This window comes from Rutidosis leptorrhynchoides, chromosome 11, assembly GCF_046630445.1.
Source record: "Rutidosis leptorrhynchoides isolate AG116_Rl617_1_P2 chromosome 11, CSIRO_AGI_Rlap_v1, whole genome shotgun sequence".
Classification (NCBI taxonomy): domain Eukaryota; kingdom Viridiplantae; phylum Streptophyta; class Magnoliopsida; order Asterales; family Asteraceae; genus Rutidosis; species Rutidosis leptorrhynchoides.
This window is the reverse complement of record NC_092343.1, coordinates 171,741,837-171,813,925: the sequence shown is the minus strand read 5'-3', so window position 1 is coordinate 171,813,925 and position 72,089 is coordinate 171,741,837. Positions and strand designations below refer to the sequence as shown.

Sequence of the window (72,089 nt, the reverse complement as noted above, 5' to 3'; positions counted from 1 at the left end):
CTGGCAATTTTTGAATAAACGAACGCAAATCAACACAACAAATTACAACCAAACCGTGATACACTCAAATCAAGCTCCCTGTCAACTTAACAGCTCCAACCCGACTTCAAAATCGTAACGAAGACACTACTACAAAACCACTACTCACACGACAAAATTAAAATTCGTTTTGTTAATGTATGTATAGTGACACTATTAATTTAACTAAAATTTTGATGAATTCATAACTTTTTTCACATAAAATTTGGAATTTGTATATATAAATTTAGACTTGTTAAATATATATAATCTTGTTTTATAAGAACACACTTAAGAAAAACCCAATGTAAATAATTTTGAGATATATCGTGGCATTTAAAATAATTATTTATGTGGAGCTATATGACATTTTTTAGATTTATTGATCGAACATGGCACATGGCCAACTAAAGTTGTGCATGAAAGCACATGTTGAATGTTCCCGTTCCTATGGATCAATACAAAGGTCAACTTGTCTTCACTTCCAACCAAAATCCCACACTTTACTACAATGTGCTTAAATTATTTGTGTTGTAGAGTTGAAGTTGCAACACAAAATTGTATGCTATCATATTTATTTCAGTTATTATATATATATATATATATATATATATATATATATATATATATATATATATATATATATATAGAATAAAATAATAGTAACATTGAATTGTAGTTTAACTGGTAGTGGCATGCTCTCTTAACGAGAGGTCAGGAGTTCAACTCTGCTGGGCTACTACATTGTACTTAATGTTATCCATGACCTAAAGTATCCACCCAGGCCGCCTTTCGCTTAGTGCGGAGACAACGGGGAGGGGGTTTTACCGGCCCTGCCCTTGGATTGGTTCGGGTTTCCTCCAGGACAGTAGTTGGGGGCGGGTTAGGCAACTACGGGAGATGAACGCGTAGGTAGTTTAGTCCCCCTGAGTGATCCCAAACTGATGTCTAAAAAAGAATAAAATAACTGTAAACGGAAATGATATATCCACGTTTAGTTTTGATAAATCCACTATAATTCTCCCTTTATCTAAAAGATAAAGGGTTATGAATAGTGAAACATTACAATTTTTAAAGTAGCTCTTACAATTCTATCCGTACGAAATTGATGAAACGTATCCATACGGTTACCAAATCTATCCGGGCGAGATTTGAATATGGTTACAGTTGAATACGGTTACAGGGTACGGTTGTAAATTGAATGTGTAACCAGGTTTTTGATGCGGTTGATTGACATGGATTTGTATCTGGGTTGATGATTATGATACGAATTTGTTAGTCCCTATAGATGCCTAGATCGATCGGTTTCTATGTGTTTGAGTTGGTTAGAGTATGAGTTATGCAAGAACACTTGAGAGAATAATAGAAGTGATAAAGTGTAACATATGATAACTAGTTTACAAAAGAGGTGGGGAGGTTGTTTATATATGACAACCTCTCATGTTACAACACTTACAATAGTTACCACGGTAATAAAAGGTAAATACTAAACATTACATCATTAAAACAGTACGCCACTAAACTATTACATAAACATATATCAACAATCTCCCCCTTGGCGTGCGGTTTTCAAAAAAATATCATCTTCCATTGATCAGCTTTGACTTGCACCCTCTGACGCCTTTTTCTTGGCTTCCTCTTCAACTTTCATTGCCTTGATCACATCACTTCCAGGAGTATAGTTTCTTTCATAGTGTTTAGGAATGATGAATGTTCTGAGACTGGTGACATTATATTCGAATCTTGGCACATATTGAGAACCTGTGAAGTAGTTCTTCATTCTGTATTCCAAGCGAGGTATCAAATTGCCTCATGTATAACCTGAACTCAAGGACCTCATTTATGCGGTTGGCCATCTCATTCGACATCAATTTTTGGTAGTTACCGATATTTTCTGTTCTTTTGCAGATGTCGAAGAACTTCAATGCACGTTTGAGAGTTCCATCAGAGTACTTATGTAATTCAGATTTGCGAATAAAGATAGGCCTTTTGATTTTGTTGCAAAAAATGAAGCCTTCTTCAAGATCGTCCAGACAGTAACAGATTTTAAAGGCAGAGAGATCCAATGTGTCAATGGTTTGATTTGGTGCAGCGAGCAGGATATCTTTTTCCGGATGGATTCGACACCTAGCTGAAGATCATGTTGTGATGCAAGGTTGATTCTTTCCTTCATAAACCTTCTCACCCTTTCAATTGCAGTTTCAATCACTCAAGTCTTTCTAATTTTGTTCCTTAACTAGTTGTAGATGAATAACACGTCTACTGGCTTGAGTTCGATCAGATCATACTCAGAGAATGTGTACTCCTGGTCATCTGAAAGTATGACTCTGAAAATGGGATGTAAACTTTCCTGGTTAAGGATCTGCAAAACACACTTTGAATGATTATGATTGGATATTCCTTCTGATCAGCCAGGTCAAACTCGTCTTTGATTTTATACACCCGCTTCTGATAACGATACGTCATCAATTTATCTTTATCCCCGAGAAAATCATAACACCCAATAGGATTAAACCTTTCAGGTATCGGCAAGTTTTTGAGTTTATCTTCACTAACGAAGATGTTGTACGCTTGTTCTTCCAACCAACAACCCTGTAGCACTTTTCTGTCTGAGGTTCACCTAGATTGATTGGAAGTTCTCTGTGCTTGTTGAACTCTCCATGTTATGGTTCAGATGATGTGGATTGTTCAGGAATTGGTTGAGCGGTGGGTTTAGGAAATCTAGGAGCGGGTTCACTGGTGTACTCTTGAGTGACAAAGTGATCAAATTCCTCCAGTTCTTCCTCATCAGGAGCTTCTAAGTTCACATAATTTTCTTTAGAGAATGCTCCTTCAATGACAACGGTTGATTTGGGTTAAGGTTTCAGGTTCCTTATGTACTCTTCTTCTTCTTCTTCTTCAGATTTTGGAATGGTAAGCTGAGGAGCAGATGTCGTGGTTGATTCAGTAGGAGGAGTGATTGTTTTAGATTCAGGTTCAGTATATACAACCATAGTAAGGGTGGATTCAGCAGTGGAAACCACTGTTTCAGTCATTTCGACTTCTTCTTCTTTGACATCAACGAACATAATTTCATCAAAGTCATCCTCGTCATCAGAATTTATTGTGATCACATCATGTCCTTCAGGGGCTACATCATCTTCTTCTACGGTGTGATCAGCCACTTCGATCATTCCTTCAGGCACGCCAAATTCATCGACAATTTCTTTTCCTTTTCTGGAGGAGCTAGGTTGACTTTGTGATTGGCTGAGACTTTGAATGACATGCACTTAGGATCTTCCTCCAATATTCTCCCCCTCATGTTGACTGCCGGCATCGGGGTTATCATGTCACCGGGAGGAAGACGGTTGATCAACACGACATGGAATCGGTTCAAGTACAGGAGGATAGTTTGGAATGAGTTGTAGGGTATTGAGGAGATCAAGAATGGCTTTTCTGATGTAGTCACCTTCTGAAAGATGGACTGAGAGAATATGAGCATGAAATTCATTCTCCCGTTGAAGATAAGTAACGTTCGGTTGATGGGTGACTGTCTGAGTGATTGGTGAAGATGTCATAATAGGTGGTGAGAGTTGTGATGGTGATATTGGTGGTGGTGAAACATTGAGATCAGGAGGAGTTAATGTGAAACGTGGTGGTGATGGTTATGTTGTGGTTATTGGTGACGAGATATTAGGGTCCTGCGTAGAAACGGTAGTGAAAACAGCCTGAGATTCTCGATGAAACTCAGTTGTCACCACTGTTGAGCTCGAAAGCTGAGCAGTGAGGCCTGTTGTCACAGGACTTCCAAGTGATCTTAGAGAAGCAATGTCCGGAGATTTGCATGTCTCTACGCTTGTTGTTGCAGTCTGAGCTATAGATACAGATTTTTCGATATAGGACTGCACCAAATTCCTACTAGCACAAGACAAATTTTCAAATTGTTTTTGGCAGATTTCTTCTAAAGTCACCGACCCTAACTCATATGAAACATATGTTTGAGCATCTGAGTGGCTTCCTAGTGTTTGTGGAGGGGTAACGTTTTATTTTTGCCCTATCTCACTCCCGATCCGCACAGCCTCTCTTGATTTTTCAACCACACCCTCATTACCATCCTTATCACTCCGATCAATATCATGTAGAACCTTCTGGAGTTGTTCAGAGGTTACTTTCTTTGGTTTAGTTTTCTTTTTTGGCCTATTTTCACCCTCAATTCTTTTCCCTTCAGACTTTCTTTTCACAGACCCTCGCTTGATAGACCCCTCACCTGGTGTCCTATCAGCTCCTTGGGCAGGTTCCCCGGGTGGTAGGGGATCCATAGGTGCTCCTATCTCTCTCATGTAACTTATTATTCGTGGATCGTCCCATGGTCGAAGATTTAGTAAGTGAGTGAAATGTCCCGTTCATATTGATTATAAACGTTCCATATTAATTGATTTCGTTGCGAGGTTTTGACCTCTATATGAGACATTTTTCAAAGACTGCATTCATTTTTAAAACAACCATAACCTTTACACACGACCATTACATAATGGTTTACAATAGATATATATTACATCGACATATGTTTCTTGAATGCAGTTTTTACACAATATCATACAAACATGGACTCCAAATCTTGTCCTTATTTTAGTATGCAACAGCGGAAGCTCTTAGTATTCACCTGAGAATAAACATGCTTTAAACGTCAACAAAAATGTTGGTGAGTTATAGGTTTAACCTATATATATCAAATCGTAACAATAGACCACAAGATTTCATATTTCAATACACATCCCATACATAGAGATAAAAATCATTCATATGGTGAACACCTGGTAACCGACATTAACAAGATGCATATATAAGAATATCCCCATCATTCCAGGACACCCTTCGGATATTATATAAATTTCGAAGTACTAAAGCATTCGGTACTTTGGATGGGGTTTGTTAGGCCCAATAGATCTATCTTTAGGATTCGCGTCAATTAGGGTGTCTGTTCCCTAATTCTTAGATTACCAGACTTAATAAAAAGGGCCATATTCGATTTCGATAATTCAACCATAGAATGTAGTTTCACGTACTTGTGTCTATTTTGTAAATCATTTATAAAACATGCATGTATTCTCATCTCAAAAATATTAGATTTTAAAAGTGGGACTATAACTCACTTTCACAGATATTTCCTTCCTCGGAAATAAGACTTGGCCACGGATCGATTCATGAACCTATACAAATATGTACATATATATCAAAGTATGATCAAAATATAATTACAACCATTTTTATTATGTTTTAAAGATTTGAGTGTATTAAGTCAGCTGTCCTCGTTAGTAACCTACAACTAGTTGTCCACAGTTAGATGTACAGAAATAAATTGATATATATATTATCTTGAATCAATCCATGACCCAGTGTATACATGTCTCAGGTTAGATCACAACTCAAAGTATATATATTTTTGGAATCCACCTCAACCCTGTATAGCTAACTCCAACATTACTGCATGTAGAGTGTCTATGGTTGTTCCAAATAATATATATACATGGGTCGATATGATATGTCAAAATATTTTCATACGTGTCTATGGTATCCCAAGATTACATAATATATTAGAATACATGTATAATACAATATAAGTTAGCTAGGATATGATTTGTATAGATTTGTTAAACATTTCCCGTAGCTAAAAAGATCAAAAATATCCAATCTTGTTTTACCCATAACTTCTTCATTTTAAATCCGTTTTGAGTGAATCAAATTGCTATGGTTTCAAATTGAACTCTAATTTAAGAATCGAAACAGATAAAGTGTAGGTTTATATTCGGAAATTTAAGTTACATGTCAATTACTAACGAGGTAGTCATTTCCGTCGAAAGAACGACATCTTGATGACCATTTTGAAAAACATACTTTCACTTTGAGTTTAACCAAGATTTTCGGATATAGTTTCATGTTCATATGAAAAATCATTTTCCCAGAAGAACAACTTTTAAATCAAAGTTTATCATAGTTTTTAATTATCCAAACCAAAACAGCCCCCGATTTCACTACGACGGCGTATATCCGATTTTATGGTGTTCATCGTGTTTTCAAGTTTTAAATCATTAAGTTAGCACATCATATAGATATAGAACATGTGTTTTGTTGATTTTAAAAGTCAAGTTAGAAGGATTAACTTTTGTTTGCGAACAAGTTTAGAATTAACTAAACTATGTTCTAGTGATTACAAGTTTAAACCTTCGAATAAGATAGCTTTATATGTATGAATCGAATGATGTTATGAACATCATTACTACCTCAAGTTTTCTGGATAAAACTACTGGAAATGTGAAAAATGGATCTAGCTTCAAAGGATCCTTGGATGGCTTGAAAGTTCTTGAAGCAGAATCATGACACGAAAACAGTTCAAGTAAGATTTTCACTCGAAATAAGATTATTATAGTTGTAGAAATTGAATCAAAGTTTGAATATGAATATTACCTTGAATTAGAAAGATAACCTACTGTAAATAACAAAGGTTCCTTGATCTTAGATGATTACTTGGAATGGATTAGAAAGCTTGGAAGTAGACTTGCAAATTTGGAAGTATTCTTGATTTTTATGAAACTATACTTATGGAATTTATGAAGAACACTTAGAACTTGAAGATGCAACTTGATAGAGATCAATTAGATGAAGAAAATTGAAGAATGAAAGTGTTTGTAGGTGTTTTTGGTCGTTGGTATATGGATTAGATATAAAGGATATGTAATTTTGTTTTCATGTAAATAAGTCATGAATGATTACTCATATTTTTGTAATTTTATGAGATATTTCATGCTAGTTGCCAAATGATGGTTCCCACATATGTTAGGTGACTCACATGGGCTGCTAAGAGCTGATAATTGGAGTGTATATACCAATAGTACATACATCTAAAAGCTATGTATTGTACGAATACGAATACGGGTGCATACGAGTAGAATTGTTGATGAAACTAAACGAGGATGTAATTGTAAACATTTTTGTTAAGTAGAAGTATTTTGATAAGTGTCTTGAAGTCTTTCAAAAGTGTATGAATACATATTAAAACACTACATGTATATACATTTTAACTGAGTCGTTAAGTCATCGTTAGTCGTTACATGTAAATGTTGTTTTGAAACCTTTAGGTTAACGATCTTGTTAAATGTTGTTAACCCATAGTTTATTATATCAAATGAGATGTTAAATTGTTACATTATCATGATATTATGATATATAATATATCTTAGTATGATATATATACAGTTAAATGTCGTTACAATGATAATCGTTACATATATGTCTCGTTTCGAAATCATTAAGTTAGTAGTCTTATTTTTACATATGTAGTTCATTGTTAATACACTTAATGATATATTTACTTATCATTTAACATAATTAACCAAGTGTATCAATATCTTAATATGATTCATATGTACCTAGTAAGACGTTGTTATAACGATAATCGTTATATATATCGTTTTCGAGTTTCTTAATTTAATAGTCTCATTTTTATGTATATAACTCATTGTTAAAATACCTAATAAGATACTTACTTATAATAAAATCATGTTAACTATATATGTAACCATATATATGTCATCGTATAGTTTTTTTACAAGTTTTAACGTTCGTGAATTACCGGTCAACTTGGGTGGTCAATTGTCTATATGAAACCTATTTCAATTAATCAAGTCTTAAAAAGTTTGATTGCTTAACACGTTGAAAACATTTAGTCATGTAAATATCAATCTCAATTAATATATATATGTAGCGACCCGACCAAATCGTCATTGACGGCGCCGACTACTTAGGTCCCGTTGCGTGGTCATAGTCCCTATATGAGACTCGTTTGACCAAAATTATGTCGCATTCATTTGAAACGTACAAGACTTACAAAGTTTAGTTTACAAAACAATTCGACAACAAGTCTAAGTTTACAAAAGTTGTAAAGTATAAATGAATTAACTTGCGACATAATTAGTTTAAAATCACGGTTGCTATAAATAGCGTAAGTATGTAGACAAAAGTTTGAATCCAAAGGTGCTATCACTAGCGTATGTATGTATGTATGCTTGACTCCAAGCAAGTATGAGTGTACGCGGAAGCATGTATCAAATAGCCAAGTATGAACCTGAGAAACATATAGAAAACTGTCAATGAAAAACGTTGGTGAAATCATAGGTGTTTGTAAACGTTGTTTTTGAACCACAAGATTTAATATAAGATGATTATCAAAATCATTTGCATTCCAAAGTTGTTGTTTGTATCACCAGCACCCAATTATCAAACTTAACTATTTTGCACCCTTTGCATAGTGTTAGAACATACACTAGACCCGAAAATATATTTCATCTGCTAACGGTAGCGAACCGTCCGAATGAGGCTCGTCAAGCCCATGTGATCACATAATATAAATTCACGTTTACACCCTGCAAGTGTAACTAATGATAATTGAATTGAGGCTTTTTGTTCAAACCCGTACGTGGAATGTTCGTTTCCGTACTTGTGTTCAAAGTGTAAAAGTATGTAGTATAAAATCGTATATATTTCTCATCCCATGATTCAAAAGTATAAAAGTTGTTGAAAGATGGGACTATGATCTCACCTCGATTGCACGAGTATAAAAGTACTTCACAAAGTAAACGTGTGCATGAAAGTTGCTTAGCCTTGACCTAAACAAGTAAGTTGTATCAATTAACCAGTTACGACACAAGGTCGGGTGAAATGTGTTCAATTAGTCCTATGGCTCGTTACGACTCGATTAAAATAGCATGTGAATCAATTTGTCAAGTTTCATGCAAGATACAAGTATAGAAACAAGCTAGGAAGGTTGCATAATCATTTGGTTAAGTTTGACAAAAAGTCAAACTTTGGTCGGTCAAAGTCAACGAAAAAGTCAACACGTTCGGGTCGGGTCCCGAACTATTTTTCTGAGGTTTTTATTCATATATAAGAATGTTAGAACAAGTCTCATGTGAATCGGAGGTCCATAGCGTGCCAAACATTTTTCTTATTTTGACCAAGGAGGTCAGAACCAAACCATGCCTATTGTCGCGCCGCGACAAAGGCTGGCCGCGCCGCGGCGAATAACGGGTGCTGGTACCTGGTCAGTCTCAATTGTTCAAGTCTTTTCCAAAACTCAATTTAGCACAAAATACAAACCGTAAACACTTAGAATGCGTATCTTATATCGTTGGAAAGCTCTTTTGACAAGGAACACAACTAAGTACATATTATCAATCAAAACATGCATTTAAAATAATCAAGTTCTCGTCAAATGTTCAATGAACGTTCATAATCAAAGTTTCAAGTTTGTAAAACGCATTTCATGATTCGGGCAACCAATTTACATGTATGATATGCCGTTTTGAAGGTAATGAAACATACAATACAATTAAATACTTACTAACAATATTAAAAAGCATTCAATGCATCAAAATCCTGTTTTAAAGTTCATCAAACCCTAACCAAAATCATGAATTCAACCATTTTGTAAATGAAGCTTTTCTAAATCAACTTACACATCAAAATGAAGCTAATGATGCTAGTAACACTTTTAATACATGAACTTTAACATTTAAACAACATTAACTCATCCAAAATCAAAGATTAAGTATACCCATTTCAAGTTCATGCTAGTTACTCCAAAAACAACAAATCGAGCAAACCAAACATATATTCATGTTAGACTTGAGCCATAGACACTAACTAACACCATTTCAAGTATATAAAACGAATTTAGAGAAATCTAGAGTTTTTAGAAACCTTACCCCAAGTAGTGAAATTGGTACCAAATCGAAGAGGATGAAGAGAGGATTCCAAATATGTAATTTGTTTTGATGTTTGCTTGCTAAATCCGATTTAGATGATGAATTAGTGAGTTGGTTGAAGTTGATGTTCTTGGTGACTAGAGAGAAAAAGGAAGTAGGAGATAGATGGAAATGAATGGTGGAAAGAGTGGGTTGACTAGTTGACCTAGTCAACTAGTTTGCCCACTTGGCAACTTCGGTCCCTCAATTTTGAAAGCGGGTGTGTGAATTAACTAAACGAATATTTAAAAAAATGCTCGAGTAACTGAGTGATGTTATAATTAAATAGCGGAAATATTATGAACGTTAGTCAACGGAAACTACGAATTTAAATAACGAAAGATATTATTTATAAAAAAAGACAGTGTTAAAAATAAATTTAACGGAAAAACGCGGGATGTTACATTACCTACACCTTAAAAGAAATTTCGTCCCGAAATTTAGTTGGAAGTAGTAGTTGTTGTTTCTCCCTCGAGATCTTGCGTTGCAAATTCTACGGATATGTGAAGGTACTTCCTTGGGCATTTCAACGAACTTTGACAATCGGGATTTTACGTTGGTTTAAAGTTTGGTTTCACGATTTATAGTTTCAACCAGTCCTCCTAGGGAGCGAAGTTTATCGTTGATAGTAAGTTCATTGAAGAGGATAACAAGTTCTTGTTTCGCAAGACACGCCTTTAAGTTTGATACACAGAATGTAGGATGAACGGAATTTGTTTGAGTCGGAAGTTCGAAACGGTAAGCAACGGGCACAACACGCCCCAAGATTTCAAAAGGATTAAAAATATCGTGGATTTAGCTTTCTATGTTTTCGAAATGGACTACACCTTTTCAAGGTGCGACTTTTAACGTTACGCGGTTTCCCACATGGAATTCGAAAGGTTTACGTCTAACATTGGCATAGCTCCTTTGGCGACTACGGGCCGTCTCGAGCCTTTCTCGGATTGGAACGATCTTAACGGTTACTTCATGAATGAGTTCGGGTCCGATGACTTGATTATCATTTACTTGGTTCTACAAAAGGAGAATGACATTTCCGGTCACATAAGTTTTCAAAAGGTGTGACGTTAAGACTTGAATGATAACCCTTGTCGTAAGAGAATTTAGTTAAAGGCAAAAACTTTTCTCAAGTAAATTTGAAGTTGATAACACAACTCGTATTATGGTTTCCAAGGTTTGAATCGTATGTTTGTTTGGTCCGTCGGTTTGTGATTGGTGTGTTGTACTCATGTCTAAACGTGGTCCCGAGGCTTTTTGTAAGGCACTCCGAAATTTAGAAGTGAAACGAGGATCTCGATCCGAAACGATGTACATTTCATTAAGGTATGTTTGAAAAAAGTTTGTTAGGACTTGAAAATGTTTGTTGGAACAAGTTTCTGTTTCTCAAGAATTTCGCGCCGCCGAAGATTTATCGATTTCCAAAAACGTTCGTTAGAGCATGTTTCTTATCGGGTTCTGAAAAACGTTCCTTAGGACTATTCACCCTCGTGACGAATACTGGTATAACGTGAAGAGTCTCTCTCTCCATTGAGAATTTAGAATAAAGATTTCCTTAAACGGGAGTACAAGTATAAGGCGAGAGAAGCTTCCGTCTCGATGTGAGCATAATAAGCATATTGTAGTTTGTCGATAAAACTGTGCGAAAACGAGATAGTATACGCGTGTAACATATGTTTGAAGTTGAAAGAATTTGTCATTCCTTCGGAATCATGGGTATGGTTCGACAATAATCGAAGATGTGTCCCTGGTATGGTTGTTATCAACATTCTCGGAGTTTTCGGATATTCAAACAAGAAAAATGAAGTCATGTACATGGCACATGGTGGTGATTAGGTTGATCGAGTCCAATCACCATCACAAGTCATTAGAACTTTGGTGTGAATTATCGTAATATAACCACATTGATCGAGTGTCGTTATATTACGCTAACTCATACCTCCATCCCTACATCACTCCATAGATTCAGGTTCGTGTAATCGTGAAGTTTTAAAATGAACAAAGCATAGCGACATCACCAACGTGACTCATATTTAATCGCAAGAATTAGTGCAACTCTAAAGAAGCGTTCCCCGAGGGAAGTGTATAAATGATTGTTCACGTCAATGCAGTTCAAGTCAAACAATAATGTCTTTAGGCGCGAAAAGAGTAACGAATCATGATAACGAGTAGTACGCAACCGTAGTGATAAGTAGTGACGACGATACTCACCTAGAGTAGTGATGGCAGTAACAAGAAGTGGTAGATAGTAAGGTACACCGGTGTGACACCGATAGTAAGTTGAAACGGTGGCGAATAACAATCTGGGAGACAGAGTTCCCGAACAAGTGTGACTAATGAAGTCGTCATCATCCTTACGTGTATGAATCCTGAATTTATGCTGGTTACCAGAAAGTTGCAGAATACGAGTTCGTATGATGAAAACGTGGTACCATTAAGAAGTTTGCCTAAGAATGATTCAAGTATAATGCACAAGTAGTCAAGTAAGTGCTATCTATAGAAAATGTATGTCAGAATGCAATGGCTAACTATCCGGTTGTAGTCTAGATTCACTAATGCGTCCTAACGACTTTGTCAGACACACTAATGCACATCCTAGATCCCTACAACCAACGCTCTGATACCATCTGTAGCGACCTGACCAAATCGTCATTCACGGTGCCGACTACTTAGGTCCCGTTGTTGCGTGGTCATAGTCCCTATATGAGACTCGTTTGACCAAAATTATGTCGCATTCATTTGAAACGTACAAGACATATATATATATATATATATATATATATATATATATATATATATATATATATATATATATATATATATATATATATATATATATATATATATATATAAACAATTCGACAACAAGTCTAAGTTTACAAAAGTTGTAAAGTATAAATGAATTAACTTGCGACATAATTAGTTTAAAATCACGGTTGCTATAAATAGCGTAAGTATGTAGACAAAAGTTTGAATCCAAAGGTGCTATCACTAGCGTATATATGTATGTATGCTTGACTCCAAGCAAGTATGAGTGTATGCGGAAGCATGTATCAAATAGCCAAGTATAAACCTGAGAAACATATAGAAAACTGTCAACGAAAAACGTTGGTGAAATCATAGGTGTTTGTAAACGTTGTTTTTGAACCACAAGATTTAATATAAGATGATTATCAAAATCATTTGCATTCTAAAGTTGTTGTTTGTATCACGGGCACCCAGTTATCAAACTTAACTATTTTGCACCCTTTGCGTAGTGTTAGAACATACACTAGACCCAAAAATATATTTCATCCACTAACGGTAGCGAACCGTCCAAATGAGGCTCGTCAAGCCCATGTGATCACATAATATAAATTCACGTTTAAACCCTGCAAGTGTAACTAATGATAATTGAATTGAGGCTTTTTGTTCAAACCCGTACGTGGAATGTTCGTTTTCGTACTTGTGTTCAAAGTGTAAAAGTATGTAGTATAAAACCGTATATGTTTCTCATCCCATGATTTAAAAGTATAAAAGTTGTTGAAAGATGGGACTATGATCTCACCTCGAGTGCACGAGTATAAAAGTACTTCACAAAGTAAACGTGTGCATGAAAGTTGCTTAGCCTTGACCTAAACAAGTAAGTTGTATCAATTAACCGGTTACGACACAAGGTCGGGTGAAATGTGTTCAATTAGTCCTATGGCTCGTTACGACTCGATTAAAATAGCATGTGAATCAATTTCTCAAGTTTCATGCAAGATACAAGTATAGAAACAAGCTAGGAAGGTTGCATAATTATTTGGTTAAGTTTGACAAAAAGTCAAACTTTGGTCGGTCAAAGTCAACGAAAAAGTCAACACGTTCGGGTCGGGTCCCGAACTATTTTTCTGAGGTTTTTATTCATATATAAGCATGTTAGAACAAGTCTCATGTGAATCGGAGGTCCATAGCGTGCCAAACATTTTTCTTATTTTGACCAAGGAGGTCAGAACCAAACCATGCCTATTGTCGCGCCGCAACAAAGGCTGGCCGCGCCGCGGCGAATAACGGGTGCTGGTACCTGGTCAGTCTCAATTGTTCAAGTCTTTTCCAAAACTCAATTTAGCACAAAATACAAACCGTAAACACTTAGAATGCGTATCTTATATCGTTGGAAAGCTCTTTTGACAAGGAACACAACTAAGTACATATTATCAATCAAAACATGCATTTAAAATAATCAAATTCTCGTCAAATGTTCAATGAACGTTCATAATCAAAGTTTCAAGTTTGTAAAACGCATTTCATGATTCGGGCAACCAATTTACATGTATGATATGCCGTTTTGAAGGTAATGAAACATACAATACAATTAAATACTTACTAACAACATTAACAAGCATTCAATGCATCAAAATCCTGTTTTAAAGTTCATCAAACCCTAACCAAAATCATGAATTCAACCATTTTGTAAATGAAGCTTTTCTAAATCAACTTACACATCAAAATGAAGCTAATGATGCTAGTAACACTTTTAATACATGAACTTTAACATTTAAACAACATTAACTCATCCAAAATCAAAGATTAAGCACACCCATTTCAAGTTCATGCTAGTTACTCCAAAAATAACAAATCGAGCAAACCAAACATATATTCATGTTAGACTTGAGCCATAGACACTAACTAACACCATTTCAAGTATATAAAACAAATTTAGAGAAATCTAGAGTTTTTAGAAACCTTACCCCAAGTAGTGAAATTGGTACCAAATCGAAGAGGATGAAGAGAGGATTCCAAATATGTAATTTGTTTTGATGTTTGCTTGATAAATCCGATTTAGATGATGAATTAGTGAGTTGGCTGAAGTTGATGTTCTTGGTGACTAGAGAGAAAAAGGAAGTAGGAGATAGATGGAAATGAATGGTGGAAAGAGTGGGTTGACTAGTTGACCTAGTCAACTAGTTTACCCACTTGGCAACTTCGGTCCCTCAATTTTGAAAGCGGGTGTGTGAATTAACCAAATGAATATTTAAAAAAATGCTTGAGTAACCGAGTGATGTTATAATTAAATAGCGGAAATATTATGAACGTTAGTCAACGGAAGCTACGAATTTAAATAACGAAAGATATTATTTAAAAAAAAAAAGACAATGTTAAAAATAAATTTAACGGAAAAATGCGGGATGTTACAATATAAACATGGAAAAGTTCGGGTCACTACAGTACCTACCCGTTAAATAAATTTCGTCCCGAAATTTTAAGCTGTTGAAGGTGTTAACGAATCTTCTGGAAATAGATGCGGATATTTCTTCTTCATCTGATCTTCACGCTCCCAGGTGAACTCGGGTCCTCTACGAGCATTCCATCGAACCTTAACAATCGGTATCTTGTTTTGCTTAAGTCTCTTAACCTCACGATCCATTATTTCGACGGGTTCTTCAATGAACTAAAGTTTTTCATTGATTTGGATTTCGTCCAACGGAATAGTGAGATCTTCTTTAGCAAAACATTTCTTCAAATTCGAGACGTGGAAAGTGTTATGTACAGCCGCGATTTGTTCAGGTAGTTCCAGTTGGTAAGCTACTGGTCCGACACTATCTATAATCTTGAATGGTCCAATGTACCTTGGATTTAGTTTCCCCTGTTTACCAAATCGAACAACACCTTTCCAAGGTGAAACCTTAAGCATGACCATTTCTTCAATTTCAAACTCTATATCTTTTCTTTTACTGTCCGCGTAGCTATTTTGTCGACTCTGGGCGGTTTTCAATCGTTGTTGAATTTGGATGATTTTCTCGGTAGTTTCTTGTATTATCTCCGGACCCGTAATCTGTCTATCCCCCACTTCATTCCAACAAATCGGAGACCTGCACTTTCTACCATAAAGTGCCTCAAACGGCGCCATCTCAATACTAGAATGATAACTGTTGTTGTAGGAAAATTCTGCTAACGGTAGGTGTCGATCCCAACTGTTTCCGAAATCAATAACACATGCTCGTAGCATGTCTTCAAGCGTTTGTATCATCCTTTTGCTCTGCCCATCAGTTTGTGGATGATAGGCAGTACTCATGTCTAGACGAGTCCCCAATGCTTGTTGCAATGTCTGCCAGAACCTTGAAACAAATCTACCATCCCTATCAGAGATAATAGAGACGGGTATTCCATGTCTGGAGACAACCTCCTTCAAATACAATCGTGCCAACTTCTCCATTTTGTCATCTTCTCTCATTGGCAGGAAGTGTGCTGACTTGGTGAGATGATCAACTATTACCCAAATAGTATCATAACCACTTGCAGTCCTTGGTAATTTAGTAATGAAATCCATGGTAATGTTTTCCCATTTCCATTTTGGGATTTCAGGTTGTTGTAGTAGACCTGATGGTTTCTGATGTTCAGCTTTAACCTTAGAATACGTCAAACATTCTCCTACATATTTAGCAATATCGGCTTTCATACCCGACCACCAAAAGTGTTTCTTGAGATCTTTATACATCTTCCCCGCTCCGGGATGTATTGAATATCTGGTTTTATGTGCTTCTTTAAGTACCATTTCTCTCGCATCTCCAAACCTTGGTATCCAAATTCTATCAGCCCTATATCGGATTTCGTCTTCTCGAATATTAATATGTTTCTCTGATCCTTTGGGTATCTCATTCTTCAACTTTCCTTCTTTTACAACCCCCTGTTGCGCCTCCTTTATTTGAGTAGTAAGGTTAGTACGAATAATTATATTCATAGCTTTTACCCGTATAGGTTCTCTGTCCTTTCTACTCAAAGCGTCGGCTACCACATTCGCCTTCCCCGGGTGGTATCGAATCTCAAAATGATAATCATTCAACAGTTCAATCCACCTGCGTTGTCTCATATTTAGTTGCTTCTGATTAAATATATGTTGGAGACTTTTGTGGTCGGTATATATAATACTTTTGACCCCATATAAATAATGCCTCCAAGTCTTTAATGCAAAAACAACAGCACCCAATTCCAAATCGTGAGTTGTATAATTTTGCTCGTGAATCTTCAATTGTCTAGACGCATAAGCAATCACCTTCGTTCATTGCATTAATACACAACTGAGACCTTGCTTTAATGCTTCACAATAAATCACAAAATCGTCATTCCCTTCAGGCAATGACAATATAGGTGCCGTAGTTAGCTTTTTCTTCAATAACTAAAACGCCTTCTTTTGTTCATCCTTCCATTCAAATTTCTTCCCTTTATGCGTTAATGCAGTCAAGGGTTTTGCTATTTTGGAGAAATCTTGGATGAATCTTCTGTAGTAACCAGCCAATCCTAAAAAATGACGTATATGCTTCGGAGTTTTTGGGGTTTCCCACTTTTCAACGGTTTCGATCTTTGCCGGGTCCACCTGGATACCTTCTTTGTTCACTATGTGACTGAGGAATTGAACTTCTTCCAACCAAAATGCACACTTTGAAAACTTAGCGTACAGTTTTTCTTTCCTCAATACTTCTAGCACTTTTTTCAAATGTTCTTCATGCTCTTGATCATTCTTTGAGTAAATAAGTATGTCATCGATGAAAACAATGACAAACTTGTTATGGCCCACACACTCGGTTCATAAGGTTCAGGAACACAGATGGTGCGTTAGTCAATCCAAATGGCATAACCATAAACTCGTAATGACCATAACACGTCCTAAAAGTAGTTTTTGGAATATCATCCTCCTTTACTCGCATTTGATGATATCCAGAACGTAAATCGATTTTCGAATTAACCGACGAGCCTTGTAGTTGATCAAATAAGTCGTCAATTCTCGGCAGTGGATAACGGTTTTTGATGGTAAGTTTATTCAACTCTCTGTAGTCAATACACAACCTAAATGTACCATCCTTCTTCTTGACAAACAAAAAAGGAGCTCCCCATGGTGATGTGCTTGGTCGAATGAAATCACGTTCTAATAGTTCTTACAGTTGGCTTTGCAGTTCTTTCATCTCGCTGGGTGCGAGTCTGTAAGGAGCACGAGCTATTGGTGCAGCTCCTGGTACAAGATCTATTTGAAATTCAACAGATCGATGTGGAGGTAGTCCCGGTAATTCTTTCGGAAATACATCGGGAAATTCTTTTGCGACGGGAGCATCATTGATGCTCTTTTCTTCAGTTTTTACTTTCTCGACGTGTGCTAGAACAGCATAGCAACCTTTTCTTATTAGTTTTTGTGCCTTCAAATTACTAATAAGATGTAGCTTCGTGTTGCCCTTTTCTCCGTACACCATTAAGGGTTCTCCTTCTTCTCGTACAATGCGAATTGCATTTTTGTAACATACGATCTCTGCTTTCATCTCCTGCAGCCAGTCCATGCCAACTATTACATCAAAACTCCCTAACTCTACTGGTATCAAATCAATCTTAAATATTTCGCTACCCAGTTTAATTTCTCGATTCCGGCATATATAATCTGCTAAAATTAATTTACCGTTTGCTAATTCGAGTAAAAATTTACTATCCAACGGCATCAATGGAAAACTTAATTTAGCACAAAAATCTCTACTCATATAGCTTCTATCCGCACCCGAATCAAATAAAACGTAACCAGATTTATTGTCAATAAGAAACGTACCCGTAACAAGCTCCGGGTCTTCCTGTGCCTCTGCCGCATTAATATTGAAAACTCTTCCATGGCCTTGTCCATTCGTGTTCTCCTGGTTCAGGAAATTTCTAATAATGTGGCCCGGTTTTCCACATTTATAACAAACTACATTGGTATAACTTGCTCCGACACTACTTGCTCCGCCATTACTCGTTCCAACACCATTTTTTCCTTTCGTTCTGTTAACCCCTGGTCCGTAGACCTCACACTTCGTCGCGGTATGACCATTTCTTTTACACTTGTTGCAAAATTTGGTGCAGAACCCCGAGTGATACTTTTCACACCTTTGGCATAGCTGCTTCTGATTGTTGTTGTTGCTGCGGTTGTTATTGTTGTTGGGATGATTGTTTTAGTTGTTGTTGTTGTTGTTGTTTTGCCGTTTGTTGTAGTTGTGATTGATGTTGCGATTGTTGGGATAGTTGTTGTTGTTTTGGTGACTCTTATCACCGTTTTGCTCCCACTTTCTTTTGACTAGCTTCACGTTGGCCTCTTCGGCCGCCTGTTCTTTAATTCTTCCCTCAATCTGGTTCACTAGTTTGTGAGCCATTCTACATGCCTTTTGTATGGAGGCAGGCTCGTGTGAACTTATATCTTCTTGGATTCTCTCTAGTAACCCTTTCACAAACTCGTCGATCTTCTCTTCCTCATCTTCGAACGCTCTCGGACACAATAGGCACAATTCTGTGAATCGTCTTTTGTATGAAGTAATATCGAATCCCTGTGTTCGTACCCTCTAAGTTCTGACTTGAGCTTATTGACCTCGGTTCTCTGACGGTACTTCTCGTTCATCAAGTGCTTGAATGCTGACCACGGTAGCGCGTAAGCAGCATCTTGTCCCACTTGCTCTAGATAGGTATTTCACCATGTTAACGCAATACCTGTGAAGGTATGCATAGCGTACTTCACTTTGTCTCCTTCATCACACTTACTTATGGCAAACACCGATTCAACTTTCTCGGTCCACCGTTTCAATCTGATTGGTCCTTCGGTCCCATCAAATTCTGAAGGTTTGCAGGCAGTGAATTCCTTGTAGGAGCATCCTACACGATTTCTTGCGCCGTTAGCTGTATTGCTAGATTCAGAGTTATTGATGGTATGTAGCGCGGCCTGTACTGCGACTATGTTTGAAGCAAGAAAGGCACGAAATTCCTCTTCGCTCATATTCAAGGTGTGTCGAGTAGTCGGTGCCATTTCCTTCAAAATAGTCAAATGAAACAATTTAATCATACAGAATATTAAGAGTAGTCAATAGTATCTCGTAGCATAATATGAACTCATTTATAAAAGCTTTTTCTTCATATTAGCGTTTTATAAGTTTAAATTCGGGTACTACCTACCCGTTAAGTTAATACTTAGTAGCTAATATACAATTCAACTACTACAATTCCATATGAAAAACTGATTATAATAATATATCACATAGAAATATTCTTCAAACTTACAACTTCGCTGTAGCGACCCCGACAAATCGTCAAATGACGGCGTCATCTACGTATGGTCCCATTACATGGTCGTAAGTCTTTATAACAAAGTTTGACCGAAAAGTATGTCGCATTCATTTCATAAATAAGGGTGTTTCAAAGTTTACAAAAGTAGTTTCCACAACAAGTACATAACAATGTTTAAAGTTTGTGTAAAACACATGCGACACGATTGAAAGTAGTCAAAAGACGCTCCACGTATGCAAGTATACTCGACATCCAATGCAAGTATCAAATAGTATGAGCGGAAGCATGTATCACCTAAGTTCAAGGACCTGAGAAAAACATAGAGAATCTGTCAACGAAAACGTTGGTGAAATCATAGGTTTAAATAAGTAAATGAGTAATAGTAAGTTGAACCACAAGATTTGCAACATCGATAAAGCCATAGTACATTCTAAAAGTTAATATTCACGAGCACCCAATTATCAAAGCTTAACGTTCCGTCCGTTGAATACCCCATCAATTAGTGCTAGAACAACACTGTTCCCGAAAATATATTTCATTCGTAAACGGTAGCGAACCGTTTGAATGAGGGTTTGTCAAACCCATATGGCCATATAACATAAGTTCTCGCTTACACCATCTGATGTAACTAATGATAATCGGATTGAGGATTTTCGTTCTAAACTCGTATGTAGAATGTTTGTTTTCCCGTTCTTGTGTTCACTTAGTTCAAAAGTATCGTTTATGTTTTCTCATCCCAAAAGTAAGTTAAAAGAGTAAAAGTGGGACTATGATCTCACCTTGTATGCACGAACCAAAAAGTACTTCGACAAGTAACGTGTGCAAAGAACAATGCTAGTCTTGACCTAAACAAATAGGTTGTATTAATAACGGTAAACACGATAGGTCAAAGATGTTCAATTAGTCCTATGGCTCGTTAAGACTCGATCATAATAGCATGTGAATCAAATTGTCATGTTTCATGCAAGGTACAAGTATAAAAACATGTTAGAACGATTGCACAAATATTTGGTTAAGTTTGATTAAAAGTCAAACTTTGGTCGGTCAAAGTCAACGAAAGTCAACACGTTCGGGTCGGGTCCCAAACTATTTTTCTAAGCTTAGAAGTCATATATGAGCATGTTGGCCAAGTTACATGTTAATCGGAGGTGCGTAGCATAGCAAACATTATTCGAAAATTGACCAAGTTGGACAGAATCTGTCCAAGTTATTCTGCGCGCCGCGCAGAAAGGGGGCGCGCCGCGCCACTTCCTGGGCAGAGAATCCTGGCCAGTTTTTCAAAGTGTGCACGAACCAAAACCTTTTCTAACACAACTCTTGACCCGCAAACACTTATAGCGCCTATCATACGTCGTTGGAAAGGTATTTTGACGAAGAATGCAACTAAACACATATCATCAATCAAACTTGCACTTAAAACAACCAAAAACCGTAATTAAACATTCATAATCAAAGTTTAAGTTCCAAAAACGCATTTTATGATTCGGGCAACCAATTTACATGTATGTTATGCCGTTTCGAAGGTAATCCAACACACATTGCAACAAAACACTTAACAACAATATTTCATAGCATTTGACGCATCAAAAGTTCATGTAAAGCTCATCAAACCCTAATCCAAAATCACAAATTCAACAATCTTGCATATGAAACTAATCCATGTCAACCTACATACCAATTTGAAGCTAGTGATGTTAGGAACACAATTAAAACATCAACTTTTAACATCTAACAACATATGATCATCCAAAATTCAAGAACAACACACCAAAATTCAAGTTCATGCTAGTTACACTAAAACAACGAGATCGAGCATATAAATCATATATTCGTGTTAGACTTGAGCCATAGACACTAATTAACACTTTTATAAGTTAAAAACATCAAGAACACAAAATCTAGTGATTTTAGAAAGTTACCCAAAATTGATGAAATCGGTATGGAAACGAAGAGGAGATCACGAGGAGTTCAAATATGCAATTTGTTTTGATCGAATCCTTCTTGAACGAATTTGGATGATGATTGAAGGTTTGAGGGTTTTGAGAGAAAAAGGTGAAGTATTATTTTTGGGGAGGTGATAGAATGAATGGAGAGGAAAGAGTTGACTAGTTGACCTAGTCATCTCTTTCTCCATTTGGCAACTTTAGTCCCTCAACTTAGGAAACGGGTACGGGAATTACCTAAACGAGATAATTCAAACGCGTATTAACGAGATGTGTTATAAACATATAACGGAACTTAAATAGTTAAACGGAAAAGTAAATGGAAAAAGGCGGGATGTTACATTACCTACACCTTAAAAGAAATTTCGTCCCGAAATTTAAGTAGGCGTAGTAGTCGTTGTTTCTTCCTCGAGATCTTGCGTTTCCGAATTCACGAATAGATGAGGATACTTCCTTTGCATTTGATCTTGTCTTTCCCAAGTAAACTCGGGTCCCCTCTTGGCGTTCCAACGGACTTTAACAATCGGGATTCGGCTTTGTTTCAATGTCTTGACGGAGGTGTCCACAATTTCAACCGGTTCCTCCACGAAATGAAGTTTGTCATCAATGGTAAGCTCCTCGAGAGGAATGACGATATCGGGTTCGGCAAGACACTTTTTCAAGTTGGATACATGGAAAGTAGGATGAACGGAGCTCAATTGAGGCGGGAGATCTAAACGATAAGCAACGGTTCCAATACGCTCCAAGATTTCGAAAGGACCAATATACCGCGGATTTAGCTTCCCGCGTTTCCCAAAACGGATTACACCCTTCCAAGGTGCGACTTTTAACATTACTCGGTCACCGATTTGAAATTCAAGATCGTTGCGTCGTTTGTCGGTATAGCTCTTTTGACGACTTCGGGCCGTCCTAAGCCTATCTCGGATTTGAACGATTTTCTCGGTGGTTTCGTGAATGAGTTCGGGTCCGGTGATTTGCACGTCGCCTACCTCGGCCCAACAAAGAGGTGAACGACATTTGCGGCCATATAGCGCTTCAAAAGGTGCGGCTTTAATACTCGCGTGATAACTATTGTTGTAAGAGAACTCGGCGAGAGGTAAGTGCTTGTCCCAAGCTTTTCCGAAATCAACCACGCAAGCTCGTAACATGTCCTCTAAGGTTTGAATTGTACGTTCGCTTTGTCCATCGGTTTGAGGATGATATGCGGTGCTCATGTCTAAACGCGTTCCCAACGCTTCTTGCAATGTACGCCAAAATCTAGAAACGAAACGGCCATCTCGGTCGGAGATAATCGATAATGGTACACCGTGTCGGGCTACGATCTCCTTAATGTAAAGTTGTGCAAGTTTCTCCATTTTGTCCGTTTCTTTCATGGCAAGGAAGTGTGCGGATTTGGTGAGACGGTCAACAATAACCCAAATGGTATCATAACCGCCCGTCGTTTTTGGTAGTTTTGTGATAAAATCCATCGTTATCCTTTCCCACTTCCATTGCGGGATTTCGGGTTGTTGAAGTAGTCCGGACGGTCTTTGGTGTTCGGCTTTGACCTTGGAACATGTCAAACACTTGGAAACATAAGTAGCTACGTCCCTTTTGATGTTCGGCCACCAATATAGTTGTTTAAGGTCGTGGTACATCTTATTGGCACCGGGGTGAATCGAGTATCGTGACTTATGGGCTTCATCTAAAATAAGGCTTCGTAGGTCCCCATAACTAGGCACCCAAATTCTTCCGGCGAAATATCGGAGTCCGGTTTCTTTAACTTCGAATCGAGAGGTGAGGACGTTCAAGTGTTCGAGAGAGATGTTTTCATCCTTAAGAGCCTCATCTTGGGCTACCCGAATTTGGCTATTAAGGTTGGTGTGAATGGTGATGTTTAAAGCTCGGACACGGAGAGGCACCACTCTTTCTTTTCGACTTAAGGCATCGGCTACTACATTTGCCTTCCCGGGATGGTAACGAAGCTCGCAATCGTAATCGTTCAAAGTTTCAATCCACCGTCGTTGTCTCATGTTTAGTTGCTTTTGATCGAAAATGTGTTGGAGACTTTTGTGGTCGGTAAAGATAGTACTCTTGGTTCCATAAAGATAGTGTCTCCACATTTTAAGTGCAAAGACAACGGCTCCGAGTTCGAGATCATGTGTCGTATAGTTTCGTTCATGAATTTTGAGTTGTCGAGAAGCATAAGCAATGACTTTCGTTCGTTGCATCAATACACACCCAAAACCATGTTTCGAGGCATCACAATATACAACAAAGTCATCATTGCCTTCGGGAAGTGACAAGATAGGAGCGGTGGTTAGCTTCGTTTTCAAGATTTGGAATGCGGATTCATGTTCGGTCGCCCAAATGAATTTCTTTCCCTTGTGAGTCAATGCGGTTAGAGGTCGTGCAACCAAAGAGAAATTTTCGATGAATCTACGATAGTACCCGGCGAGACCCAAAAATTGACGAATGTGAGTAGGAGTAGTAGGAGTCTCCCATTTGCTAATGGCTTCGATTTTCGTTGGATCGACTTTAATACCTTGGTCACTTACAACATGACCAAGAAATTGAACTTCCTTTAACCAAAATTCACACTTGGAGAATTTGGCATAGAGTTGTTCTTGTCTTAAAAGTTCAAGCACAAGTCGGAGATGTTGTTCGTGCTCTTCTTCATTTTTAGAATAGATCAATATGTCATCAATGAACACAATAACGAATTTATCGAGATACGGTTTGCACACGCGGTTCATAAGATCCATGAACACCGCCGGTGCGTTAGTGAGACCAAATGGCATGACAAGGAATTCATAACTACCATAACGAGTTCGGAAAGCGGTTTTGGAGACATCTTCCCCCTTAACCCTCAATTGATGATAACCCGAGCGGAGATCGATTTTCGAATATACACAAGACCCTTGTAGTTGATCAAAGAGGTCATCGATGCGAGGAAGAGGATATCGGTTCTTAACCGTCAGTTTATTTAGTTCACGATAATCAATGCACATTCGTAGGGATCCGTCTTTCTTTTTAACAAACAAAATCGGAGCGCCCCAAGGTGAATGGCTAGGTTGGATAAAACCACGATCAAGTAGTTCTTGGATTTGACTTTGCAATTCTTGCATTTCGGATGGGGCGAGTCTATATGGTGCACGTGCTACGGGTGCGGCTCCTGGAATAAGATCGATTTGAAATTCAACCGGTCGATGAGGTGGAAGACCCGGTAATTCGTCGGGAAATACATCGGAATAGTCACTAACAATTGGCACATCATCGATGTGCTTCTCATCGGACTCGACTTTCTTAACGTGAGCAAGGATCGCAAAACAACCCTTACGGAGTAGTTTTCTAACTTTAATACTCGAAACGAGGTTGAGTCCGGTGCAACTCTTATCGCCATAGACGATCAAAGGTTCACCATTCTCGATAGGAATTCGGATTGCGTTAAGATCACAAAGAATGTGAGATTTCGTTTTGACTAACCAATTCATACCGATTATTACATCAAAGCTTCCTAGTTCCATGGGTATCAAGTCAATTTCAAATTCTTTACCCAAAATGTTCAAAGTACACCCCCGGTAATATTTGTCGGCACTCAAGAGTTTTCCGTCGGCCACTTCGATGGAATAAGTAGTATCTAAAGGGTGTGGTGGAGTGCAAAGGGTAGGAGCTAAAGTCTTGGACACAAAACATTTATCGGCACCCGAATCGAATAAGCAAGTAACATAAGAGTTGTTGAGAAGAAACGTACCCGTGACTAGTTCGTTGTCATCTCGGGCTTCCTCGGTGTTGATGTTAAAGGCTCGGCCTCGGTTGTTGGGGTTGGTTTTCTTTTTCGGGCATTCGTTCTTATAATGGCCCGTTTGGCCACACTCGTAACAAGTGACCGTTTTTGGAGGATTGGGCCCCTTTCGAGCGACGGGGGCGGTGCTTGTGCAATTGTTGGCCCTATGACCAACTCCTTGGCAACGGTGACAAATTAGCTTGTTACATTCGCCGTAATGATGTTTGTGGCACTTGTTGCACAAAGGTAAGTTTCCGACATAACCCTTCTTGCCGTCGTTGTTGAAGGGCTTTTTGGTGAAGGTGTTGTTGTTGTAGTTAGTTGATGGAGTGGCTTCCCATTTCCTTTTGTTGCCACCCGACTTGTCCTCGGCCTTAGGAGCCGGCGCTACGATTTCGTCAACCGTTTCAATTAGTTGGCGAGCCATGTTCATAGCGGCTTGATGAGTAGTGGGTTTGGATGACATCACCCCTTGTTTGATGCTTTTTGGAAGACCGAGCATGTAGAGCTCAATCCTTTGAGATTCGGGGTTAACAAGATTAGGACACATCAAGGATAGTTCGGCGAAGCGTTGATTATAAGCCTTAAGATCGTTTCCGACCGCTTTCAAAGCTCTTAGTTCTTCCTCGAGCTTTCGGGTTTCTTCGCGCGGAAAGTATTCGACAATCATCTTTTCCTTCAAGTCGGCCCAAGAGAGGGCATGAGCTTCATCGGTACCCACCGATTGAACATAGGTGTTCCACCAAGTGAGAGCAACACCGGAGAACGTGTGGGTGGAGTATTTGACCTTGTCTTGATCCCGACAACCGCTTATGCTAAAGACGGCCTCGGTTTGTTCAAACCAACGAGTAAGCACAACCGGTCCACCGGTTCCATCATAAGTGTGAGGTTTGCACCCCATGAAAGCTTTGTAGGAGCATCCCTCGTTTGAGTTACCGGCCCCATTGTTGTTGTTGTTGTTGTTGTTGTTGTGGTTGTTGTTATTGTTATTGTTGTTGGAAGAGTGACCGGCCATGGCCGCATCTACGGCGGTAGCTATCATCCGTTCGAGAGCTTGTTCGGGAGTTTCATTGCGGCGTACACGACGAGGAGCCATTGTTCCTTCAAAACAAAATAATACCGTTGGTTAGTATTCTAAATAATACTAACCGTGATATGGAATAAAGATAGAGAGAAAATTATCCTTGACCCGCCTTAAATTCTTTATGTCATAATGTCGGTATGTTCATATGAGTCACCGTAATATAATTTCCGGGAATTATATTACCCTAATTCATATGTGCATTCGACATTACGTCATATAGTCAAGGTGGCGTGTCAATTAAATTATATAACGCAAGATTTAGATAGAATAAGAGTAGATATGAGTAGAAGAGTTAGAGTATAAATGCACAATTTGTCAAGTAATTCCTATGTCAAGTCTATATGCCGGTTGTAGTCTAGACTCACCAATGTACCCTAAGACTCGGGGTTGACACCAATGAACTCTAAATCCCTACAACCAAAGCTCTGATACCACTTGTAGCGACCCCGACAAATCGTCAAATGACGGCGTCATCTACGTATGGTCCCATTACATGGTCGTAAGTCTTTATAACAAAGTTTGACCGAAAAGTATGTCGCATTCATTTCATAAATAAGGGTGTTTCAAAGTTTACAAAAGTAGTTTCCACAACAAGTACATAACAATGTTTAAAGTTTGTGTAAAACACATGCGACACGATTGAAAGTAGTCAAAAGACGCTCCACGTATGCAAGTATACTCGACATCCAATGCAAGTATCAAATAGTATGAGCGGAAGCATGTATCACCTAAGTTCAAGGACCTGAGAAAAACATAGAGAATCTGTCAACGAAAACGTTGGTGAAATCATAGGTTTAAATAAGTAAATGAGTAATAGTAAGTTGAACCACAAGATTTGCAACATCGATAAAGCCATAGTACATTCTAAAAGTTAATATTCACGAGCACCCAATTATCAAAGCTTAACGTTCCGTCCGTTGAATACCCCATCAATTAGTGCTAGAACAACACTGTTCCCGAAAATATATTTCATTCGTAAACGGTAGCGAACCGTTTGAATGAGGGTTTGTCAAACCCATATGGCCATATAACATAAGTTCTCGCTTACACCATCTGATGTAACTAATGATAATCGGATTGAGGATTTTCGTTCTAAACTCGTATGTAGAATGTTTGTTTTCCCGTTCTTGTGTTCACTTAGTTCAAAAGTATCGTTTATGTTTTCTCATCCCAAAAGTAAGTTAAAAGAGTAAAAGTGGGACTATGATCTCACCTTGTATGCACGAACCAAAAAGTACTTCGACAAGTAACGTGTGCAAAGAACAATGCTAGTCTTGACCTAAACAAATAGGTTGTATTAATAACGGTAAACACGATAGGTCAAAGATGTTCAATTAGTCCTATGGCTCGTTAAGACTCGATCATAATAGCATGTGAATCAAATTGTCATGTTTCATGCAAGGTACAAGTATAAAAACATGTTAGAACGATTGCACAAATATTTGGTTAAGTTTGATTAAAAGTCAAACTTTGGTCGGTCAAAGTCAACGAAAGTCAACACGTTCGGGTCGGGTCCCAAACTATTTTTCTAAGCTTAGAAGTCATATATGAGCATGTTGGCCAAGTTACATGTTAATCGGAGGTGCGTAGCATAGCAAACATTATTCGAAAATTGACCAAGTTGGACAGAATCTGTCCAAGTTATTCTGCGCGCCGCGCAGAAAGGGGGCGCGCCGCGCCACTTCCTGGGCAGAGAATCCTGGCCAGTTTTTCAAAGTGTGCACGAACCAAAACCTTTTCTAACACAACTCTTGACCCGCAAACACTTATAGCGCCTATCATACGTCGTTGGAAAGGTATTTTGACGAAGAATGCAACTAAACACATATCATCAATCAAACTTGCACTTAAAACAACCAAAAACCGTAATTAAACATTCATAATCAAAGTTTAAGTTCCAAAAACGCATTTTATGATTCGGGCAACCAATTTACATGTATGTTATGCCGTTTCGAAGGTAATCCAACACACATTGCAACAAAACACTTAACAACAATATTTCATAGCATTTGACGCATCAAAAGTTCATGTAAAGCTCATCAAACCCTAATCCAAAATCACAAATTCAACAATCTTGCATATGAAACTAATCCATGTCAACCTACATACCAATTTGAAGCTAGTGATGTTAGGAACACAATTAAAACATCAACTTTTAACATCTAACAACATATGATCATCCAAAATTCAAGAACAACACACCAAAATTCAAGTTCATGCTAGTTACACTAAAACAACGAGATCGAGCATATAAATCATATATTCGTGTTAGACTTGAGCCATAGACACTAATTAACACTTTTATAAGTTAAAAACATCAAGAACACAAAATCTAGTGATTTTAGAAAGTTACCCAAAATTGATGAAATCGGTATGGAAACGAAGAGGAGATCACGAGGAGTTCAAATATGCAATTTGTTTTGATCGAATCCTTCTTGAACGAATTTGGATGATGATTGAAGGTTTGAGGGTTTTGAGAGAAAAAGGTGAAGTATTATTTTTGGGGAGGTGATAGAATGAATGGAGAGGAAAGAGTTGACTAGTTGACCTAGTCATCTCTTTCTCCATTTGGCAACTTTAGTCCCTCAACTTAGGAAACGGGTACGGGAATTACCTAAACGAGATAATTCAAACGCGTATTAACGAGATGTGTTATAAACATATAACGGAACTTAAATAGTTAAACGGAAAAGTAAATGGAAAAAGGCGGGATGTTACATTCGCTATATTACATATAATATGAAATATAGTACACTATGATACAGGACAGTTTTGAAGATAAATCTAGTTAATACGCAAGATGTTCAGCAAAGGAAATAAAGACACGTAATTCATAAATCCAGAAACAAGTCATGCATTCTGGTTTTACTAAGACGACTTCCCATCCTTGGTCTTCTGGAAAATAACCGTTATGACCATTAGCTAGGCAGCATGTTGTAATGTCATCAAAAGGACGAGGGTTTCGTAATGTCCAACAGCCCCGTAATAATCTAAAAACCTTGTTTCTCAACCCAACTACCGAATCCGTCACTTGTGGGAAAGTTTTATTTAAAAGCTGCAATCCGATGTTCTTTTTCTCACCTTGGTAAGAAGCGAACATCACTAACCCGTAAGCATAACATGCTTCTTTATGCTGCATGTTAGAAGCTCTTTCTAATTCATGAAATCCTATGTTGGGATATGTTGAGTCAAAATAGGTTCTTAACCCGTAGCGTAAAATTGCATTTGGGTTCCCCGCATTTAATGCTTTAAAGAAAACACGGCGTAACTTACGGTCTCCTCAATGTGATATACCCCACCTATCAAAGGAAAGCCTTTTATAAACTAAGGCATTTCTAGAAAGTCTTTCAAATGTTTGACAAGTTAATTTCACCATAACTAAATGTGCTGATGAATTCTGACCGACTCTAGACAAGATTTCCTCAATCATATCCTCTGGTAGGTCTTCTAAAATATTCGGTTGTCTACCCTTAACGTCCATTTTGTTTTTATACTGTAAAATAGACAAGGATTAGATTCGTAATAATAAACAATACAAGCAATTTTTACATAGAACATAAAAGTACAAGCACACTACAATACATTTATTACACAACATGCTCACACCCCTCTAATATGAATCACTGGTTTCTTCTTCTTCGGACTTGGTTCTTTTTCCTAATCTTCTAGGGATATATGATGTTCCTCTAATACGAGTCGTCATTTTCCACATTGGTTTAGAAAAACCTGGTGGTTTAGAGGTTCCCGGGTTATTGTCACGATATTGAAAATACGAGTGTTGACGGTACATATAAAGTTCATCGGGGTCGGAATCAGATTTCTCTATTTTGATGCCTTTTTCCTTATTATTTTCTTTTGCCTCATTAAATTGGGTCGGGGTAATTTCTATAACATCATCGGAATCCTCATCAGGATCGGATTCATCGAAAAATTGGTAATTTTCCTAATATTTTGCTTCCTTAGCGGAAATACCATTGACCATTATTAACTTTGGTCCATTGGTTGAGGATTTTCTTTTATTTGACCGGTTTTCTGTGGTTCCTACTATTCCCCCTTCGGAACCTCTTCTTCTTCCGGTTCCTCTTCTTCCGGTTCCTCTTCTTCCGGTTCCGTTTCCTCTTCTTCCGGTTCTTCGGGAACTTGTGAATCTTGCCAATATATATTCGACTCTTCGTTATTATTAGGTAAGTCAATGGGATTTATGGTAGAGGTAGACATCTATCACCCAATATCAAATATGTTAAGAGATTAATATATCACATAATATTTACATGTTAATAATATATAGTTTCCAACAAAAATGTTAAGCAATCATTTTTAAAGAAAACACGGTCGAAGTCCAGACTCACTAATGCATCTTAACAAACTCGATAAGACACACTAATGCAAATTTTCTGGTTCTCTAAGACCAACGCTCTGATACCAACTGAAATGTCCCGTTCATATTGATTATAAACATTCCATATTAATTGATTTCGTTGCGAGGTTTTGACCTCTATATGAGACGTTTTTCAAAGGCTGCATTCATTTTTAAAACAACCATAATCTTTATTTTATCAATAAAGGTTTTAAAAATATTACGTAGATTATCAAATAATGATAATCTAAAATATACTGTTTACACACGACCATTACATAATGGTTTACAATAGAAATATATTACATCGACATATGTTTCTTGAATGCAGTTTTTACACAATATCATACAAACATGGACTCCAAATCTCGTCCATATTTTAGTATGCAACAGCGGAAGCTCTTAGTATTCACCTGAGAATAAACATGCTTTAAACGTCAACAAAAATGTTGGTGAGTTATAGGTTTAACCTATATATATCAAATCGTAACAATAGACCACAAGATTTCATATTTCAATACACATCCCATACATAGAGATAAAAATCATTCATATGGTGAACACCTGGTAACCGACATTAACAAGATGCATATATAAGAATATCCCCCATCATTCCGGGACACCCTTCGGATATGATATAAATTTCGAAGTACTAAAGCATCCGGTACTTTAGATGGGGTTTGTTAGGCCCAATAGATCTATCTTTAGGATTCGCGTCAATTAGGGTGTCTGTTCCCTAATTCTTAGATTACCAGACTTAATAAAAAGGAGCATATTCGATTTCGATAATTCAACCATAGAATGTAGTTTCACCTACTTGTGTCTATTTTGTAAATCATTTATAAAACCTGCATGTATTCTCATCCCAAAAGTATTAGATTTTAAAAGTGGGACTATAACTCACTTTCACAGATATTTCCTTCCTCGGAAATAAGACTTGGCCACGGATCGATTCACGAACCTATCCAAATATGTACATATATATCAAAGTATGATCAAAATATAATTACAACCATTTTTATTATGTTTTAAAGATTTGAGTGTATTAAGTCAGCTGTCCTCGTTAGTAACCTACAACTAGTTGTCCACAGTTAGATGTACAGAAATAAATCGATATATATTATCTTAAATGAATCTACGACCCAGTGTATACACGTCTCAGGCTAGATCACAACTCAAAGTATATATATTTTTGGAATCCACCTCAACCCTGTATAGCTAACTCCAACATTACTGCATATAGAGTGTCTATGGTTGTTTCAAATAATATATATACATGGGTCGATATGACATGTCAAAACATTTGCATACATGTCTATGGTATCTCAAGATTACATAATATATTAGAATACATGTATAATACAATATAAGTTAGCTAGGATATGATTTGTATAGATTTGTTGAACATTTCCCGTAGCTAAAAAGATCAAAAATATCCAATCTTGTTTAACCCATAACTTCTTCATTTTAAATCCGTTTTGAGTGAATCAAATTTCTATGGTTTCATATTGAACTCTAATTTAAGAATCCAAACAGAAAAAGTATAGGTTTATAGTCGAAAACTTAAGTTACATGTCAATTACTAAAGAGGTAGTCATTTCCGTCGAAAGAACGACATCTTGATGACCATTTTGAAAAACATACTTTCACTTTGAGTTTGACCAAGATTTTTGGATATTGTTTCATGTTTATATGAAAAATCATTTTCCAAGAAGAACAACTTTTAAATCAAAGTTTATCATAGTTTTTAATTATCCAAACTAAAACAGCCCCCGGTTTCACTACGACGGCGTATATCTGATTTTATGGTGTTCATCGTGTTTCCTGGTTTTAAATCATTAAGTTAGCATATCATATAGATATAGAACATGTGTTTAGTTGATTTTAAAAGTCAAGTTAGAAGGATTAACTTTTGTTTGCGAACAAGTTTAGAATTAACTAAACTATGTTCTAGTGATTACAAGTTTAAACCTACGAATAAGATAGCTTTATATGTATGAATCGAATGATGTTATGAACATCATTACTACCTCAAGTTTTCTGGATAAAACTACTGGAAATGAGAAAAATGGATCTAGCTTCAAAGGATCCTTGGATGGCTTGAAAGTTCTTGAAGCAGAATCATGACACGAAAACAGTTAAAGTAAGATTTTCACTCGAAATAAGATTATTATAGTTGTAGAAATTGAATCAAAGTTTGAATATGAATATTACCTTGAATTAGAAAGATAACCTACTATAAATAACAAAGGTTCCTTGATCTTAGATGATTACTTGGAATGGATTAGAAAGCTTGAAAGTAGACTTGCAAACTTGGAAGTATTCTTGATTTTTATGAAACTATACTTATGGAATTTATGAAGAATACTTAGAACATGAAGATGGAACTTGAGAGAGATCAATTAGATGAATAAAATTGAAGAATGAAAGTGTTTGTAGGTATTTTTGGTCGTTGGTATATGGATTAGATATAAATGATATGTAATTTTGTTTTCATGTAAATAAGTCATGAATGATTACTCATATTTTTGTAATTTTATGAGATATTTCATGCTAGTTGCCAAATTATGGTTCCCACCTGTGTTAGGTGACTCACATGGGCTGCTAAGAGCTGATCATTGAAGTGTATATACCAATAGTACATACATCTAAAAGCTGTGTATTGTACGAGTACGAATACGAGTGCATACGAGTAGAATTGTTGATGAAACTGAACGAGGATGTAATTGTAAGCATTTTTGTTAAGTAGAAGTATTTTGATAAGTGTCTTGAAGTCTTTCAAAAGTGTATGAATACATATTAAAACACTACATGTATATACATTTTAACTGAGTTGTTAAGTCATCGTTAGTCGTTACATGTAAATGTTGTTTTGAAACCTTTAGGTTAACGATCTTGTTAAATGTTGTTAACTCATTGTTTATTATATCAAATGAGATTTTAAATTGTTACATTATCATGATATTATGATATATAATATATCTTAGTATGATATATATACAGTTAAATGTCGTTACAACGATAATCGTTACATATATGTCTCGTTTCGAAATCATTAAGTTAGTAGTCTTATTTTTACATATGTAGTTCATTGTTAATACACTTAATGATATATTTACTTATCATTTAACATAATTAACCAAGTGTATCAATATCTTAATATGATTCATATGTACCTAGTAAGACGTTGTTATAACGATAATCGTTATATATATCGTTTTCGAGTTTCTTAATTTAATAGTCTCATTTTTATGTATATAACTCACTATTAAAATACCTAATAAGATACTTACTTATAATAAAATCATGTTAACTATATATATAACCATATATATGTTATCGTATAGTTTTTTTACAAGTTTTAACGTTCGTGAATCACCGGTCAACTTGGGTGGTCAATTGTCTATATGAAACCTATTTCAATTAATCAAGTCTTAATAAGTTTGATTGCTTAACATGTTGGAAACATTTAGTCATGTAAATATCAACTTAATTAATATATATAAACATGGAAAAGTTCGGGTCACTACAGTGAGCAGGTATGAGTTGAGCTTGTACATTCTTGGATCCTATTCTCCTTTGAATAAATGAGATAGGTTCCTGCTCTACAAGTGGTTCAACCAGATCTCTAGGGATAGGGTCGGGAGTTTTATTGCTGGCATCGATTATGGCTGAAAGTATTTTGGCGTAGAATCTCTGGAATTGAATATATGATAGGAGAGGTGTTGAGTGAAATTCTATCATGCTATCCCAGATGACTTGGCCAAAGTCAGCAGTTGGCAGAAACACGATTCCAACGAAGATCTTTAATGGGAATATGGTGATGTGATCGGATCCAGTCTGCATCAGATTGAAACACCGATTTATGAAAGTGTACAACACAGCCCATCGTTGTGCCATACGTTGCTTTTTGAAGGCTCATATCTTTGTAACCTCTCCTTCGTATCCAAGTTGTTGTACGGCAGCAAGCATCTCATTCTTGGAGGGTAATTCATCATATTGTGCTCTTTCGGGAATGCCTAAGATTCATCTCATGTCGGTTAGGGTGAAAGAAACTCTCCGATCAGGATTCTGAGAGGCTAGAAAGAAAAAGTAATCAGGTGCATCGTCAACAGGTGGGTGGTATGTCATAGTGTCCCGCATCAAAAGAAGCTGATGTTCTGAAGAATGCATGAACTCAGTGAATACATTGTGCATCGAGTGGTTTAGTAATATGGGGATCCAGTAGTCACATGGAGTAGGGATATCTTCGGTGAAAAAGGCATTGTTCGACATTGCTGTTGTATCATGAGCATGGTTAGTTAAAACACAGTTCATATGGTGTTTTTGTGAAAATAGTGACAAAATCATTTAATTATTTCAATTAAAATTTCTCAAAGTTCTTTTAAAAAGCACCAACACTTAGCAAATTTTGGACAGAAGAGTTTTTCGAGCAAAACTTGGTTTTCGAGCAAAGAAACTTTCGAGCAAAGGAGTTTTCGTACATTTGGACTTTTTGAGCAGGTAGTTTTTCGAGCAGGTAGTTTTTCGAGCATTCACAAAATTTTCAGTCAAGGTTTTCACACATAAAGTATTCGAGCAGCAAAGATTTTCGAGCGCTCGAAAATATGAAGTTTTCGAGCACTATGTCTGTTTGAGCACCCATGAAAGTTAAGGAAATAAATCAACAAATCATGTTAAAATCAACTTTAAGGTGTTAAATTGACAGCAATCCTAACTTATTAAGCATGTGAACATGTTCAAATACCAGTTAAATCCATACTAAGTTAAGAACCCTAGTTTCATCTCCTTTTTGTAATCGAATTGAGGTAAGCATCTGAGAGTGATTAATACAAATAAAAATGTTCTAATCAACATATAGCAGGAACCCTAAGTCAATTCAACTAACAATTTTACAGTATTAAGCATAATCATGTCAGTTTTCAGTTCGAGGGTTCGAACCCCTTTGTGAAGTAAAACATAGATTAATCGAAGAACATACAAATCATGGTATTAATTTCACCATTAGTTGCTTACAGATTGCATTTATTTCCTAGATAAATAATCTATTGAGATGTAAACACACAAATTAAGAAAAAAAAATACCAAATGAGAGTAAGGTTGGGGACGATGAACAGTGTTGATGGTGTTTCTCTTTGAGAGCAAGTTGGTTTGTGATTTTGAGAATAAGATTTGAAAGTGATGGGAGTAAAAGTAAACTTTTATTCTTTTCTAGCCACTCGATGACTAAAAAGTTTCAATTTCAGTCAAACTTACTCGAAAACCACTAAAATTCAAAACATTACTCGAAAATTTAGAGTTTAAGTTACTATTGCTCGAAAACATTCAGTATTTGAACTTGCTCGAAAACATTCAGTTTTTCGAGCAGATTTGATTTAATGGGATTTTGGGACAGCTCGAAAACCTTAAGAATTTTAAGAAATTCTGTGAAATAACCAAGTTAAAATTTAAACTTTAATTATTTTTGAAAGTTTAATTTTCTCAGGTTTTACAACTTTTGAGTTCGGGAACCATGAGGCAGTCATTTAGACACATCCTCTTTAGACAGTCACTAGGACACATCCTCCCTCATTTATTGACTATGGTTTTGAGGCAGTCATTTAGACACATCCTCTTGAGACATTCACGGGGACACATCCTCCATCATTGCTGACTGTTTGGTTTGGGGCAGTCATTTAGACACATCCTCCTGAGGCAGTCACTAGGACACATCCTCCGTCATTGCTGACATTTTAATCTTAACTCCCCCTAGAAAGTTGCGGATTTTAGGAGAGTTATGTTTGAAAATGCGAGTTTCATACTGTTATTTGTGTAAAAGTCAGTTTAGATTTGGAAATTCATATTATGACACTGGGTCTCACACTGTAATTTATGTGAGAGCCATTTTTCTCATCTCCCCCTCAAAATGTGATACATCAGATTTTGAAAAACACAATACTCCCCCTAGACAAGTGCATCACTCCCCCTAAGCATTTGCCATGATTCTAGATGGTAGAGAAATCCACCATGCCAATTTTACCAACCAGGTATTTGAACGTGGATTCATCTAAGGCCTTGGTAAGTAAGTCAGCCAGTTGGTTTTTAGTGGGGACAAAGTATAGTTCAACATTTCCTTTCTCAACATGATCCTTTATGAAGTGGTAGCGAATATCAATGTGTTTGGTTATAGAGTGATGAACAGGGTTGCTGGTAATAGCAATGGCACTCTGAGAGTCACAATAGATCGGGATTTTGTGGAATATGAATCCGTAGTTAAGCAGTTGGGTTTGTATCCACAGTACTTGGGAGTAACAACTTGCGGCTGCAATGTACTCAGATTCAGCAGTAGAAAGTGATATGCAGTTTGTTTGCGAGATGATCAACTGACTAACATACGTCCTAGGAATTGAAGTCCTCCGGAGGTGTTTTTTCGATTAACTTGGTCACCTCCATGATCAGCATCCGCGAATACCGTGAGATTGAAGCCAGTCCCGAAGGGATACCAGAGTCTGAGATGAGCGGTACCCTTAAGATAGCTGAAGATTCTCATGACAGCTTTGTAGTGGGAATATCTTGGGTTAGCTTGAAATCGAGCACACAGGCAGACAGCAAACATGATATCGGGTCTACTCGTAGTGAGATACAACAAGGAACCTATCAAGCTTCGGTAAAGTGTTTGATCAAACGGTTGTCCGTCCAGGTCAGCATGTAAGGAGTTGTTGATTGACATTGGAGTAGGGCTGATTTTCATGTCGTGGAAATTAAACTTTTTGAACATATCGGAGATATACTTAGATTTTCCGATAAAGAACCCAGTTGGGAGTTGTTTAACTTCCAATCCCAGAAAGAAATGAAGTTCTTCAAGCATGCTCATTTTGAATTTGTTTTTCATGAGTTCAGAGAATTCATAGCATAGAGCAGGGGAAGTGGAACCGAATATGATATCATCAACATAGACTTGAATTAACAGAGTATGTTCATTTTGTTTTCTGATGAACAAGGTCGTGTCGATGGTTCCGCGGGAGAAACCGTTTTTGGGCAGGAAAGCAGTCAAGGTTTCATACCAAGCCCTGGGTTCCTGTTTGAGTCCGTAAAGGACTTTTGAAAGGAGATATACGTGATTGGGACGTTTGGAGTTGACAAAACCTTCGGGTTGACTGACATAGACTTCCTCTTGGAGAACACCCTTTAGAAAAGCAGTTTTTATGTCCATTTGATAGATGATAAACCGCTTGTGAGCAGCATAGGACAGAAACAGGCGGATGGCTTCGAGGCGAGCTACAGGGGAAAGCGTTTCATCGTAGTCAATCCCTTTTTGTTGTCTGTAGCCTTTGGTGACGAGACGTGCTTTGTTGCGAATGATAATGCCGTGAGGTGTGTCAATGATTGTTTTACCAGATGGACGTGGAAAAAGTTCCCATACTTCAAGACGGCCAAATTGATGAATTTCCTCTTGCATAGAGATTGACCAGTCGGGATCCTGAAGAGCCTCATGAGCAGTCTTGGGTTCTATTTTTCTCAGAAAAGAAGAGAATAGGCATTCATTGTTAGAGGCATTCCGAGTACGAATAGGAGCAGCTGGATCACTAATGATTTGATGGATTGGGTGATCCATGGTCCATTTAGCGGTGTGCAGAAGAAGAGAGTTGGTTTCAATGTCAAGAGAGGTATCAACATATGAAGAGGATGACGATCCAGTTGGTTCCTTATTGATAGTAGGATAGGTATCATTTTCTTCCCACAGAGGTGCGAGTACTTCTATATTGTGATCAATGGGAAGAACAGGATGAGTAGTTTCATCTGACACGGGTACATTCGTTTCACTTGAGGGAGAAGCTTCACCAGTTTTAAGGGGAGACGTCTCAATTACAGGGGTATGAGAGTTGACACCAGGAGCATTATTTGTAGAGGACACTCCAGTGTCGAGGTCATCCAGAAGAAGGAAGTCAGATGAATCATTTTTGTCAGATGGAGATTCTCCCACCGCAGCAGGAGTAGAAGAACCAACTGTGATTGATTCACGGGGAATAGGTTCTGAAACCAACGCGGGAATTGGAATTGTAGGAGGAATAATGGGTTCAAATAACACATCAAGGTCATCCGAGGTTGTAAGTGGAACATGTCGAAAGGGAGAGTCAGGTGTAGAAGGATTGAGACCAGGTCGAAAACCATTATGTCCAAGTACCATTCCAGACATCTCGTCAAACTTAACATTCGTGCTCTCTTTAATGATGCGAGTACGACGGTTATAGACACGGTACGCCACACGATCTTGTAAATAGCCAATGAAGATGGCTTCATCACCACGAACATCAAACTTCCCAAGGTTGTCCTCATCGTTTAGAACATAGCAAACACAACCAAAGATGCGAAAATACTTCACATTGGGTTGGCGATCAAAAAGAATTTCATAAGGAGTTTTGTCAAAACGACGATTGATGATGGAGCGGTTTTGAGTGAAGTACGCGGTGTTGACAGCTTCAGCCCAAAGGGATGGAGGAAGCTTGGAGTAAACGAGCATTGTCCTTGCTGCTTCAACCAGGGTACGATTTTGTCTTTCAGCAACGCCGTTTTGTTGTAGAGTGCGAGCGGCGGAGGTTTGATGGGTAATACCGTCATGATCAAAAAATGAATTGAGGGTTGAATTCTGAAATTCTGTGCCGTTATCAGTTCTGAGAATTTGAACAATCTTATTGGTGGACAGTTGGATCATTTTCAAGAAATCAATGATTACTTTGGGAGTTTCAAATTTACTTTTTAAGAATTTGACCCATGTGTAACGCGAGTAATCATTAATAATTACCAGAATGTACTTTCGGCCACCAAGGCTGGAAACACGCATGGGTCCATAAAGATCCATATGTAGCAATTGTAAAGGACTGACGGTGTTATGTTCGGATTTTGATTTATGAGAGGATTTATGAATCTTTCCCATGGCACAGGCAGGACAGATGTGGGTGGTGTCAAATGAGATAAGTGGAACACCATCAACAAGATTATTGGAAACTAATTTGTTGAGGTTCTGTAAGTGCAGGTATAACATCCGGTGATGCCACAGCCAAGAGCTTTCGGAAGAAGCTTTTGAAACCAGACAAAGAGGTTGAGACCTTGAATGGCATGTTTTTCATGGCCAGAGTATAAAGAGTAGATGCACGTTTTCCTACGAGAAGATCATCGCCCTCCATGGTTTGAACACAACACATGGATCTTTCAAATATCACTCGGAGATCACTGTCGCAGAATTGACTACGCTAAAGAGATAGCATCCAAGTCCTCGTACATAAGACACCCGCTTGATGGTTACACCGTTCATAACATAGTCTCCATATCCTTCGATTGTAGCAATTTCATCATTTCCAAAGCGAACAGTACCTAAGAACTTGTCGACATAGTTTGTCAACACGGATTTATCGCCAGTCATGTGTCTGGAGCAACCAGAATCCAAATACCAAACACATGCTAGGATAACCTGCAAAACAGAGTTAAGCACAGGTTTTAGGTACCCAAGTTATCTCAGGTTCCTTATATACAGTCAGTGGCAGAGAGATTAAACCATTAAGTTCACCAGATGGTTCATTCAACATAGTCTGAACATTTATTACAACACACGAATCATGGTTTTGGTGACCAAAATACAGACGTCTTTTACATCGAATATATTTTAATGACCCTGACTGAAAAGCAAGACTTGATGATGCCTGGATAGTTTTAGTCTTGGGTTTCCATGCTTTCAAAATGCTTTGTTTTGGTTTAGGTCCTGTGGAATTTAAAACACCAAATTTAGACTCAGTTTGAAAACGATTCATGTTGTGAAGTAATGATTATCTAGCCTTTTGTGCTCGTTTGCGACGATTTCACTTTTGAGTCTTAGTTAAACCACCTGATACCCTTTGCAGGTTTCTGATGATACTGAGGTTAGAATGGTGACAGATGGAATGACAGGTTTCCTTTAGTTCACTACAGTAGTGTAAGGAACACCTTGGTGATGTGGGGGAAGAACTCGTTGAGAATAAGTAGGTACCCATGGTACACATCTCTCTTGTGTTGGTTCTGTTTCCTTTTGAAGTAACATGTTTTGTTTAGGATCAAGTGTGACAGAAGGGCCAAAAACTTTCTCAGCTATTTCACTGTCACGTTTCATTAAAACTTTCACTTGTAAATCAATGTTGTCCTTTTCAATAAGTTCAACATGTTTTCTAGAGGCTTTTAGTTCAAGTTTTAAATTCAATGATTTCTTCCCTTAGTTACTCAATGAGGGCATTTGATGACTCTTCAGTGAGAGAGTCATTCAGTTTACAGGGTTATGGTCCACGTGTGTCTTTGGCCTTTGAGATCATTTCACAGAAAGTGGTCGCTTGACTGGCAATCTGTTTTTCAAGTTGATGTACATTGTATACAAGACGGTCATTGGTTGACTCATTAAGTGATATTTGGTGTTGCAGGGCTTTTATGATCAATTGAAACTTAAGTTCATTGTCAAAAGATTTCATTTTGTTTTCATCAAGTTCCTTTTCTAAACCAATGATGTATTTTTCTAAAACCAAAGTTGGTAGATAGACAATACGTTTTTGACCTTATGAACTTTCACTCTTATTGAACATATCAAGTATGCTCTCATGTGAAAATGAGTTTTTCTTTTTCAAGTAAAGAGCGTTGATTTTATCATAGATTAAAGCAATTTCTTGTTTCATTTTGGTTGATCTTTTAGCCAATGCCTCTTCAATATCACTATTAGAAGCAAATGTGAGTCGTGCGGGTACGCCAATCTTTATGTATCTACTATCATACAAACTGGGCTCAGCTTTGGCCATATTGGTCAGGGTGAGAGGATTCTCAAAACCTAATCCTTTGTTCTCACAGAAGAAGTCCTTTGGTCGATTCATAAATAGGGTTTGATTGGAGATGTGACCAGCTAATACAATCTTAGACTGTTCGGTTCTATATAGTTTTTCTTCAAGTTGACCTAGATGTGTTTGTAGTTCTAGGTTATTTGCAGCTAGTTTAGAACATTCAGAGGTTTTCTTAGCAAGGTCATGTAAGGGATCTCTTATCTTTTGCTCTAAGGTATCTAGAAGAGTTTTCTTAGAGTCAGTGAGTTTCTTTATTTCTTTCTCTATGTTGTCAATTTTCTCACTAAGAACGTCACTCCTTAACTTAAAGACTGTTCTTTCTATGCGTAGAGGTTTCACACTAGATTTTAGCTCTTTTAGTTGTGCTACCTTTTCAGCTAGATCCTACTGAAGGTTCAGATATGCATTGTTTGACACTTTGATTTCAATTCAGCTTTTAACCTATGATTCTCATTTTGTAGTCCACTAGTTTGACTAGCAAAGGATCTAAGGTCTTTACTCATTTTAGCAAAGTCGTCAATATACATATCAGGCAGTGCACGGAACACTCTATTTTGACTGCTAGAGGCGGGTTCAGTACTAATGGGCACATTAGATTGGATTGGTGGGTTAAGGTTTTGAATACTAGGAGTTTCCGAGGGAGCATGCAGTACATCATATATAAGTTCAGAATTGTCATTTACAGAGTTATAATATTCATGAGTTATATCAGTGTATAGTTGTACCTCTTCCTCATCATCGGAAGAAATTTGATCAGGTGCACAGGACATGTTGGTTAGTTTGACCATATTGGCACGTTCCGGCTCCAGTTCACTGTCCGACCAGCTTTGCCAAACATCATCTGAAGCTTTGAGGACCTTCCACTTTTCAACATCTTGTGCGAGTAACATTTTTTTCTTGTAGTACTCAGCATCCTTTCGTCTGGGTAGTCTACATTCTCGAGCAAATTGACCTGTTTTACCACAATTGTAACATACATTATCAGAGTCCTTATTGTCAGGGACTCGGTACTGGGTAATTGCAGTTTCAGGCTTTTTGTAGTACGAGTAGCTGGATGAGGTTCGATTGTTGTTGTTTTTGCTGAAACTGCTAGATGATCTCCTGAGACTTAGCTGCTTGCTGAACATTGCAGCAGCTTTGACGAGGTCCCGATGTTCTTCATCGACATCAGAGTATGTGTCTTCATCAGATGACATAGTTTGTTTTGGTTTGAGTGAGGTGGAGCGGCTGGGAATAGCTTTATTAGAGCTTTTGTTTACGTACAGAGCCATTGGATCACTGGTTCCAACAGGGTTTGTTTTGGAGTCTTGAACAGCTTGAACACCCACTTGGTGGTTCATTAGTTTGCCTACAACTTCATGAATGTTGTACTTCTTGGTGTTCTTAGTAGCACGGAAGTTGTTTCCATATGGTGTCCAGGTTGCATTGAGCTTTTTCAGGAATTTCATGTTTAGCTCCTGATTGTCTTTGTTCACTCCGACCTTTTTCAGCTCATTGATGACTTCACAAAAGCGTCTGTAATAGTCCTTCAGCATTTCATCGGGTTTCTGATGATAGTCCTCATACATGGCTAGAGCAATATCAAGTTTTGTTTGGTCGGATTGGCTATATCCTTCCTGTTGACGAGTGATTTCATCTAGAAGTTCTTTTTCAGATTTTAGGGAGCTAGCGGATTTGTACATGTTGTGGGGAAGGGCTTGCATGATGATAGACCTGGAATCAACGTCGGCTTGAGATCTCTTGGCATCTTCACCCTGAAGTTCATAGGGTTTTAGAGCCACACCGGTTTCAGGATGAAGAAAGACCTTAGGTCCATTGAGGAATGAGTCCCAAAGGTTTTTGGTTTGTTCTCCCTTTCCATTGATGAAGTTGTCAAATCTTCCTTTCCATTCGTCAAACAGTCCCTCAAACAGCATGAGAGGACGGGTATATGAGCCCACGACCAAAGCATCACGGTTTCCAGTAGCCATTTTAACTAAGAGTGGAAAGAGAGTGGAACAAGAAATCAGAGGTTCAAATGATATTGTCAAGATAAGATTTTGAGCAGTGAGGGTTAAGTGTTTCAGGTGATGAAATTAGGGTTTTGGTGTAAAACCACTTTTATGAGACAAACTAGTTTTTGAGCAAAGCCAAATTTCAAGAAAGACAAGATTTTCGAGCAAGGTTAGGTTTTTTTGAGCAGAAGAGAATTTCGAGCACAATTCAAGATTTCGAGCAAAAAGATATTCAGCCACTTACTAGTTTTTGAGCATAAAATATTCGAGCACTACCTAGTTCTCAAGCAGACAAGGTATTCGAGCACTAATCTAGTTCTAGAGCAGAAAAAGTATTAGGGCACTATCCAAGTTCTAGAGCAATCAAGGTATTCGAGCACTAATCTGGTTCTAGAGCAAAAAAAATTTTAGAGCACCTAAATATTTGAGCAAAACTTGATTTTAGAGTAGACAACTAGGGTTTCAAGCAAAACCAAACCTTCAAAATAAGGTGGTTTTCGAGCAAAACCAAGTTTTCTAATCAGTCAACTTTTCGAGCAGAAAAGGACAAACACAAAAGTTTTCAGGAAAGTTTTCGAGCAGTCATAGGATTTCGAGCAAGATTTTTGTGCAGACTGGGATTTTCGAGCACAGTTTTCGAGCAAATAAATGACAATTTCCTTGACACTTTTTGAAAGTTTGACACTGTTTTAGAGCAATTGTTCAAGATTTTGAACTGTTTTCGAGCAGAGGTTACATATTGTCACACTATTTTCGAGCAGGTTGTCTGAGAATGACTTAGTTAAATTCAAACCTTTTAAATGTTTGATTTCTTTGACCGAAAAACCCTTTGCACGTGAATGCTTACAGTTTAGTACAAGGTTCTGTGCACACAAGGACAAGTCTATTGTCCTTTATGACATAAATCAAGGGATTATGTCAAGGACATGTCCTTTTCAACCTAAAAACTAAAGGGTAAAAGAGATTTCGGTGGGTATTGTCCAATGGTCCAAAACTTAGAGCCAAAATCTCAGTCAACTACGTGGGTCAAACCACTGGTTTTCGAGCAAAACCTTAGGGTTTTACTGTTTTCAGTAAAACCAGAGTGGTATTCGAGCAATGTCAAACCCGGATGGGGTTTTCGAGCATACCAATTTTAACAAAACTCAGGAAAATCAAGGTGTTTAAGGCAAATTCAACAAGATGTGATGACTAAACCTTAATGAATCTAGTATGATTAACACTTTTTAGGCGATTTTAGCACAGATTGAGCACATTTGAACAATAAAACTTCGAATAAAACATGTTATAAGCATACAAATATTAGTAAGATAAGCATAGCAGCAGAAACATGGTTTTTGAGTGCATGAACAAGGATAACAAGATTGTTTTAACATAAATCATCATGTAGTGCAGTCATTTTTAACATATACATCGAGTATTAAGAAGTAATTAATTAACCCTACACATTTCTTAAAGTTAAATACAGATTATCAAGCTTCTACACATAACCTTTTCCAATCTTTAACAATCTGTAATATTATGAATTCGAATCATTTTAAACATGCAAGATTAACATATATTAAGCTTGAAAAATCAGTATATTAAGCAAATCAGGCAGAGAAATGATGAACAAGTCGAGTAAATGAGATACCTAAACCGAAGAACAATAAACACTTCAAAAACACGAATCAATAGGCGTCACTCCTTGGATCTACAAGCAAGATAGCAAGTCACGCTCTGATACCAATTGTTAGTCCCTATAGATGCCTAGATCGACCGGTTTCTATGTGTTTGAGTTGGTTAGAGTATGAGTTATGCAAGAACACTTGAGAGAATAATATAAGTGATAAAGTGTAACATATGATAACTAGTTTACAAAAGAGGTGTGGAGGTTATTTATATATGATAACCTCCCATGTTACAACACTTACAATAGTTACCATAGTAATAAAAGGTAAATACTAAACATTACATCATTAAAACCGTACGCCACTAAACTATTACATAAACAAATGTCAACAGAATTGATAAGGTTTGATACGGTTACATAAGGTCACGGTTATAATTCTTGTTGTCTGTTAGAACTCCGGTGACAGGAAAAGTTTATTACGGTGGTGTGTGGCGAAGCTATGGCGGAGTTAGATCAAAAATACGAATTTGGATGTGAAAAACTGCGAATAGCTTCGTGTGTTAATTCCTAACACTTCTGCAATTTTACTCTTTCAAAATAACACATGAATTGATCACACGAATTCGATCTGTGACCTAATATTTTTTGAACTAAAATTTTTTAAAAATGAAGCTCTGATATTGCTCCAAACGAACATATATTTAGTCGCAATATCATCCCAATATGTAAGTTTTTAGTTGTAATTGTTCTATTTTTAAGTTGTAATCGTTTAAATAAATAAATGTAAAGACGAAGCACGAAGATTAAAGAATTGAAGAAAAAGTGCCACTAAAGCTTGAAAAGTGCCACTAAAGCCATAGCGCATTCAAAAGTGCCACTAAAATTGAGTTAAAGACTTGCGCGAATTTTGGGAGTTAAGGAAAATAATTTTTTGTGCAAATTACAAATTGCGAAACATAAAGTACAAGATATTAAAGCGTACGAAAAGACGTTCGAAAATCCGGAATCGAGACTAAAACCGAGTATCAAAGTACAACTTAACGGAGCTAAAATTACAAGTCAACTATGCACAAGAATATAATATATATATATATATATATATATATATATATATATATATATATATATATATATATATATATATATATATATATATATATATATATATATATTATATTTATAAGCCGCCCACATTTAATTCACCTTGATGAGCTGGAAAGAAGACCTCCACGATCGCGGAGCCACCTGCCTTGTTTTCATCGCAATCGCGGAGCAGCTGGACACAATTTGGCCTATAATAGCCAACGAATTCTGCTCGATTCATGCACCCCTTTTTCACTCAATCTCTCGATCTATATACGATATATATATATATATATATATATATATATATATATATATATATATATATATATATATATATATATATATATATATATATATATATTTTTTATAATTAATATTAAAGTTTAATTTAAGATTAATAATAATTTAGGTTATTGTAAGAAATGTTTTACGGGTTTTAAAGTCGAAACTCTGTCCGTGTAACGCTACGCGATTAATAATCACTGTAAGCTATGTTCTTCCTTTTTAAATTAATGTCTCATAACTAAGTTATTATTATGCTTATTTGAGCCGAAGTAATCGTGATGTTGGGCTAAATATTAAGACGGGGTTATTGGATTTTGTACCATAATTAGGGTTTGGACAAAAGACCGACACTTGTGAACATTGGATTATTGACTATTAATAGGTAGGGGGTATTGTCTAATTGAATGACAACTCATTGGAACCTGTCGAACCTGTCTTCAAATTAGTTAATGTAATAATTATTAAATTGATTACGAATGTCCTATTTAGTGACGTTTATACGACATCGTTTACAATCATTTAATTAATCAATTGGATTGGGTAATTGATTATTCATTATGGCCAAGTGAATAAATTAATGTATCATGGACTAATTAAAACAGAGGTAGATTACATACAAGGGTAATTGGTGTAATTGTTAACAAAGTATTAAAACTTTGGATTACACGAAGTCGATAACCTGGTGTAATTATTAACAAAGTATTAAAACCTTGTTACAGTCTAAATCCCTAATTAGTTAGAATATTTGACTTCGGGAATAAGGTTAATTTGACGAGCATTTTATAATTATGACCGATGGACTATTATGGACAAAAACTAGATAAGTATCAAATAAATCAGGACAAAAGACAATTAACACGGGTAATAATTAATTAAAATCAAAACGTCAAACATCATGATTACGGAAGTTTAAATAAGCATAATTCTTTTATTATATTTCTCATCGTACTTTTATTTACATTTTATTTATTGTCATTTTATTTATCGCAATTTTATATATCGTCATTTAAATATTGTTATTTATTTTACGCACTTAATTATTGTCATTTATCTTTACGCTTAAAAACATAAAATCGACAAACCGGTCATTAAATGGTAAAACCCCCCTTTTATATAATAATATTACTATATATAATTATATATATATTTTATATAAATATAATTGTTAAAAATATAGTACGTAATCACTAGCTCCCTGTGGAACGAACCGGACTTACTAAAAACTACACTACTCTACGATTAGGTACACTGCCTATAAGTGTTGTAGCAAGGTTTAGGTATATCCCATCTATATAAATAATTAAAACTTGTGTAAATTGTATCGTATTTAATAGTATTTTGTAATAAAATATAATCTATTTCGTATACACCGCTGCATCATCAAGCTCGTTTATAGGAATTAACTTCTGAAATTTGGATCGAAGTTTATTAGATGACCATGAAGCTTTATACAGTTACATAAATCATCAAAACATTATAAAATCATAAACCGCCAAAATCATTTCAAAAGTTGAAAAATATGAAAAATGAATTTTCTTATCGAATTTGAACACGAATTTGATCTGGATCAATGTACTCTAGCTACTTAAGCTATGATACCACGTGTAAAGATTGAATTTAGCTTGAATTCGTGTTCTAGGTTATATGATGAAAGATCAGAGAGTATGCATCTATATCGTATATGTGTATGTTTGTGAACTGTGGTTATGATGAAGATAAACTGAATAGAATAGATCAGAACAGTGATTGACATTCATCATAGTGCCAAAATTCATAAAATGGAAGGACTACAAGTGATTAAGGAATTGGGAGAGGGTGTGTGAGGGGTATGGTTACAAGTGAGGGGAAAAGCTTAATCTCTAAGCTAGCTAAGGGCTATTTATACTAGCACATTACAACAACAATCCATATCTATTTTAGATCTAACACATTCAGTTCGCTTAACCATTCAAAAACCACGGCCCTCGGTCACCTTACTCTTTCGACCCTTTAAGAAAAGAAAAAGTATATTTAGGCATCACAATTATAAATAAAAAATCACCGCAATACCTGTTGAGACCCGCTCTGCTGACCTTGTTCCACGACAAATGAAACTGACTTTTTATGCGATATCAAAGAGATTTTGATGGAGGATCCAGGAAGTCATAACATGGTGGTTGAGTGGGTGTCATGGATCCGAAGGGGAAAGAGGTGTCACCAAAGGTGACGCCACGAGATAAGATGTTTTTCGGTAGTCAGGTCAAGGCATCGATATCCCCGGTGATTAGACGGATACCCAAGAAAGATGCAGAGAGTGGAGCGGAGAGAGAGTTTATTAGTGGTGTTAAGATGGGGATAGCAGATGTAGTCGAAGACGCAGAGGTTGTGATAGTTAGGTTTTTGTTTGTAGGGACGAGAATATGGTATGTCGTGATTGATATCGGAAGAAGGGAGAATGTTAAGTAGATAGACGGCCATGTAAAGAGCTTCTACCCAGTAAGTAGGAGGAAGATGAGCTTGAAAGAGGAGAATGTGAATTAGATTGTTGATGATACGAAACATTCATTCGGACTTCCCGTTTATTTTTCCTATCATTCTCGTATATAATACAAGTTCACATATATAACAAAACCCTATCAGTGTTAAATAAATGGGCTAAGCCCAACTGATAGAGAATGTGGCTAAATAACTATAGTCTAACAAGAAGTCATAAAGTAAATTGTTAGAATTCTTAACTTTTAAGCGTTTATAATTTTGACTAGTGATTTTGTGTTCATATATACAATTCATAATTAAAACTAGTAATAACGTCTCCAGGATGCGGCATAATTGTGTAGTTATTTTAGCAAAGTGATAAGTGGATAAACGACTATTATTAAGAAACATGTACAATAACAATTGTTCCTATATGGCGGATCCTATTTCAATATCTTCATCTCGTCGTCTAATAATTATTTTTCTCGATTACTTTTTGAAAGTGCTACAAACGATAGTGCAGTGTATTTCCTTTAAACAATACATACAGATTACAATCACATATATAGAAATAAACCCTAACAATATAAAGTGGGCTATGTCCAATTATAATACATACGGGCTAAGATATATGGGCTAACAGAAAGTCTTTTATATTAAACTTTAACTTATTATTTTTTATTATATAATACTTTATGAAAATATTCAACTTTCTTTTATTTGTGCCATTACATAATAATAATAATAATAATAATAATAATAATAATAATAATAATAATAATAATAATAATAATAATAATAATAATAATAATAATAATAATAATAATAATAATAATAATAATAATAATAATAATAATAAACTATCCAAATATTACCCATGGTTAGAAAATATCGAAACTTAGTTTATTACGACCCTAGAATTTTTTTTGAGAAAAAATATTTATGAAATGACAAATTTATAGTAATTTACCTTGCCAATCAAATGTGCTAACATCATCCAACGAAAATATTACTCCATGATTAGAAAACATTGAACCTAATTCTTTTGAGAAAAAATATTAGTGAAATGATAAATCGACAGTAATTTACTTAGCCAATCAAATGGGCTAACATTACACCATTTAGTATTATGGTAAAATTTACCTTGCCAATCAAATGTGCTAACATCATCCAACGAAATATTAATCCATGATTAGAAAACATTGAACCTAATATACTACCAGCGTAGAATTTCTTTTGAGAATAAATATTTGTGAAATGACAAATCTACAGTAACTTACAGTGGGCTAACATTACACCAGCCAATCAAATGGGCTAACATTACACCAGGGCTAACATTACACCAGCCAATCAAATGGGCTAACATTACACCATTTAGTGTTATGGTAAATAAAATAAACATCAACTATACAAATTTTTTTTTTCTTATGCTCTGATTTGTCACCTGCAAACTCGTTAGGAGGAAACCCAATTCACGACAATGTTAGCAATACCATCGATGGATGGGAAACCCCCCAGAGACCTTTTCAAATCGTAATGATGTTGGCAGTATCATCAAAGGTTGAAAACTCCCTGTTTGAATGAGAATCGGACATGAATTGACAGTACTCAAAGTTTGATCTCACCTCCATACCACTCGAATCAAGTTTCCGTAGTATCAACTATACAAAATTGTTCTAGTAAATTCAGATTGCATGAAAAAAATAGATTTTCAAATGACATCCATCAATCTTCACTTTTCAGATTGGATGTTACACAGTGTCCCCTTTCTCAACTTTATGCATCTATACCCTACCTAACCAATTGGACCAACTTTTAGAATCTTTTTATATTTTATTTCGTCCCTTTACATTTTATTATCAATTTATAATCAACAAAAAATATCTTCAACAACAGGATTTAAACATGTTTATTGGGGTAAAATAGTTAGGGAAATTGGCTCAAATACAATTTTTTTTAAGTTTTATTTCAAAATACACTTTTTATAAAAAAATTGTCTTTTTACACCATTGGGTAGACCAAAGTGTTGGTCGACCACCATATACCTTGATCGACCACCTCATTTTTCAAGGTGGTCGATCAAGCTTCATTGAGGTCTCGGTCGACTACTGTGTATTCATGGTCGACTACCTCTCATATTTTCATGGTCGACTACCCCACAAAAAATAACGCGGGCGACCCAAATGGTGGTCGACTACCCATTTAAGACTTTTTTATTATTATTATGAGAGGTAGTTGACCCATAATATGAAGCTTGGGTAGTCGACCATTTAAGACTTTTTTATTATTATTATGAGAGGTAGTCGACCCAAAATATGAAGCTTGGGTAGTCGACTACCATTTGGGTCGCCCGCATTATTTTTTGTGAGGGTAGTCGACCATGAAAATATGAGAGGTAGTCGACCATGAATACACAGTAGTCGACTGAGACCTCAATGAAGCTTGGTCGACCACCTTGAAAAATGAGGTGGTCGACCAAGGTATATGGTGGTCGACCAACACTTTGGTCTACCCAATGGTGTAAAAAGAAATTTTTTTTACAAAAAAGTGTATTTTGAAATAAAACTTTTAAAAAAAGTGTATTTGAGCCAATTCCCCAAGTAGTTACCCAATACACTTTGGGGGCTGAAGTGATTAAATGAGGTCTCTCTTTGTTATTGTACTTCTGGGTAACCCAACCCAAATGCCTCTCCCGATTTTAATTTTGGCAGGTCATTGTGCGGATACAAGCTTGTGATTTTTTTCTTCCTTATTCATTAGGGCGAGTGCATGTCAAGGAAAACTATGAAGCTTACCTTCTTTTATAAAAAAGAGAATGGTAGTCAAATTTGATGACACGTTTTGACGATGTTACCTACGAAATAGTAAAAGGTCTACTAATTATAAATTATAAATATGCACAAAATGCATAAAAAAAAAAGTTACAGTAACACTAATAAACTCTAGGAGCCAGAGTATTCCGTCTCCAATTCATAAGTTTACCTTAAATCTCGAAAAAAAACATCAAACCTTTATAGAAATAAAATTAATGAGTGTCAACTCATTCCAAGCATTTGTACATCCGTCAATAGAAAGAATTTGTCGTACACTATATTATCTCAAGCAGCTTAATCGGAGAAACTAATTTTTTTAAATAGGATTTATATATGCTGTATATCCGAGTTATTAACTGCATAAAATTTATTTTTAGTCATGTTTAAACTTAAAAACTTTTTATGAATATACCATTACAATTAAGCATATCTTAAGTGTAATGATTTGTATACACTTTTTTAATGTGCACACAACGTACAGTAGTATTATTAGTACACAACGCACATTTTTCTTTTTTTTCTATTAGCAAATCAACAATTAGAACAAACAACCTATAACATAACATTTTACGTGCAATAAAGGTGTAAACATTTAAAAGACAAGTGCACACCTTCATGTATGTTAATTATATGACTCGTACATATGATCTCTGGTTGGATGGTTTCTTTTATTTTTTTATATTAAATCTCTAGTTTATTAATGAAAATTCAACCATTTTTTTAAATCTAGTATTTTTAGTACACTAGATCATACATGTATGACACCCATAAAGACACATATGGGTCCACACATCTACTCCATCTTTAAGTCATAAATCTGCCTTCCATATCCAGAATGTAAAGTAAACAAAAAGCACCTCATCTGTACATCCCACCAATTGATTCAAGTCACATGCACTCCAACAACATATATACAAAACAAAGGTTAAATCTTCATAACAACAATTTTCAAGCCCAAAAAGCACAAGTGTTAAATCAACATGTACCTCTCTTAATACAAGGTTTAACTTGTTAAACCTATACTAAATAATCTACATATCTACCTAAAAGTTAACACTCAAGCTTCTTAATCTTAATTTGATATAAAAGAGGGAAAGAAAGACTGATTAGACAGCTACCACTTCTTGTTGTTGTTGATCATCTTCATATTGAATAAGTTTTGTTGATCTTGATTTTTATGAGGATGATGAATCTTCTAAACTTAGTGGTGGATGAAGCATGAACATTTCCTTTTGGAGATATGAACAATAAGTGTGAAATGTGGTAGGATTCACATTTAATTGGAACCCCAGTCCAAATAAGAAATCCACTTCAAGGAAGTTAATTTCTGTTGTGCTGATTCCTCCTACTTTTGCATAGTATAGTATGCATTATTATAGTACCTACATATATAATGCCACAAATTAAAACAAAAGGAACATTTGTAAACACTATTTTTAATATCACACTCAATGTAAGTTACAATTGTTAAGCATATATGTTGGAAATTTTTGGTTGAAAAAGTTTGTTTCACCAATGTTTGGACACAAATTAATACTATATAAAATTAAGTGGTATATTTGAACGGCTATTTAATGGGTTTTATTGTCCATAGTGAGGGCTTTAAAACAAGCTAGAGCGTGTCCAAAACGATTTAATGGTGAATGAGATATCACATCTCAAAGTTACTAGTTTAGTGTACAATGGAAGGATTTTGGAGGAAGTGGAACTTGTCCCACATAGGAGTGGGAAAGAACTTATAAGTGGAATGCGTATAAGCTATGTCAAGATCTTATGACATGTTTTACCCCCTTTCAATGCGTGGAATTGGGCTTGGGGTTCAATGCGTGCCTCGCGACCTGCGGACATGAATGCAGCTAACCGGTGTACCTGGGAACTTATATATAGTATATTGATTTAATTTTTAAGTTTATATATATCACATGTTGTTTATATAAATTCTTATGTGTATTGTAATATCAGTATTTTCAGTTTCATATGCATATGTTACTACAATATATGCTCTACAAATCTTGATGATTTTACTTTTAGATATACTTTCTATTGTACAAAAAATAAATGTCTATATTTTCATTTTAGTCTGTCACATAGCGAGTATTCATTTTCAAAAAAGATAATCAAGTTTACATTTTTACCCTTATTTATACCTTTTCAAAAAAAAGTTTACACCTAAAGTAAAGAGTAAACTTGACTATTGAGATGAAAATTTGTATGTTTACCTAAAATTGTATATTAAAGATCAATAAGACATTTGGGATGAAGAGAGTAATACTTTTCACCCATAATACTAAAACCAATTAATTTGTACTTATTATGTGTTGCCATTAAGGATTTGTTTAAGTGTCATTAATGAGGATTAAGATATGAATTGAAGGTATACTACTCATGACTAATCATGTGGTGGGTGGTACTAATATTCTTTCTAGTTGGCATTTATGAGGTAGGGAAGATAACAAGATAAACTAATTGCAACCACTAATGAACTTTGTACAACCACTTGATGCATATTTATTACCACAATTTGGATGAATGATGTGAAGAAATGTGTTAGCCCATTTTGAAAAGAAAAAAAAAATATCTACGGGTTAATCAGGCAGAAGTTTGTAATTCTGGTGTCATTTGAAAATCATTTTAAAAATACAATAATGTTTCACAATTTCCATAACTAGTCAAGACCATGGATCCATGTTATATTCCAAAACTAGATCAATCTATAAACCCAATGATAAAGCTTTAGAAACATTCGTGTATACAATCCAAGAAAATATTCTCTATTATTTTCAAAACATCATGCAACCTCTTTTAAGCAAGACATAGAAAAAACTTGTTTCAAGTATATTACTTTCCTCAAAATTTAATAATAAAAACAGGGTTGTAAAGTTAATTGTTTTCTCTTTTGTTTTTATGTTCTTAAGTTTTTGAACCAATAACATGATCCATAAACACATTAATATGAGTTCAAAAGATAATCCAAATGCATTGGAATTGGAATTCGATCAAACAAAGCGCAAATTATGAACTAGACAATCTCAAATTACACTATAATGCAACAAAAAACTTACATGTCATCCATAAACTTGGCAGCAATCATAACACTTGTAATCAGCAGCCGATGAACATTAAAAGAATTAATAGGAAGTGTAGGTTGTTGTTGAGTAAACCGTTCAAGATAAACATATGCAACAACATAACACGAAGGACTACAATTTGCATACTTGAAAATTCTCTCCAAATAGCTTTGAATTGAGATAGTTGGTCTTGTAAGACCATGAAAAGCTGAGATCTTTTGCATATGGAATTGCGGGTTGTCATCGTTAGACTCGGCTACACGTTGAAGGAGAGATGAGAGGTAGGCTAATAGTTTGTTCATCACTTTTGGGCACTCTAATTCTGCCATTGATGAACAAGGGAAGTTTTAAAAAAAAGTTGAGGAAATAAAGATTGTTTTGGAGTATATAACGACTTGTAGGGATGTCATGAGGTAGGTATGTGTGAATTGACTGTTTTGCCCCCTTGGTTGATGTTTAAAATGAAATTTGAACTTTTAAGTTTGTTAGGAGGGAAAGACTGATTAGTGTGGCTAATATTGATTACTACTCTTAATTATTTTATATTAATTAATCACTGGACTATATGATGGATTAGATTTATACATTTCTTATCCATATGATCTTATTTATAATTATAATAATTTGATGACCATTGTATATCTTTGATAATGTACTTTTATGCAAAACTTTTGCCAATTTTGGGACGATTTTGATGTTCCTGTTTGCTAATGGCCAATTTACCATTACAAAATATACATTCATATGTGTGGAATTTATGTGAGCACGTTCAAACAAGTAGAAAACTTGAGTGAAAAGGTATCATGGCCATCAAGTCCAATCATGTGATTCCATGTGGATCAAAATGTATTGGTCCCACCTAACATCCTTTTGGTTATTTACATTACCGATGTGGTGAGATATTTAGTGTTACACAGTCACACCTACGTTTTAAAAGAGTCGTGAGTTATAATATCTTCTAACACGGGTGCCAACATTGCATTCAATTTTTGAAAAATATGAAAGTTGCCGTTGAAGAATATTCAAATGAAACCAACTTTTATGTTGAGATTCAAGGAATCAATCAAAGTGCGACACGTGGCGCGATAATCAAATGCGATTGAAAAAATAAAAAAATTTCAAAAATATTTTTTCTAAAAAAATATTTTTTTTTTTAATTTTTTTCGAATTTTTTTTCAATCACATGTGATTGGATTTGACATGCAGTAAATCACATGTGATTCTGAATGCCAATCACATGTTATTGTAAAACTCAATCACATGTGATTCTGCATGTCAAATTTAATCACAAGTGATTGAATTTTTTATTTTTTAGTAAAATGACGAATTTCAGTAAATTTGTGCTAAAACCTTTAAACACCGAGTTTTTTTTTATCAAAACTTGATCAAATCACCGAATTAAAGTCTGAAATTTTGAATATATGATCACGAAACGCTAACAAACTTGATCAAATCACTCAATTAAAGTCTGTTTTCGGTTCAAGTTTTTTTTTTTGAATTTGAATGTTTTTTTTAATCACATGTGATTGGATTTGACATTGAGAATCACATGTGATTGTGTTTTATAATCACATGTGATTAGGTTTTACAATCATATGTGATTGGATTTGAAATGATAAATTTAAAAAAAAAATTAAAATTTTTTTTTCAAAAAAAATAATTTTTTTAATTATTTAAAAAATAAAAAATAAAAATTTTGAAAATTTTTTTTTGAAAATTTTTTTTCAATCACATGTGATTGTCGCACCACAAGTCCCGCTCTGATTGATCCATTGAATTTCAAGCAAATTATTGGATTCAAAGGATTACAACTCTAATTGCTACATATAACATGTTAACGGTATCTTTAAGAGTTGTTTATAAAATTCTTTTTTAAATGTTAAAAATGCAATAAATCCAACTCAGCTATATGCTGGCACATGAGCTCTAACTGGCTTATTATTAAAAGGAGAGTGATATGTAAACAACCAATTTTTACAAATACACAACTAAACATACTTTACAGTGTTGTACTGTACAACACTGTAAAGCATGTTTGGTTGTGTATTTGTAAAAATTGGTTGTGTACATATATCACCCTTATTGAAAACAACGTGCTTAAGCAACCATTGATTCTAATTCTAAACCCACAATATCCATCTTACAAAAAAGAGTTGTGCAAATATTGATTTCAAACTTTTGAATAAATTTTATTACGGAGAGACTAGATCTGCGGTATCGAAATAACCTTTCAGTTGATGTGTTATTACCCGTGTTTCTAAATCAAACTTTTCATCATTTCACATTTAAGTGATACCAATTTGGTAGTTTCGATTGTTTTTTTTTTTTTTTTATTGTAGTTTGACTTTACGTTTACACTTCAATCGGCCCCTCACCTTTGCCTCAATTTACATAACGACCCCTCAAATTTACATTTTTTCAGGAGTAAAAAATGTAAATATACAATTTTATTAAAATAAAAGAAACAAATTCCACCCGAATTTTTAGCGGGTCATATCTTCTCGCTCGGTGCGAGCTAAATTTTTCCGAGCCCACCGTTCAACTCAAAAAAATCTTACGAACACAACGGGACTAACTATACGCGAAACGGACACTTAAAAAAACGCTCAATACATCGGACTACATTCAATACATATACACACCTATAATACGCTCCGTTAACTATGAATAAGCAACCCAAAGATCCCGCGGCATCGCGCGAGCTCCTTTTTCTAGTTTTGCACTAAATTAGACATACAGATAAAATGGATAAACAAATAAAGTTTTTTTCTTGTTTATGTAACCTAAAAACTGAGAGTATTTTTTACTCAAATGTACACATCGTATTTAGGTTATATCTCGTGACAGATATACATATGGAATTGTAAAATATGTACGGATATAATGAAACTGGATATTTAAGTTAGGAGGGTACATGTATGAAATCCAAGATTTTTACAAGATATTAAACAATGATGCATCATAATTTACAAGCAAACTCACGTTCAATTTCCAATTCTTATGCAAAAGACCAATAATAAAGTTACTATTTGTATATTCAACACTAATATGAAGAGGAAAATATAACAATATGATAAACATGAACATCACCCATTTTAAAGTAATTAGAAGCATATATCCAAGAGACAGCAGCAACACATGCCTGCACAACTGCCATCAAATATAAAAGTTCCTTTCAGTAACAATTTTAAATGCACACAAATGTATATACTAATGTAGCAATAGCTCAGTGGTATCCGGTACCTTTGAAACTGGGACCCACCATATGAAAGCTTGAACTTAAAAACATGAGGGTTTTTTTTACAAACTAAATAATACTTGAATAACTAACAGAGGAATTGTTATGTTTACTGGCAGAAACCAAGATGTATCACAAGATTTCCTATTATGTCAAATTTTGTTGCTAAAAAAATGAAACAACAGAAGTGCTTTTTTGCAGTTTGATGTTACAAAAATAAAATTAGGATTTTGGTAACGACGGTCGTTAACGCACTTTACACAGTTGTAGATAGCGGTTACTCATTAATTTTGTGGTGGCGGATACATGAATTTAAAACATGTTAACGACAAACCTAAGGGTTGTCGTAGGCAAAATCCATAAAATTATTGTGTTGGTAGAGCTTAGTTTGAACTTATAATGTTCATAACTTCATACCACAGGATTTCCAGGTATATAACTTTATATCAGGAAGCCTAAGTATCAAAAGATGAGTGTATATTACTCAAGTATGCCTAAATATGATTCAAATTGATTCTTAAATTTGAGATATTCATTTTCAGAACTATGTCCAACCGCTCACCTATATTTTTTAAATCGAAATAAGCTTATGTGTATAATACTAACACATATTAATTAAACCCCCATACCTCGCAAACGGGGGATTGGATATTGTTGTTGTTCTTGTACATATTAATTAAACATTTAAACAATTAACCAGTCAAAGTTTAACACTTTAAAGATTAGAGAAAGAACATACCATCCCCTCCAGAACCCATCACCCCTAGACTGAGTTCCATGCGGTGGATTATTATCGTTTGATTCATAGCCTTCTTTCAACGGTGGATGAACCGTTGCTGGTGGCGGCGGTAGCGGTGTTACTGTGACATAATCCTTTTCCGGCCCGCCACCACCCTCCACATGAGTTAACGGGTGATCATTAACTGTTGCAATATGATCACGTACGTAAATTATTAACAAGCACATAATTGCCAAAATACAAATATGAAAAAAAAAAAAAAAAAAAAAAAAAAAAAGGATTTTGCTATGACAACCTTAAGGTGTCGTTAACGCGCTTTAAACAGTTGTACATAGCAGTTATTTATATATTTAGTGGTGGTTGTTACATGAATTTACAACTGTTTAAAGCGTGTTAACGACAGGTCTAAGGGCTGTTAGCTGAATCTAATATTAAAAAATATAATAATAATTCAGAAGCTGCTCAAGTATACCTTGAGGTGGTTGGTTATGCTGATAGCTACTCATTTTCAAACCAAAATAAGCTCTCAATTGCACTTATCTGCTACATATAATATAGATACATGGGGTGTGTATATATACAACTTTATCAAAACAAAATCAGCTGTAGTGGAGTAGCTATGATGGAGTAGTTAGCATAAATAAGTGTGACCATTTTTGCATAAGGTACAACCTTATAATCAAAGAATACTAGAATAGTCAAAAGTATAAACTGGTCAACAATCTTGACATTTGATCATATATTGCATCATACAACCATTTATTTAAATGGTTTTGAACATGTACAACTATCAGCAACAGAAAGTGAGATTCACAAATCAAGAATTAGGCCATGAATCAAAATTTCAGATTTTCAGATACATTTCTTGTAAGCTAAAGCATCCAAAAACTACTTTAAAATAAACTTACCATAATACAGAGCAAAAAACGTATGCGAAATCTTGTGTACATTTCAAGAATTACGCTTTCAGATCCGGTTGCAGCTCATTTAGGAACGTTTCTTCATCATCACCACTATCATCACCATATTGAACGGTTATCAGTTCATTTTCAGCAGTTGACTTTTCATAAAAAGTCAACTTTGACATAAACAACTCATCTTCAAGAACACCCGTGTCCTTCAAAATCCTGAACATAGTTTCCTTACCTTTTTCGTTCTTTTGTTCCTCACAAACCTTGAAAAACAACGAAACATTCGTCGGTTTTGGTTTCCAAAACCGCGATTCTTCATGTGAAAGTGCTTTTTCAAAACAATCTAGCGCTTCAGAAACTCGTCTATTTATAATAAAACCTTCACCAATAATCTCCCAAGAACTCGAATTTGCCTTCCCTGTTTCAACCATTTCCTTAAAAAAAGATTCGGCCTTTTCCTCATACCCGTTTCTAACATACCAACCCAATAAACGATTCCCAATTCTTGCATCATATGTCGTTTTAACCGAAAGCCATTCATCATAAAGATTTTCAGCTTCTTCAATATCATCCAATCTAACAAAAGCTGAAATTACCGCATGGTAACCCATGTTTGGTATATACTGAAACACCGTTTTATAAGTTTCCCAAACCCGATGAACTTCTTCATTTTTGCCTATGCTTCCGTAATGACTTAAAAGATAATGATAAGGAATTCGATAACGACCCGTAATCTTGGTTTCAATCTTTTTTAAACAATCTTCGGCCTTTTTAAGCTCTCCAAGCTTAATATAAATCGTCGCTAAGGTACTATAAGTAGTCCAATTAGGCTTAACCGACTCATCAAGTTTCATTTTTTCAAACGCTTCTTCAATCTTTTCAATAGATCCTTGAGACCCACGAGACGTTATCCATATACTATAAGAATATAAATCTAAAGCTATGTTGTTTCGCTTCATTTCTGAAATTAACGCCTCGACTTTTTTATAATCGTTAAGATTCATGTAGAGAGTCATCATCACATTATATGGAAGTGCGTGGTTAGCGTATTCTTTTTCTTTCATTTTGGCTAATAAAGACTCCGCCTTTTCTTTCTTTTTAGCGTGTACGTATGCATTCAACAGAGCCCCGTATACACGTTTATCGATCAAATCATCTTGTAGATTATTAAAGTAATCTTCGGCACCTGTAACGCCGCTTACTTTGGATATTAGATCTAATTGAATAGCAGCATCACTTGGGGACATTATAAATTTCTCTGCTCTTTTATTCATCCAATCATAAACCTGCAAGAAAGTCATAAACACTAAGGAAATGTACATGATATACTGCAGATTATCAACTAATGAAAAATCTTAAATCATTTAATTTTTGTTTAATACTAGATCATATAACATTTCAATAATAAAGCTACTGACTTGCTTAGTTCATTAACAGCCCACACGTTTTCTTTGAACCTTTTTAATGATCGAACTTAAATTAAAGAATTATGATACAGATACAGATACAGCTAAAATGAGGTGCTAGTCTTCTAGTTCTACTTATTGTTTACAATAGTCAGTATGTAATACTACTAACTCAACTTCTGTGTTTCTTTAGTTCATTAAGCAGGGATACTTTATTATCAATTTTAGTAGGCTCTATTGAGTCGACAGCAATCGTCGATTTATTGGCGACTTGACTGACTCTTAGAGCCTAAATTAAATTCCAGGCAGGATTTAAAACCCATGGAAATTTGATTCTACCATTTTCATGGCGTCTACTTATTTTTGTTTTATTATTTTTTATTTTTTTTAAAAAACTTTTTCCTACTTAAAGGCCGGAGGTCCTCTCGGAAGCAATCTCTTTATCCGTCGAATAGAGAGAGGGATGACTTTCTCTACTTTTGAGAGTCTTTCACTCTGGGTGGAGAAATGACTTGTTTTTATTCTCGGATAGGGGAAGGATTGTCTACATCTCACCTCCCCATACACCACTCATGTGGTATTGGGTTTTGTTGTTGTTGTTGTTGTACTTTATTATCAATTTTACAAATAAAACCCAAGTCAAACATGAAAAATTGGGGACACATGAAATCCCATATCCAATATTCACAATACTAAATTCCTATTAACCCAAGTTCCAACAGTACCATAAATAACCAAACCAATAACCAATTTCAAAATCCAAATGAAAGCTACTTAAGGATACTAAAAAGTTTTATCATAACATACCTCAAGAGCAAGGTTATACCGACCATATTTTCTCAATTCTTTAACAAGTCTACAAAGTTCCCATTTTGTAACACTTTTGCCTTCATTTTCCCACTGATTCAACACATTACTAGACCCTTTTTCACGGCTACCCATCAATGAAATCCTTTTATAAATAGCTTTCCAAGTAACTATTGTTCCTGGCTTCTTTTCATAGTCAACTGTACCATAACTGTAAACATTTGTAACAAAAGATGATGATGGTGAACAGTTTTTGACAATAAAGGAAGTAAATTTGTGTTTCTTGATAGGTGAATTGCAAAACCCACGTAGGAAATTGATGGAATTTGTGAGTGAATACGAGGATGAGGATGATGATGATATGAATGAAATGGGTTGTGGGTGTGGTGGAGATTGGGAAATTGTTGAGTGGATTAACATTTGGAACTGATTTTGGTTTTTGGGGTGATTAGGGTTTTAGGAAATGGTTCAAAAGCTTGAAGCTTTTTTGATGAATTCAGTGGGAAAGATACAAGGGTTATCTTGGTGGTGGTGTTTTAGTCATGGGACAAGAAACGATTGGGCAGGATGGAAATTTTTGTTGGGGTGTTTGGATAGAATTACTCCGTAGTAGGTTCCGTTTTCATCGGTTTGATTTTTGTTTTTCAATTTATTCGGTTTAATTTTTTCGGTTTTAAAACTTATAAAATCGAAACCGAAAACCAAACGAAACCATATTTAAATATCAAAATCAAAACCAAAACCGAAACGAAAATTGAATTTGATTTTGGTTTGGTTTCGGTTAAAACCGAAAATCACTAAAAATAAATTTTTTATTGTAACTAGCATAATTACTTACATATAAATTAGGAATAACGCGGAATTAATTTAAATATACATGGTATATAACATGTGATGTCCCCTTTCGTGGCCAAAGATGATTACGATTGAAACACAAATTGATAAATAGAAAAAGCTCACGGCTTCTCTTTATTGACGATAATTAAATTCAAAAACTGAGTTTTCCAAATAACAAACTGAACTTAAATAATGATCGGAATTCCTTAAACAGTGGGAATTCAAAAACAAGATAAACACAAAAGAAAGGACTCGTTCATGAACTCCAGCTTATCCACATCCACGAGGTGCCTTTTTCTTGAGCCCAAAGTCACCATCATGAATGAAGGCTGCTAGCGTAATTGGGCCTGCTGGGCCCAATCCAAATCTGTCACCAACTCCCAGCCCACCTGCAATATCATCCGAGTCTACATCATTCTCCCCTCTTTCGGAGAGACTCGTCCTCGAGGCTACATCATCGTCATCCTGATAAGGAGATAAATCTGCAACATTAAAAGTGGCAGACACGTTATAATGACCCGGGAGTTCCACCTTGTAAGCGTTGTCGTTGATGCGTTCCAAAATGCGAAAAGGGCCATCTGCTCTAGGCTTCAATTTACCAAACCTACCAGCCAGAAACCTTTCTTTCCGTAAATGGATCCAAACTAAGTCACCAACTGCATAAACGACCTTTTGCGATGCTTGTTTGCTCGACGCTGATATACTTGATTCTGTTGGGTGATTCTATCCCGCACACGGCGGTGCAGTGACTTAATGTAGTCCACTCGATCAATAGCAGCATCGTCTTCTTGCGCATCAATAGGCCTCGGTAACATGTCCAAAGGAGTAAGCGGATTTACACCATAAATGATTTCAAAAGGACTCTTCCCGGTTGTCCTATTAACCGATCGATTAAACGCGAATTCAGCCTGAGATAATACCAAATCCCATTGTTTCGGGTGTTCTCCAACCAAGCTTCTTAAGAGATTACCAAGACTCCGATTGACGACCTCCGTTTGCCCATCCGTTTGCGGGTGATGTGAGCTACTAAATTGGAGCTTAGAACCAACACGTGACCACAAAGTACGCAAAAAATGGCTATCAAACTTAACATCCCGATCATAAGTTATGGTTTTTGGGACGCCGTGTAACCTGACTATTTCCACAAAATATAGCCGAGCAACTTGGCTAGCATCGTACGTCTTCGCGCAAGGAATGAAATGAGCCATTTTGGAAAAACGGTCGACTACCACCATGACCGAATCTTTTTGGCGAGTCGTTTTAGGCAGCCCGAGTACGAAATCAAGGCTAACATCCTCCCATGGGCCGTTAGGAACTGGAAAAGGGGTGTATAATGCGTGAATTGTGGCCAAACAGAATTAACAATTAATTTGAATAACTCGTGTATATGTAATACACAAAAAAAAAAAAAAACCGTAGCTATTTTCTTATTCCACGTTAAAAATAATAACTCAAAAACTAATCTCTAACAACTAAAATCCTACTCTATATATATGCATACGTACAGATAGAAAACCAAATAGATAAGGACAAATTTAAATTCAAGCTAAGAGATAAGGTTTATCAAGATTCCAATCATGATTCTGTTTATTTTTGCTTGTTCCCACGCCTACTCTTTTGCAACACTCAAGATTAAATGATCGACCCAATATGCTCTGTTGGCCCAACAACATAATTTGCTTCATGGATTCAAAGTCAATGACCAATCCAACAACCCTTTCACTCATATATGCATCAACATGTTTATTGTTTAATAAAATTAAAATAATACATCAAATATAATATAAATATAAATATTATATATTTATATAAATATGTTTTAATATGTTATTAATTTGAATTCGGTTTTTTATTCAGTTTTCGGTTAACCGAATTTAAAATTTTCAAAACCGAAAACCAAACCGAAAACCAAACCGAAAATCGAATTACGAATTCGGTTTCGGCTTCAATCGATCCAAAAACCGTTTAAGAAAATCGATTTTTTTTGTTTGGATTCGATTCGATATTCAGTTTATTCGGTTTGAAACTAAATGGTGCACACTCTTACTCCGTAATAGAAGTTGTAGCTTTGTGGTTAAAGTTACTTATTTTTTTAAGCCCGTGTATTTTGGATCAAACCTAATGGTGACTGTAATGGCTTCGGCATATACTTCAATTTCATATAGGATTCTAGAGAAAAAACTCCTCAAAGGATTCGAACCTGCACCACTTCAAAACAAGGTGAATACGGGCCCGCATCACATGGAGTTAGTACCACTCTGCCAAAGACTCAGTGATAACTATATTCTTATTCTTATGCTATATAACAAGAAAGCCGATTTACAAAATCATCCCTCTAAATAGTTGACATGATGAAGTGATAACCTTTAGATACAAATTATTCTTTAAATCTCAACCATCAATATTCTTGATTACTTAATAATTGTATCTCTTATTCTTTTTGACAACTAAGTTCTAAAACACCCTTACTAGCAATCACACACACACATAAAGGACACCACAGCTCATGATTTTCTCATACCAAACCCAAAAATATCAATTAGGATTACCAATACAAGGTAAAAAGACCGACATAATTCAATCAGTTCGTAATCAGTTACAACTACTGGAGATGAATTCATACTGTTGGTCCCTTGATTAACAACATGAGTATTGTAAAGGGGTGAATACAATTCTTTTTAATTAACTTAAGTGTTATCACAGTTAGTATTCAAATATGCAATTTAAATAAGAGTCAAAGCTAATTTTTAACGGTTATTCTTTATTGATATGAATCACAAAGAATTACAACTGTTCTTGGCGGAATAACAGTTGGTTGAATATAGATTATACCTAGATTATAGCTATAGAGGCTATCTTAAGCTATTACACGTTTTGGACTCTATTTAAAATTAACCCACACCACTAGTTGTTACAATAGTGAATACTTCTATTTATAGTAATCCTTTTATCCGTGTAACTGATCCATTGTCCATTGGTACATAGGATGTTTGTACTTGTGGGGACAACTGCATCAGAGAGCGTGCTCTCTTCTTTCCTCTTTGGTAGATATATGCAGGAACACCTCAATTCGGTTTGGCACCACTATTTGATTAAACAAATAGAATGTTGGGTTCCCTAGGCGTTGACAAAGTATTACATATGTCTGCACATGCGTTAAACTTCTGCATTCTCACGTGGTCTTGTAAGGTCACTTTTTAGCCGCCGACACGTGTCCTTTTCTATTCAACTTTGTCTTCGAATTCTGTTGAATAGTACACTTGATGTAGACCACTCAGGAAACTACTATGCTTATAATGGAGCATAGTTGTCTTGTGTTGTATGCTGCTACCAGCTATGCTGGCTCTTCTATACTGGTTAACTTGATCTTCATGATTTGCTGGGTACCCATCCTGTGCTTAAATGAAGAATGTTGTCTACCTTGTGCTGGTAGACTAGGCAGCATACTAAAACACTCGACACAACAACAATTGCTGTCTATACATAAATAAACCTATGCCGGCTGCACATAACATTCTAGTATACCTAATTGCTGTTTTGTCATAATGAGATCCTTAATTATTTTGGGGACTCAACAATCTCCCCTTATTTGATAATGACAAAACCTATGACATATAAAGAAAACACTAAAACCTGCACTAAGGGACCTAATGAAAATTAGGCAGTAAAATTTGTCCCTTTTAGGTTTGTTTTGGGATCTTTTGTTGAGTTATCTATATCTTATAAATTGATATGATTTTAAAGATAAACTCATTTCACATTCATTATATGAAATATATACAGTAATCACAGGCCAGTACAATGAATTATGAAATAGCAAAAGATACAAGTTCAACAACAGAAGGCTATCTATCTTTATCTTTTTTCTTTTCCTTTTCTTCATGTAATAGCTCTTATTCTTTTACCTTAACAGCTGCCCAGGCTTCAGGGAACAGCTCCGGCAAGTCTTCCATCTTGAATATAGGTATTTGAGGAGGTAAGATGATTGGATCTCTTCTTCGTGGGCCAGCACCAATAGATTTCTTCCTTTTAGGCTTTTGAGCCAGTACTTCTTCTACATTTACTACTGGTGCATTCCCATACTTGGCTGCTTTTCAAATAAATCTTATAACTCAGGTTTTAGTGTATCTTTGAGATTACATTGACCTTTCCCAATAAAGTTCTGTAACATCTCCATCCATTCATCAAATCCAAAGGTTCTAAGATCCTTGAAGTTTACCTTCTCATATACATTGTTGTCCCTACTGATACTGAAGGTCCTTTTTGTTCCTTTATGACACTTGATGACCTTACCATAGTTAGATCTTCTGGTCATCACATCAACATATTTGCTCCTGAAGAAATGATCAGTTAATTCTTTTGTTCTTTCAGTTTCTTGTGGAGCTTCTGTAGGTACCTTCTCAGCAGCCTCAAGTTTATTGAAGGCGTTGTCTTGTGCTTTAACTCTGCCGTTTGCTAATTTGAGTGATTCAGCTTCTTGAGCTCTATCAACAGCCAGTTTAGCTTCTTGTTCCATAAGCCTCAATCTTTCAGCATATTCAGCATCATCCCTTCTTTGTTATTCTAGTTGAATACTTGTAATATAATGATTGATTGTGATGTTCAGGGATTTTGCTGCTTCTATCAATTGCCTGCCCTCATCAGTAACCATGGCATTGCAATATTGTTGTATATCCATACCCAGTTGCACAACCTCATAAAAGAGTGCCTTTTCCTCATTATTGTGGAGTCTTTGGCCGCTATTCGTTAAAAACACACCAATAGCAATGTTGCAATCCATAGCATCAATGTAGAATTGTTGGTCAGGAGGATGATACAACATTCTAATTTGGCGAATTCTCTCTGTTCTCCCTGCTGCCTGTATGCTTAGCAGCTCATCAACATAAATTTCAAGCCTATAAGCCTCCCTTTCATCTGGATTCATCTTTCTAGGACCAAGCTTCTTGTATGCAACTGGTTCATCTTCCCAACTAGTATGTTTATCATTTTTCTTTAGGGAAGATGGAGGATATTGATATGGTAGTTTTGCTATGCCAGCAGGACCTACTGGTTCATAGAAATGGAGATAACCCAGTGTCCTATCAAAATGAGTACGAATGTCTACTGGTAGTGGAGATAGCACAAAAGTGGAGTTGCCACTACCCCAAACAGTAAAGTCAGTAATAGCAGAATCATCAGCAATGTTAACTCCCTGCTCATCCTCCTTTGCTGGGTCTTCAATTCTTCTATCACCCAACATCACACTACTGGCTGGGTCTTCTATCACATCACTCCTTGTTGTATCTTTGTTACTAGCTGACTGATTAGTATCAGCTGGTACAATAACTTCCACAGTACCTTCATCAGCTGCCTCAAATAGGGGCTCTTTCCTTAGGGGTTGGTTATCCCTAAGGGCAGATTTTACCCTTTTTTATCAATTGGCTTGGGTTCATCTGATGATTCTTGTGTTGATACTGGTTCTTGTGTAGGCAGTAGGAGAGTTATGACGAGTTGCTCCCCCACAGCAGTAGACAGATCTGTCTCCAATGGCTTCTTTTCATCATCATCATCATCAAGATAAACAACTTCTACTGGCTTTGATTGTGTAGCTGGCTGAGCAGGATTTCATCATACCAGCCAGCCATTGTAAAAATACATTTGCCGTTTCTCCCCATGACCTGTCAGAATCCAAGTACTTTTTAATACCTTCAGGGGTCATGTTCCTTATTCTTTCTGCTCGCTCAGCATACATTTTAGCCTTCTTCTTGTCATACTTCGCTATAAACTTAGCATTTCTTTTTCGTTCAGTTTTCTTGTGTTGTTCAATGCTAAGTATCTGGTTGTGAATTTCATAAAGTTCACCAGAGAGACATCTTCTATGCTCAATTATGTGCTTCTTCTTCTCAGCATAGGCCTCAAACCTGGCAATAAAGGCATCATTTATATACTGCTGCTTCTTCTGGTGTCTCTCCAATTTCCGTTTTAACTTCTTTTCAATGGATTAAGAAACAATAAAAGATTCAGACAAAGCCAGTTCAGACATAGTATCACTAGGCTTACTGCTAGAACCAACATCATCCACAGATGTGGCAGGAATTTTGGGTTGAGATTTACTAGCACCCTTAGCACCTGCTTCAGTATGAGCGTTGCTGGGCTTAGGGCCAGTTGTTCCTTGGACATTACCATCATCACCACCATCATCTCTCCTCTGCTGCTTAGGAGCCTTTCATGCTCATGCTCCCCCTTAGATTGTTTTCTTTTCTTTTGAGTTTTAGATTTCTTCTACCCCTTTTTGTTATCTGCAGGGGCAGAAGTAGAGCCTGGGGGAACAGAAACATCTAGGTCACTATCAAATTCAGGCATAGAATATGCAAAGTTGTTCCATTCAGCATCAGCAGGAGATAGATTTGCACCAGGGTCAACACCATACTGTTGAAGACAAAGGTTGGACGTTCTCACTTCATTTCTAGCTACACCCATAGCAATTTAATTTACACTGGCTCGTACATCAGCTTGAAGATTAGCCATTCAGTGCATTGTCTCAACCAGTCGAACATAAGCAGAAGCAGGAATCATCGTAGACATTTGATGTTCATATGTATCCACCCTCTCTTCCAACATTTTATTTTCATCATTCAGGAATCTATTCTTTGATCTCTCAAGATCCAATTCAGCTTGAAGGTGGGTGATATAATCAGTATACTCGTTGTGAGAGATAATTTCATTGCTTTAGTTCTTCTTCTTCTTCATAATGCTGCCTGATAGCATCAGCTGCCAAGTCAGCAAAGGCATTCGTCTGACGTAGTTGGGCTTCAATAGCTGAGGTAGTAATACAGCCATCACGTCTAATTGCTTCAGCAACATTATCAATGATGGTTTCCCTGATGGTCCTTATAATATTAAGGGTGATTCTGGCAACTGTCCTGTAGACAGCAAGGGTAGATAACCCTTCCATTTCAGAAACATCAACTGCACTGGTTGATGGTTGTGCAGTAGCAACAAGAATAGGAGTACCACTGTGAGGTGGTGGAGGTGGAAGGTTAGAATCTAACTCATCACCATAATCACAATCATTTTTACCTTCACCAGAAGGCTTAGAACCACTAGTATCTTTTGCAGTAGAGTCAGCTGCATCAGTATCAAGATCCACTGGTTTGTCTTTGGAGCCAATAGCATTATCAGGAACTATTGGCTCTTCCTTACCAGTACCTTTATCAGCATCACCATCAGAAGAAGAAAATGATGAGAAAGAAGCTGATGAATCAGAAGGTACTGGAGAATCAGGAATATCTTGCATTACAACCTTACCAGTATCTGGATCATTGATGAACTTGAGAGGCCTCCATGTACCAGGCTATGGGGAAGCAGCAGGAGCCATACCAAAGAAGTGGTAGTATGGTTGCTCATTAAAGTTATCAAGCGTAGCCAGCCTCTCATACACTTCTTCTCTTGCGGGCTCATCCAACTAATAAAGTAGCTGCGCTAGCTCCTCATCAGGTAGCGTGTTAGCTGCAACTAGGGCAGATTGGGGATCAATCGTTAGCTGGTCCACCAGAAGTGCAATTTTAGGAGCAATAGAGACTCATTTATAGATAAATTTGGGCACAACTTCTTCTGGATCTGGTACCTTGCAGACATACTTAGGCTTTTTAGCAGAAACAGTAGCCTTAGAAGATTCTGTAGTGGCAGTAGAATTGGTACCAGCATCCACTTGTGTTTTCTGGGAACCAGTAGCAGCAGATAACTGGACATTATCTAAATCACCCTTAAAGAAGGTGACTGGTGTTGTATCAGAAACAGTAAGATTACCAGCAACATCTATAGAAATGAACTGCCTAATAGAAAGAGCAGCAACATCCAGTTCACCACTAACATTAGGAACCACTGCCTCCTTAGGAAAAATAACATCTGCAGCATCCTGAGTACCACCAGTAGTGGGAGTATCAACAACCCTATCAGCACTTACTGTCATATCCCGTCCTAATCCATCTAGATGAAGTCACCAACATCTGGTCCCATTGCGATGATCGACTCCAAGTAATGACTCTAATATGAGCAAATGCACAGCAGAAGATTTCTTTCATAACTGAGAATAAACATGCTTTCAAGTGTCAACCAAAAGGTTGGTGAGTTCATTAGTGTAGAGACCCGTCCTAATCCATCCGAACGAAGTCCATATTGATTATAAATGATTCACAACAGTTGATTACATCGCGAGGTACTTGACCTCTATATGATACATTTTATAAACATTGCATTCATTTTTGAAAAGACAATCTTTCATTACATCGAAAGTTGACGGTAGGCATACCATTTCATAAAATATCTAACTATAATTGACTTAATAACAATCTTGATGAACGCAACGACTCGAATGCAACATCTTTTGATATGTGTCATGAATGACTCCAAGTAATATCTCAAAGATGAGCAAATGCACAGTGGAAGATTTCTTTCATACCTAAGAATAAACATGCTTTAAAGTGTCAACCAAAAGGTTGGTGAGTTCATTAGTTTAACATAAATAATCATTTCCATCATTTTAATAGACCACAAGATTTTCATATTTCATAAACATCATTCTTATATCAGGCATTTCGCAAACTTCATAGAGATAAAAATCATTCATATGGATTGAACACCTCATAACCGACGTTAACTTAATGCATAGAATATCCCCAAAACAGAACCTCTCATCTGTATAATAATCTCGAAGTACTAAAGCATTCGTACTCCGAATGGGACTTGTCAAGGTCCATAGATCTATCTTTAGGATTCGCGTCAATCAGGGGCCATTTCCCTAAATTCTTAGGTTACCAGACTTGAAGGGCGATATTCGGTTTAATAATCCAACCATAGAATGTAATTTTAAGTACTTGTGTCTATTTTGTAAAACATTTATAAAAGCAGCGCATGTATTCTCAGTCCCAAAAATATATATTGCAAAAGCATTTAAAAAGGGAGCAAATGAAACTCATTCTACAATATTTTGTAGTAAAAATATTCATACGACGATACTGAACAATGCAGGGTTGGCCTCGGATTCACGAACCTATATCAA

The 72,089-nt window shown here is 36.1% G+C and overlaps 3 protein-coding genes and 1 pseudogene across 3 annotated transcripts; all 4 read right to left on the bottom strand.

Annotated features, from left to right (window-relative positions):
* Window positions 1-41,523: 41,523 nt before the first annotated feature.
* On the bottom strand, window positions 41,524-43,769 carry LOC139875245 (uncharacterized). Its single transcript, XM_071862587.1, has 2 exons — window positions 42,525-43,769; window positions 41,524-42,183 (listed from the first exon to the last, which is right to left on the bottom strand). Exons 1-2 carry the CDS (start codon window positions 43,767-43,769, stop codon window positions 41,524-41,526), a joined length of 1,905 nt encoding a protein of 634 aa, XP_071718688.1.
* A 9,380-nt stretch (window positions 43,770-53,149) lies between these two features.
* LOC139875244 (cyclin-U4-1-like) lies at window positions 53,150-55,440 on the bottom strand (annotated as a pseudogene).
* Window positions 55,441-58,022: 2,582 nt separating this feature from the next.
* On the bottom strand, window positions 58,023-60,131 carry LOC139876323 (protein CYSTEINE-RICH TRANSMEMBRANE MODULE 9-like). Its single transcript, XM_071863628.1, has 4 exons — window positions 59,997-60,131; window positions 59,561-59,628; window positions 59,089-59,272; window positions 58,023-58,261 (listed from the first exon to the last, which is right to left on the bottom strand). The coding sequence occupies exons 2-4, from the start codon at window positions 59,592-59,594 to the stop codon at window positions 58,216-58,218; spliced, it is 264 nt and encodes an 87-aa protein (XP_071719729.1). The 5' UTR covers window positions 59,595-59,628; window positions 59,997-60,131; the 3' UTR covers window positions 58,023-58,215.
* Window positions 59,643-62,784, bottom strand: LOC139876322 (pentatricopeptide repeat-containing protein At1g02150-like). Its single transcript, XM_071863627.1, has 2 exons — window positions 62,213-62,784; window positions 59,643-61,285 (listed from the first exon to the last, which is right to left on the bottom strand). The coding sequence occupies exons 1-2, from the start codon at window positions 62,630-62,632 to the stop codon at window positions 60,047-60,049; spliced, it is 1,659 nt and encodes a 552-aa protein (XP_071719728.1). The 5' UTR covers window positions 62,633-62,784; the 3' UTR covers window positions 59,643-60,046.
* Window positions 62,785-72,089: the final 9,305 nt, after the last annotated feature.

Excerpts from the sequence above, each read along its gene's own strand:
- LOC139875245 (XM_071862587.1), bottom strand. The coding sequence starts at position 43,769 with ATGGCTACTGGAAACCGTGATGCTTTGGTCGTGGGCTCATATACCCGT. Across the intron at positions 42,184-42,524 it reads CTTCCGATGATGAGGAAGAG|GATCTAGCTGAAAAGGTAGC; the intron begins GTACAACTATAC and ends AACCTTCAGTAG.
- LOC139876323 (XM_071863628.1), bottom strand. The coding sequence starts at position 59,594 with ATGAGTAGCTATCAGCATAACCAACCACCTCAAG. Across the intron at positions 59,273-59,560 it reads GCATAACCAACCACCTCAAG|TTAATGATCACCCGTTAACT; the intron begins GTATACTTGAGC and ends ATATTGCAACAG. Across the intron at positions 58,262-59,088 it reads GATGGGTTCTGGAGGGGATG|TTGTGCAGGCATGTGTTGCT; the intron begins GTATGTTCTTTC and ends ATTTGATGGCAG.
- LOC139876322 (XM_071863627.1), bottom strand. The coding sequence starts at position 62,632 with ATGTTAATCCACTCAACAATTTCCCAATCTCCACCACACCCACAACCC. Across the intron at positions 61,286-62,212 it reads GGTATAACCTTGCTCTTGAG|GTTTATGATTGGATGAATAA; the intron begins GTATGTTATGAT and ends ACTTTCTTGCAG.